The sequence below is a fragment of the Musa acuminata genome, chromosome BXJ3-4 (genome assembly GCF_036884655.1).
Source record: "Musa acuminata AAA Group cultivar baxijiao chromosome BXJ3-4, Cavendish_Baxijiao_AAA, whole genome shotgun sequence".
Lineage (NCBI taxonomy): Eukaryota > Viridiplantae > Streptophyta > Magnoliopsida > Zingiberales > Musaceae > Musa > Musa acuminata.
This window is the reverse complement of record NC_088352.1, coordinates 29,670,209-29,731,156: the sequence shown is the minus strand read 5'-3', so window position 1 is coordinate 29,731,156 and position 60,948 is coordinate 29,670,209. Positions and strand designations below refer to the sequence as shown.

At 41.8% G+C, this 60,948-nt stretch overlaps 3 protein-coding genes across 3 annotated transcripts; 2 read left to right on the top strand and 1 right to left on the bottom strand.

Annotated features, from left to right (window-relative positions):
* Positions 1-5,786: 5,786 nt before the first annotated feature.
* LOC103975164 (germin-like protein 3-8) lies at positions 5,787-6,676 on the top strand. The gene has a single exon (XM_009390073.3). It carries the CDS (start codon positions 5,827-5,829, stop codon positions 6,487-6,489), a length of 663 nt encoding a protein of 220 aa, XP_009388348.2. The 5' UTR covers positions 5,787-5,826; the 3' UTR covers positions 6,490-6,676.
* Positions 6,677-21,046: 14,370 nt separating this feature from the next.
* Positions 21,047-21,937, top strand: LOC135634829 (germin-like protein 3-8). Its single transcript, XM_065145468.1, has one exon. It carries the CDS (start codon positions 21,088-21,090, stop codon positions 21,748-21,750), a length of 663 nt encoding a protein of 220 aa, XP_065001540.1. The 5' UTR covers positions 21,047-21,087; the 3' UTR covers positions 21,751-21,937.
* Positions 21,938-51,126: 29,189 nt separating this feature from the next.
* On the bottom strand, positions 51,127-52,083 carry LOC103981884 (germin-like protein 3-8). The gene has a single exon (XM_009398638.3). It carries the CDS (start codon positions 51,957-51,959, stop codon positions 51,300-51,302), a length of 660 nt encoding a protein of 219 aa, XP_009396913.2. The 5' UTR covers positions 51,960-52,083; the 3' UTR covers positions 51,127-51,299.
* Positions 52,084-60,948: the final 8,865 nt, after the last annotated feature.

Sequence of the window (60,948 nt, the reverse complement as noted above, 5' to 3'; positions counted from 1 at the left end):
TCTCAAACACTTGCTGCTCAAAAAGTTGTTCTCTCAGCTGAGATTTGAGGGGTATTTATAGGCCTCAAGAGGATTCAAATTTGGGCTTCAAAATTTGAATTCTCTTTGGGTTCCCGCTGTTGGAGGTGCCACCGCCCAGCCAAGCGGTGCCACCGCCCAAGGCTCGGGTGCTGGGCGGTGCCACCGCCCAGCCAGGAGGTGTCACCGCCCAGCTCTCGGGTGTTGGGCGGTGCCACCGCCCAGCTAGGCGGTGCCACCGCCTACAGTGTTTTCAGCCCGACTACAGTGTTTTCAGCCACTAGTTGGGCTTCAATCTTGGCTCTCTAGTTCGCTGGTTTAGCTTAATTTTTAGCCTAAACCAACTCTGACTTTGGGCCCAGTTGGCCCCTAACCAGGATATAGGATTATCTCTTAATCCTAATCCTAATTACAAGTGGACTACATAACCAAAACACATCCTAAGCAAATTTTCAACCGCGAACGTCGAGTCTTGTTCTGGCGAGCTTTCCGACGAACTTTCTGCTGACGGGCTTCTAGCAAGCTCCCGAACTTGTGATGACTTTAATGAGTAGCCGAGCCTTCTCGGTGATCTCCGTGAACCTCCGACGATCTCTTCGGCGAACTTCCGAAAATTCCGACAAGTTCCCGATTTCTTCTCGGTTGGTTCTGGCAGCATCTCCGACAATTCTTCGGACTCTTAAACGTCCATCGAACTTGACTCCGGTATTCTCGTTTTGTGTTTTCTGGTTATCGTAGTTAATCCTGCACACACAAGCAAACACTCTACTCCGATCTAGACAATTATTATAACGCAAATTGACATTCTGTTGCCCGGCACGTCATTGGTTGGCGCTTCATCCGATTCTTCGGTGCATCGTCCTCTCTTGCGGCTTGTTGCCCAATCGGCGGTTGACCTCCGCAACCCCGATATCCTTGGCGCAATTTCGCTCTCCTTGGCCCGATGCCCGACGCCCGAAGCCTTCTGCCATCCAATATCCTGACGTGATCTCCTCCGACGCAACGTCAATTCCTCCTGCGTTAATTGTCTAATCCTGATCGAGTAGACCTGTATCACTCAAAATATAGTCAAACATTTAAACACAATCAATTAGTTTCATCATCAAAATCCGAGATTCAACAGGAGCATCACCGAGGGTTCATCGGATGATCGATGGAAGTTCGCCGGAAACTCGCCGGAAGAAGCGATTGACGCACCGAAGCAAAGCTGCAGAAATTGTCTTAGAATTAATCGTAGTTAGCACATTTATTAAGTTGGAAATGGGAGGTGATCCCATTAGCTTAATCTTGGGGCAATTAGGCTCGTGAAAAATCGAAATTGGGCCGAATGGAGCTACCCATTCGGACCCTGATTGCACTAGGAGGTGCAACCGCCCAAGCCAGGAGGTAGCACTGCCTGGGCTAAGTCTCCCAGGGAGACTGAGCAGTGCAACCGCCCCAGCCAGGAGGTGGCACCGCCTGGGCTTAGTCTCCGAGCGAGACTGGGCGGTGCAACCTCCCCTGACAGAGAGGTAGCACCGCCTGAGCTCGGTCTTCGAGCTTTGGTAGGAGGTGCAACCGCCTCAGTCAGGAGGTGGCACCGCCTGAGGCTCAGTCTCCGAGCCAGACTCAAGCGGTGCAACCGCCCCTGACAGAGAGGTGCAACCGCCTGGGCTCAGTCTTCGAGCTCTGCCAAGCGGTGCAACCGCTCCAGTCAGGAGGTGCAACCGCCTGATCCCGGAATTCCGGGATTTGATCGTTTTGAGCTCCAAATTTGAACTGGGTTGGGGCCTATAAATACCCCACCCATTCAGCACTGAAAAGATACAGACCTACACCGAAATCTTGATCTTTTCTATGATTCTAAGAGCTCAAAATTGTTGTAAAGCCCAAAAGTTCTCCTCCCTCTGTTCTTCAAGTTTTGAGTTGTAAAGAGAGGAGAGAAAAGTTCTGTAAGGGTTGTCTCCTGAGCCCGTCAAAAGGAGTGAAAATGTAAAAGGGCGGTTGGCCTTCACCTATTGAAGGAAGGCCTCTAGTTGACGTCGGTGACCTCGTCGGTGGAGGAAGCCAAAAGTGGAGTAGGTCAAGACTGACCGAACCACTCTAAATCTTGGTTTGCATTTACTTTGAGCACTTTATCATTACTGCAAACCTCCTAAATAGCTACTGCCTTCTGCGCTTTTACGAACGAGTTTCTAAGTTCAGATCTTTCCGAATCTGCATTTAGACGTAAATCGGTGTTTTCGTACGATCATTACATTGTAGTTTACGTTTACGTTTTGACTCCAATTATAACTGCAAACTGCCTTCTGCGGATTTATAAAACATATCTCTAAGTTCAGATCTTTCTGAATCTGCGTTTAGACGTAAATCGGCGTTTTCGTACGATCATTACACTGCAGTTTACATTTACGTTTTGACTCTAATTATAACTGCAAACTGCCTTCTGCACATTTACAAAACATATCTCAAAGTTCAGTATCTTCAAAGTTGACGTTTAGACGTAAACCGATTTTATCGTACGAACATCACATTTCAGTTTGCGCTTGCATTCTGATTTTTATCATAAACTGCAAACTGTCTTTGTAGATTTACTCTAATGTCATCTCACTTAATTTTAAGCTAAAGTAGTCCAAGAATCTGATTTTACATCGAAATCATCTTTGTCGCAGCTTTCGATTTTAATCGCAGAAAGGTTTCCGCTGCACTAATTCACTCCCCCCTCTTAGTACTCTTGATCCTAACAGTTTCATCATCAAAATACGAGATTCAACAGGGTGGTGATGAAAGGCTTGGGTCGCACGCTAGCCAGGAAGTTTTGCTCGAACTCCCTTGCGAGCTGATCAAAGGATGAGACTGAGAATGGGCACAGCCGGTTGAACCATGCTCATGTCAGTCCTATGAAGGTGGTCGAGAATGACCGACATATCAGGGCGTCAGAGGTGCTATAAAGGGCCATCTGAGCCCGAAACATGGTGACATGCTCTGCGGGGTTGGAGCTACCATCGTATGTTTCCAATGCCAGTAGCCTGAAGTTGAGCGGTACAGGCTTGTCTTGTATTTCTTGAGTAAAGTGGGATTCACCCAAGCTACCTTCGCCCATCTCGCCCCGTGACTTCTAGAATTCGCGTTGGAACTCATCCAGGCATCGGTTGACCATGGACAGTTGGATCTTGAATGAGTCATCTGCTGAGTCCGATGATATGGTATCAGGCTCAGAGTGGGGCGGAGCGATCCAGCATGGTGCGGGTGTGCCCTACTCAGGTAGGCCTGTTGGGTTTCTCCCACCCTGAGTTGCTCCCTGCTCGGCCTTTACTGCGTCAGGTCAGTCGCGGGAGCCGCTAGTTGCACAATCTGTGGCATGAGCGGGATGATTATCTGCATCGTTCCCACCAAGGCTTGTACTTGCTTGGCCAAGCCAAGGAACGCTTCGGGTGAAACGACCGAGGGTCCTGTGGTATATCCGGGGGGAGAGAGCCCCAGATCATTAAACAAGTGCCAGTAGTGATCCGATATCGAGGCCAAGATCCCCCCATCTCTGAGGACGGGGATGGGTTGATCCCCGAGTTCGGAAGGGGGTGGACAGTCAGTGGTTCTCCCTCTTGGGGAAATCCTGTAGGGTGCTCCTACGATATGGCCCTCCTTCTAGCGCCAAAAATGTTGGTGAACTGATGCACCGTGGCTGATGAGTCAGCATGGCTTGGTCTACGGGTCGATATTGGGAGTCTTCGATCGGCTGAGCTGGTTGCCGAGGTTGGTCACGCCCTTAGGATGGGGTGCTAGCACCAGAATGTTAACTGGCGTCTCTCGGTCGGGATGCTAGTTGGTGACTCTCGGTCGAGATGGTCATGGCTCGGGGTGGTTGCTCTCCTGCACAGAAGGCCCTCGTCGGATGGCTATCGACTTTTTCCTCTCAACGAGTAAGTCAGTGCTTAGTTGGTTTTATTTGTTTTTGCCTCTCTCTTGGCCAGATGTCGGTCAGGAGTTTTTATACTACTGTACGAGGGTTGGCCGTATGCGGGTTTGGCGTGGCAGCCGATCCTCGAGGGGCGAGATGGTACCTTTGTGTAGTCGTCGTCCCGGGACCCGTGAAACGACGTCATACGGCACCATCCCGACCTTTTCGGGATGTGACGTATCGAGGAATGCCTTGGTATGGATTATAGCTCAGCGTGTGGGAGTGCTCCTCTTGCTGACCTGGCGGTGGCATGGCGTGGCGTTGATTATGACACGGCTCGAACCCAAAATATATCTTATCATGAAGTATGATAGTAGACTTGGACAGGGTGAGAACAATCAGATTGAATTTCTCTTTTTCTGACCCGTGCAATACGGAGATGGTATTGAAAAACTTTCAAGTGGAAATCAGATTGATTGATCACCCGTTCCTTGAATAAACAAAAAAAAATCTCATTTTTCAACTTTTACAAAAGGTTGGAGCCCCCTTGATTTGGCAGCAAGGTCGGGCAAGAAGAAAATAAACTGATTCCCTAAAGCACAAAACGTAACATGCAAATAATAACATCATATCGAGTTAATATCATACTCACCAAGAGGATGATTGTTGGGATTGACCAATATTTTTGGAATCCAGCATTACTGGGAGGATAAGGAATCTTATTATAAGAAGTTCTAATGAAGAAAAAAAACCCTAAAAATTAATGTTTAGTTATTTTATACATATATCATATATCTCTAGGATTTGGTGGGGATAACAAGATGTGAGAAATACTTTGAGTACGTCTAGGTTATTCTTTACGATGTCTAGAGATAGTGCTCTCTATGATTTCTAGAAAGAATGATAGAAAATGTATATAATTTTTCATGGTTCATATAAGAGGGTATAAGAGGATTGCGCATGAGGAAGGATAACTTACAAGCCATGAAATTAAACCTGTATGGTAAATTAGTTTATTTTTCTATAGATATATTGAATCACGTTAATCTTACATTGATATTCTGATATATTTTTTAATTATGGATCTGTATAATTATTTTTAATTTTGAAAGTGTATAGAACTTCTTCCTCTTCAACATTTCTTTCATGGCTTTGACTATATAAGAACCTCCTTCAAAATCTCTTATAAATATTGATTTCGAAACAAGTTTTTATCTTTATGTTGCATATCAAATAATGATCTTCTTAAATCAAGACAGGCAACAAAGATCATATGGTGATGCCTATGCTTCTACTTAACATCACTAATAAAAAATATCATGTATATCACAAAATTAAAATAAAAAAAAGACAGAGAAAGTCAAACATAAAAAAAAGAACTCGAAATATTTTAAAAAAACAAACCTGATTAGAATCCCTTACTGCTATTATACATATCAGACTTAGGGCGTACACAAGTCCTGTCCTAAATAGGATAGGACTTATCATAATCGTGTTTTCAGATTAAGACTCATAGTTTAACTGCACTGGAACTGATAATACTATGAACATTGTATACTATATTACATATAAACGCGTGATGGTATACAATCAACAAAGGAAATAATATAGTAAAGTTACACCCCAACAACCAGGAAAGATAGCTATGACTTGGTTGATGGTAGCAATATACGCATTAGATTAAGCTTCTAGTTCAGCCTTGAAAGTCCATTATTGAGACCCATTCCGTATTCTATCCAATGAATCGATCATATGACTATTCCATTAACCTTATCAATATGACTGATTATTCTGTCGATTTCAGAAGAGGTTGGTCGCGACAAGCAAGCTAAAAGTTACAATGACTCCTTCAAATCTATTCTTACTATATATACAAACCATACATGCATCACCCTCCTCTCATCACCATCAACATAAACCACCATCTGAGAATGGAGTTGCGGTGTGCTGCACAGTCCTTTGTCCTCTTCCTCTCCTTCACCCTCCTCCTTGCATCGACCCGCGCCGACCCTCACCCTCTGCAGGACTTCTGCGTCGCCGACTTCGGAGCTACTGGCGTGGTCGTCAATGGGTTCCCGTGCAAGCCTGCCTCCAACGTCACGTCCGACGACTTCTTCTTCGCCGGGCTGTCCAACGCGGGCAACACCAGCAACATCTTCGGTTCCAGCGTGACCCCTGCGAACGTCCTCAGCTTCGCGGGACTCAACACCCTCGGCGTCTCCATGAACCGTGTCGATGTCGCCCCCGGCGGCGTCAACCCGCCCCACAGCCACCCGAGAGCCACCGAGCTCATCATCCTCCTCGAGGGTCGACTGCTGGTGGGGTTCGTCAGCACCAACAACCAGTTCTTCTCCAAGGTCTTGAATCCCGGCGAGATGTTCGTGGTGCCCAAGGGCCTCATTCACTTCCAATACAACGTCGGAACGAAGAAGGCGCTCGCCATCACCACCTTCGACAGCCAGCTCCCAGGGGTGGTGATCGCCTCCACTACCCTGTTCGGATCGACGCCGGCGATTCCCGACGATGTGCTGGCCAAAGCTTTTCAGGTGGATCAGAAGGTTGTCACTGCCATAAAGTCCAAGTTTGCGAACTAAGATACCATATATATGTGTTTGACTTGTAGTATTTACATATGTTGAATAACGTTGACTTGTTGGACTAGTCCCATATTGGTGCCAAACAAGTGTTACATGTAGTTCTCTCTCTTCCTCCTTGTTTGGAGCATCTTCTTGTTCATCTCTCGAAAAGCAATAAAACATGAATGTTTCATTTCTCTAAGAATACTGCCAATGTTCCATTTATATGATTCTTAGAGTTCACTATTCCGTATTACAATTACAAAGTCTATTTCGCAATGAGTTTAAGCAAATACGGAATAGGGAATGAGAATAAGAACGGCAACCATTATTTCCAATTTGATGTTGGAACAGGATATTCTCATTTTTCTTCCCCATTTTAGCGCAAACTATCCTTTCCACTCCCGTGTTTGAATATTAACGTAAATTTTATAATTAAGTAAAATTTTGGTGTAAAAATCTTAATTAAGATTTGTCTTTGTCATATACCCTCGATAAATATATAAGTAATGAAATCCTTTGGATACAGAGTTTTTAGTTTATTTATTCTTTCTTCTCTATAAAATTCAATTATCTCTATAATTAGAATTTTTAGTTTATTTATTCTTTCTTCTCTATAAAATTCAATTATCTCTATAATTATTGATGTGTAAAATTTTTAGCTTTGTATCAGAACGGGTTGGATCTTATAGGTTTGAACCTTAAAGTCTAATTGGTTTTTAAAAGGAAAATAAGAGAACCAAGAAACTAACAGAGAGAGAAATATGTGAAAGATCCTATTAGATAGGCTTAACCTAGATTTTGGACCTAGTAGTTCCTGTTCCAAAATCCGTAATTTTAAGACATTTTCTAAGCTAAATAAAGTCAGTAAGTCTAGGTTTCTTTCGATGAGCTTCCGGTGATCTTCCGGTGAACTTCCGATGATTTCTCGGCAATGTTCTAGCGGACTCCCGGTAAGCTCCTGGACTTCATGATGATCTTCTTGGTGAGTTTAGATGAGCTTCTCTAGCAAGCTCTGAGACTTCTCAGTTGGTTCTGATAGAATTTCGATGAACGTCCGGACTTCCGATGAATTCTCGAACTCCCACCGTAATCGCGTCCTTGACTCTAGGATTTCATTTTGCTTCGTGCCTTGCTATCGTGATCTAGACAATTAATACTAACTATTAATCAAGTTGTTCGACATATCATTGGTCCCTTGACGCTTCGTCTGATTCTTCGATGCATCGTCCTCTCTTGCGGCCTATTGCCCAATCGGTCAGTTGACTCTGCAACTCTGATATCCTTGGTGCAATATTCGCTCTTCTTGGCCCGATGCTCGAATCCATGGCCCGAAGCTTTCTGTCGATACGTCGACCGATCCTTTGGCCCGACATCCAATTTTCTGATATATTTTCCTCTAGCACAACGTGATTCTTCCTACTTTAATTATCTCATCCTGATCGAAGCATCATGCGTCACTCAAAATGCAGATTAAAATATAAACACTTATAGATTGGTTTTATCATCAAAACGCGTCACTCCTTTTTGCCATATTTGAATTATGTTAAGATATCAAATGCTTATATCGAAATATTTGGTAAATTGATGCTATGATTGCCATATTTGAATTTTGAAAAGATATCAAGAGCTTACATCACAATTATACAGATTGATATCTTGCTATGTGATGAAATGCTATGATTGCTAAACACTTGAAATGTTTGCATTATGTTAAGATATCAAGAGTTTACATCGTAATTATACAAATTGATATCTTGCCATGTGATGAAATGCTATGATTGCTAAACACTTGAAATATTTGCATTATGTTAAGATATCAAAAGCTTACATCATAATTTTACATGTTGATATCTTACCATATGATGAATTGCTTCGATTACTATCTTTCATATTTGAAATATAAAACTTGAAAATAGATGTCAAGCCTTGACATCATTTTCAAAGAGATACATCATGATAGGAATCATGAGGGGAATATTGATAAGGTTAAACGATCTTAACTTATCAATAGGTCTCTTGAATTCAAAGGCTTTGAATTCAAGAATGACTTATCTCAAGTATGGCATATAGATAGGGAGAGTTAAGGTTAACTCCGTTATCAATTGATTGTCGTCATAAAAAATGGGGAGATTGTTGAATCTCATATTTTGATGATAAAGTCAATTGTCATTTGTTATCTAATCCATATGTTGGATAAGTGTATAGGATTAACTATGATGGAAGTAAGACATGCAGCAGAAGTTACACCGAAGTCAAGACCATGATCATGTTAAGGGTTTGAGAGTTCGACGGAAGTCCGGACGGTCGTCAGAGGTTCTACAGGAACAAATCAGAGAAGTCTAGGAGCTTGCCAAAGAAGCTCATTGGAACTCGCCAAGTAGATCATCGTAAGTCCATGAGTTTGCCAGAAGTCCGCCGGAGCATTGCCGAGGGTTCATCGGATGTTCGTTGGAAGTTTACCGGAAGCTCGACGGAAGAATCGATTGACGCACCGGAGCAAGTTGTAGTATTAATGTCTTAAATATCGTAGTTAGCATGATGATTAAGTTACAAATGGGAGGTGATCCCATTAACTTAATCTGGGGACAATTGGGCCCTTGACAGACCCAAATTGGGCCGAATGGATCAGCCCATTCGGACCCAGAATTCTTGGCCGGCGGTGGCACCACCTAGGAGCTCAGTTTCCCAAGAATGTTGGGTAGTGGTACCACCCCTGTCAGGTGGTGGTATCACCTGAGCTCGGTCTCCAAGCGAGGTTGGGCGGTGGTACTGCCCCTGTCAGGCGATGGTACAGCCTAAGATCGGTCTCCGAGCAATGCCAGGCAGTAGTACTGCCCAATTATGGCGATAGTACCGCCAGGACCTCGAAAATTCGGGAGATGACATTTTTGAGCTCAAAATTCAAATCATTTGGGGCTTATATAAGCCCCACCCTTTCTTGTATGAAAGTAAACCAAAATCTTGATCTTATTCTGAGAATTTTAGAGCTCAAAAGTGTTGTAAAGGCCAAAAGTTCTTCTCCCTCTTTTCTTCTAAGTTTTGATCATTCAAGAGAGGAGTGAATATCTATGAGGGTTGTCTCCTAAGCCTGTTAAAAGGAGTAAAGCTATAAAAGAGTGGTTGGCCTTCGCCTATTGAAGGAATGCCTCTAGTGGACGTCGGTGACCTCATCGGAGGAGGAAGCCAAAAGTGGATGTAGGTCAAGATTGACCGAACCACTCTAAATCTCAATTTGCATTTACATTCTACTCTCTATCTTAAACTGCATACTGTGTCCATTGCTTTACTTCAACTCTACTTTCGTTTAATCTTAAGTTGAAGTATTTCCGAAATGGTTTTTCATTAAAGATATTTTTTTTATCGTACGAACGTAGTTTTAAATCATCGAAAGTTTTCTTCTACACTAATTCACCCCCTCTCCCCACTCTTAGTGCTCTTGATCTTAATAATAGAAACCCAATTAAACTCGTTTTTGTCTAAAGCGCAAAATAGAGCATTCATAGCTCTAGGATTTAAAGAAAGCGTCTTCTTCTCCAAATCATTCCAATGATTCATTGGAAGAGAAGGTATTTGAAAACCAAATTCAACTATGTGCCATAAATCGAGATTGAATGAAAGCAAGAAAACTCTCATTCGAGTTTTCCAATTAGTATAGTCCATCCCATTGAAAAAAGGAGGATGAATGAGAGAGTAATCCTCTTAAAAGCTGAAAAGTGCCATTTCTATTTGGGTGTTAAACCAAATTAGAAAACGAGGCTCTGATACTAATTGTTAGGAATAGGGTCGGCACTAAGAGGAGGGGTGAATTAATGCAGCAGTAAAAATCACGTCAGTTCTGAAATTTTCTCGTTCGTTGAAAATCGATTTCGAAAATATGCTTGACTTGAAAGCAAGTTTATAAAAGTATTGAAAGCAATAAGCAAGCAAAATGGTTTGCAGTTTAAATTGCTCAAAGGAAAAGCAAACCAAATTTTAGAGTGGTTTGGTCGTCGTGGCCTACATCCACTTCGCCGATTTCTCTTCCGTCAAGGCCATCGATTTCCACTATCGGTCTCCTTTTCACAGATTTAGGAAACAACCTTTTACAACCATCTTTTATAAGGTATCCCTCTCACACCTCCCTTAGAACTCTCTCTAAGCTTTGGGAGGAGAGAACTCAACTTTCTAAGGTTTACAACTTTAGAATCATAGGTTTTGCTCAATATTTCTTTCTAATCCATGTAGGGATAGCTGGGGTATTTGTAGGCCCCAAATGGATTCAAATTTGGAGCCCAAAATTCAAACCCCCAAAATTTCAGGGTACGGGCGATACCACAGCCTGTTTTGGGCGTTACCACCGCCTGCAGTCTAACACTGGGTGGTACCACCACCTAGACTGGCAATACCACTGCCCAAACAGTTTCAAAGACTGATTTTGGGCGTTACCACTGCCCGACACAGTCTCGGAGACTGTGCCACGATGGTTTCACATGTTTGGTCATTATTTGGGCCTTTCTCTTGGCCCAACTATCCCCTAATTGGGTTGGCCCAATTTTAATCCATATTATGTGCTAACTATGAATTTTAAGATATTTACTAAGCTAAACAAAGTTTGTAAGTCTCGGTTTCTTCCGACGAGCTTCAGGCGAACTTTTGACGATCTCTTGGCAATGTTCCGACGGACTCCCGGCAAGCTCCTGGACTTCACGATGATCTTCTTGGTGAGTTCAAATTAGCTTCTCTAGAAAGCTCCGAGACTTCTTAGCTGATTCCGGCAGAACTTCCGACGAACGTCCGAACTTCCGATGAACTCTCGAACTCCTAACGTAATCGTGTCCTTGACTCCGGGACTTCATTTTGCTTCATGCCTTGCTATCATAGTTAATCCTGCATATGTAAAAACACACTTCGATTTAGACAATTAATACTAAGCATTAATCAAGTTGTCCAACATGTCATTGGTCCCTTGACACTTCGTCCGATTCTTCGGCGCATCGTCCTCTCTTGCGGCCTATTGCCCAATCAGCCAGTTGACTCCGCAACTCTAATATCCTTAGCGCAATATCCACTCTTCTTAGCCCGATGCCCAAACCCATGGCCCGAAGCCTTCTACCGATACATTGACCGATCATCCGGCTCGACGTTCAATCTTTTGACATGTTCCTCTCCGGAACAACATGATTTTTTCTGCTTTAATTGTCTCATCCTGATCGTAGCGTCCTACGTCACTCAAAACGTAGATTAAAACATAAACACTTATCGATTGGTTTTATCATCAAAATTCGAGATTCAACAGGGACAACACTCCATCCGCTATTAGGAATATGATATTAACTTATTTTCATTTTGGAAGAATATAAACATATCCCGTAGGATAAAGTCTCTCCATCCGCTAATGAGGGAGTGCTTCTTCGGGTATTTGATATATACCAATAGGATAATTGACTTTTAGATATGTATTTATTTTATAATTGACGTATAGGGTTTCCTACTCAACAATATTAAAACTTTTTATTTTTTATTTTATTTATTAAAGCAACCTTAAAATTGAACTAACTGACTTTCAATGATGTACAAACATTCCTCTATCGTTTGGTAGATCTAGTTAAACTTTATTTTTGAGTAAACACTATATTTCTCAATAAAGTTTATAATGACTTTTGATTTATATTTTGATTAATAAATAAATTTTAATAAATATTTATAATTTATATATATTAATAAAATAATGCTTATTTACTTAACTCTTGATGTATTAGAAAGATATTGTAATCCTATGAAAACAAAATCCATGATGTGATACTATTTATGAAATAATAAAAGATATTGTAACTCTTTGCTCTATGAATTTAGCTAAGAGCCTCGGACCTAATGGTTTTGCCTAGTAGTTGGGGTAGAACTACCCTCGTATTCATTTGTAAAGAAGATAACCCAACCAAAATTAAGGATTACAAATCTATCGCTCTTTGTGATTTATAAATTGCATACCAAAGTCCTTGTTAATCATTAAAAAATATATTAATAGTCTGATAAGTTAAGAACAAGCTAGTTTTCTACATCATTGTTTTTTCTCTCTCCTTAGAGATAGTTCTTTTGATTCTTTAAAAGTAACAACTACATCATCATATTTATCTAAAACATTTATTATTTTTTAATATTTTTTGTCAAAAGATTCTTCCTTTTATTTTTTGATCCAACTGATTATCACCATAAATTTTGAAAAATAAACTTACATTATTTCATTTTCATTCATAAATAAAATTTTAAATTTTTTTAAAGATTTTAGAATATAATAATCAATATCTTAGAAGTTATTGAATCTCGGATTTTTATGATTAAACCAATTCATAGTATTTTTGATTTGATATGTATTTTGAGTGATGTGGGAAGCTTCGATCAGGGAGAGATAATTAAAGCAGGAAGAATCTTGTTGGGTCGGAGAGGAATATGTCAAAAGATTGAACATCGAGCCGGATGATCAGTCGACGTATCGGTAGAAGGCTTGGGGCTATGGGTTCGGGCATCGGGCTAAGAAGAGTGGAGATTGCATCAAGAAATTAGGAGTTGCGAAGGTCAACTGGCTGATTGGACAATAGGTCACAAAAGAGGATAATGCATCGAAGAATCGGACGAGGTGTCGATGGACCAATGACATGCCAAACAATATTTGATTTAGCTTTGTAATAATTGTCTAGATCGAAATAGGTTTTAGGTGTAATTAAGTTAGAATTGGGCCAACTCAATTAGGGACCAAATGGACCTAAGTTTGGGCAATGTTGGGCCAAGTGAAAGGCCCAATCAAGTGACCGAACAGGTGGAACTATTGGTGGCATAATCTCCGAGACTATGCCAGACAATGGTATTGCCTAGACATAGTCTTCAAGACTATGTCAAGCAATGATACCGCCTAAACATAATCTTCGAGACTGTGTCAAGTGGTGGTATCGCAAGACTGGGTGGTGGTACCGCCAAATTAGTGCTGCAAGCAATAGTATTGCCCAACATAGGCAGTAGTATCGCTAGTACCTCAAAAACTAGAGATGAGACTCTTTTAGGCTCCATGTTTGAATCCATTTGGGGCCTATAAATACCCCTCTCATCCCTGCTCAGAATACACAACCACAAAGAATTTAAAAGTGAGAAAACGCTGTAGCAATAACTTGAGAAATACCCTCCTCTTTTTCTAAAGTTTAGAATTTTGTTTAGGGATGAGTGATTGCTTGTAAAAGGTTGTATCTGAAATGGAGAAGAGGTGTGTAAAAATTTAGAACTTAAAGGTTGCCTCGTAAACCTGTGAATATCAAAGCTATGAATGCTTTGTTTTGTGCTTTGGATAAAAATGAATTTCATTGGGTTTCTATTTCTGAAACTTGGCACGATATTTGGCACACTCTTAAAATCACACACGAAGGCACTAGTAGAGTTAAAGATTCTAAGATAAATCTTTTGATGTATGATTTTGTATTATTTCATATGAAACCAAGTAAAATCATTGGAGACATGTACACCCGTTTTACGGATGTCGTCAATGGTTTAAAAGTTCTTAGCAAATGTTTTTCAAATTTTGAACTTGTTAATAAAGTTTTATGATCTCTTTCTAAAAATTGGGATTCGAAAGTAACAGCAATACAAGAATAAAAAAACTTAAATATTTTTTCACTAAAAGAACTTATTGGTTCATTGATGATATATGAAATAATGTACAAGGCACATGATGAATATAATGAACTTGAGAACCTTCCAATGAATAGGAAAGATTTGGCACTTAGAACTTAAGAAGACCACTCGAGCGAAAGCTCGAGTGGGCAAAAGCTCAAGTGATGATAACTTTGAACTCTTAACAATAAAATTTAAAAAGTTCATAAAACAAAAATCAAAGAATAAAAACAAACTTAAAAAGAACACAACTACTTGCTATGAATGCAAGAAGCCAGGGCACTCCAAAGATAAATATATAAAACTGAAGAAGAAATTACCAAAGAAGAATGAAGCACTCAAGGACAAATTGAGTGCATCCAAAGATGAAGAGCAAACCAACAAAGACGATGTGGCCTTTCACAATGAGGTATGTAACTCACCCGAAATGTGTTTACCTTATTTTAGAATAACTTGATGCATTTGATGAGTTACTTTTAAATTAGTTTAGAAAAATTATATATATAAAAATAAAAATTTGAGCATGAAAATTGCATGTTAACTCCTAGCACTAAGCATGAAAAGTTATATTCATTTAAAAAGAAAAATACATTATAAACAAAATGATATTGATTTTGATTGAAAATGCTTTATGTTTAATGAAATCATGTTCGATGATTTAATGATGCATAATGATGTAAGACATAATAAAAATGTTAAAAGTTTTCGTACCATACTTAATAATTTAATTATGCATGATGATTTGAAGTCTTGGTGATTTTTATGATGAATCTTGTCTTTGTCTTTCGGTTTTAAATGATGATACATATTTTTGTTTGTTACAAAAGACAAAGGCATATTTGTAAGAAACCAAATCATTTAAATTTAAACAAAAAGATGAGAATGCATGTTTTTTGAAAAAATCTCTTTCTAATCGTGTTTTCATCTTAGAGATCCTTAGTGACGAATTTATTTATATTTTGAATCTCTTGAATTATGAAAATGATTTTGATGATTATGAATTTGAATGAATTTTATCTATATCATGATCTTGATTTCTCGAAATTATAACTTGGGATTTTTCTTATATTAATCAAGATCTCTCATTTGATCTCTTATGTCTCTTTTTGCAACAACAAAATTGTTTTGTTGTTGATTCTTTTGACTACAACTTGATATCTATCTAAATTTGCTAAAGAAAAAAACTACATTTGCTACATTTACTAAAGAGAAATATTATCTAAATTGCTTTTTTGACTACAAGAAAGTTTTCTATGAATCAAGATTTTTTCTTTCATTAAAGAAGAGATTCATCCAAACAAATCTTAATTCTTTCACTTGATATCTATAAACTGAGATTTATTATGAATCGAGATTTTTTTTTAATTGTCCTCTTATGATTCTTCTAGGTATTTTCTTAAGAGGATATTTTCTATATGAATCTTGAGAATTCTTATATATGAATCGAGATTATTTATTATTTGTTCTCTTACAATTCTTTTGTTGTTTACTTAAAGAGAACATCTTTTTCAAAATTCATGACTTCAAATTTTTTTTGAAGATCTTTTACTATTTGATCTCCTAAGATTTTCTTTTGATTATTTAAAAGGAGATTTATCAAAATAAAATATATCTTTTAGTATTCACATGATCTCATCTTACATGATATGATTTTTCTTTGTATAATTCCTTGTATTCATGAACTATATCTCATCGCCAATTTTTTTTTTATATCTTCAATGTGATGACTTGAATATTTATACCTTTGTGTTATTCTCCTCTTTTTGCCTATGATAAAAGGGGAGAAAGAATTGCTAGCGTGCACATATCAAGAAAAGCACATTGCTAAGAAAGGCAAAACTTGCAAACTTGCACATTAAGGGAGATAGTTTGCTAGCTTGGATAAATTGGTGTAAAACTTACTTGACATGCTTTCAAACAATTGCATTGTTGAATGATTCTCCTTTTTGCCTATGATAAAGTGGGAGAAAATAAATGATGAATGTTTGGTACTAACAATCATGAAGTGATAAATGCTTAAAAATGTTAATTTAATGTTTGATATCATGAATGCTTTAGTGGGAGAAATGATGAATGTTTGGTATTATGATCAAAATATTGATTTAATGCATAAAATATAAATGCATAAAAACTTTAATATTTTAACATCATGAATGTTATACCAAAAATGGTGTATCATGAATGCTTGAGTTTTATGTATGATATGCTCATAGTGATGATTGATTTATTTTTAGTATTATGCATGAAGTGAAGATGAAATATAAGGTTTTGAAATTGTGCATGTTTTAATTTGAAACTATAATGATGCACAAATATATTGAATTAAAAATGATACTTTATCTTTGTCATGATTTGGAAATTGATGTAAAGGGAAAAAAATTATAACATTGTATTCTTCCCTGCTATTTGATAGTGACAAATGGGGAGTAAAATTTGTTCACTTACATGTTCTAAAACGATGTAAAACTTGCTAAATTTGCTAGCTTACAAATTACAATAAAAAAAAAACTTACTAGGAAGCAAAATTGCTAGCTTGCACTTCTCAAAAGAGAAAAAAGAACTTGTTATCTTGAATGTCACCAAGAATTGCTAGCTTGTAATCAAGATATGCAAAAGTACTACCTTACCTATTTTAAGAAGCAAAAGTATAAACTTGTAAAATTTACAATCTTGCACAGCTTTAAAATTAATTAGGATTTGGTGATTATGTATGTTGTAAAGTGATGAAAAATTTGCTAGCTTGTATGTTGTAAAACTTACATATCTCAAAAACTGACTAGATGCACTTCTCCATTTTATTGATGATAAAAGGGGAGAAGTATGATGATGATATTAAAATCTTATACATGATTTGTTAGGATCTAGTCGGCACTAAGAGGGGGGGGTGAATTAGTGCAGCGGATAAAATTATGTCGGTTCAAAAATTTTTCATTCGATTAAAACTAATTTTGGAAAAGATGTTAACTTGAAACACATTTGTAAGAGTGTGCAGTTAAAGTAATGAGGAATTATGGTAATTTGCAATAAATATAAATAGCAAAGCAGAAATGCAAACCAAATTTTATAATTATTCGGTCGTCATGACCTACATCCACTCCTGATTCCTCTTCCGTCGAGGCCATCGGCATCTACTAACGATCTTCCTTCAACGGGCGAAGATTAACTATCCTTTTATACCCTTCTTCTCCTCTTCACAGGTTTAGGATATAACCTTTTACAAGAACTCACTCCTCCCTAAATAGAATTATAAACTTTAGGACTAGAGGAGGGGATTTCTCAAGTGATTACTATAGCGTTTTCTCACTTTTAAGTTCTTTGTGCTTATGTATGTTAACCAGGGATGAGGGTGATATTTATAGGCCTCAAGTGGATTCAAACTTGGAGCCTAAAAGAGCCTCATCCTTGGTTTTCGGGGTACTAGCGGTACCACCGCTTGCAAAACTTACACTAGACGGTACCACCACCCAATCTGGCGGTACCATCGCTTGACAGTCTCTCAAAGACTGTGTCTAGACAATACTACCACCCAAACTGATGGTACCACTGCCTAACATAGTCTCGGAGATTGTGTCACGATAGTTTCACCTATTGGGTCATTATTTGAGCCTTTTACTTAGCTCAACACAACCCAAACTTGGGCCCAATTAGCCCCTAATTGTGTTAGCTCAATTTCAACCCAATTACACCTAAAATCTACTTCGTTCTAGATAATTATTACAAAACTAATCAAATATTATCCAGTATGTAATTGATTCATTGACGTCTCGTCCGATTCTTTAGCGCATCGTCCTCTCTTGCGCCTATTGCCTAATCGGCTAATTGATCTCTGCAACTTTAATTTCCTTATCATATTTTTTACTCTTCTTGGCCCAAAGCCTTCTGTCGATACGTCGACCGATCCTCCGACTCAACATTCAATCTTCTAACATGTTTCATTCTGGCCCAATATGATTCTTCCTACATTTAATTATCTCTCCCTGATCGAAGCTTCCTGCGTCACTTAAACTCACACTAGATAGCAAACACATCAATTAATTTCATCATCAAAATATGAGATTCAACAATCTCCCCCTTTTTTATGATAATAACCAATTGATAACAAAGTTTAAACTAAATTCCCCCTATCAATATGTCGTATTGATACAACCTTGAATTCAAGTTGAATTCAAGTCAAAGAAAATTTAATCATGAATATTTGATCATTGTATGCTTCATGAATATTGAAAGAACCAATCATAATATTACATGCAACATAATAAATATTTCAAATCATCATGGCATCAAAAATATCAAAGTATATTACATCCTACCATGCATGATTCTCAGGAGAAGTGCAACTATCAAGTTTTAGAGACATGAAGGCTTAGCTATTTAGCAAAATTTTCATCACTTTAGAACATTCAAGCTAGTGAGTTTCTCTTCTTTTTGCAATAGGCAAGTTTTCAAATTTTGTATCTTGAGCTAGTAATTCTTGAGATAGTATATTTTTGTATCTTTTTGAAATGTGTAGCTTAGGAACATTGCTTCTCTTTAGATTTGCAAGATAGCACTTCTTACTTCTCTTTTGAGATGAGCAAGCTAGCAAGTTTTGCTCTCTTTACGATGTGCAAACTAATAAGTTTTAGCTTCTTCTTGTATATATCATCGTGTAAGCTAGCATATTTTATTTCCCCCTTTGTCATTGTCAAAAAGAAGGAAAGAATACAATTTTGTAATTCTTTTTTCCTTTACAATAATTTTTAAAACATGACAAAGATAAATAAAAAATTTACATCAATATTCCTATCATTATTCCAATCATCAAAAATAAAAGATCAAGTCATGATTTTTGACATCTCTTATTTTGTATATAGAAGGAATGATAGGGAAACGATCTTGATTCAAAAAGAAGATTCAAGTCTAAAAATTGAGAAATCAATATCATAATCCAAAAAATGTATAAGAAGAATTTATACATTTGAGAGATCTAACATATCTAAGTTTATCATTCAAGATAACAAATTTAGTTCTCTTGATATGCTAGCTATTTTCTTTCCCTCTTTTGTCTTTGTAAATAAGAAAGAAGAAGGGAAGAACATAATGGTGTAAATGTTCAAGTCATCATAAAAAAAAAATTAATATGGTGATGAGATATACAATTTATGAATACAAAGGAATATCAATAATAAACCATGACATGAAAGATATTAATATCAAATCATGAACCACAAGACATGATTTATTTCAACAAATCTCTTCTTTTATAAGTAGAAAAAAGAAACATAGGAGATTAAATGATATAATATCTTGATTCATGCATAAGAAATCTCAAGTTATAAATCTAAAAAAATCAAGATAAAGTTCATTCAAACTCAAATCATCAAATTAAAATCATTTTCAAGAGACTCATAAAAAAGACATAGATAGATTCATTAATCTCTCCTTTTTTTTTATTAATAATTCAATTATATTATAAGATATACAAATCATAATTACAAAGGAGTCATATAAAAATAAGGATGTTAATATGAAAAATTAATTCGTGAATGATTTATCTTGACAAATCTCTTTTTTAGTAAATAACGATTAAAATCATATGAGATCAAATAAGATATCCTGATTCAAATAAATCTCAAATTATTAATGTCAAGAATCTAGATTCATTTAGATAAATCTTCTCTTAGACAAGTAAATCATACGTGAATCAAGAAAAAATATTTTATATAAAATACATCTCAAGTCACAACATCGATAAATGATTCGATTGGATAGATAATCTCATTATTAAAATGAATCATACAAAAAGGAATCCAAAATCATCATCAAAATCACTTTTCAAAAAAATTCAATGAAAGCAACGTAGATAGATTCCTATAAGATTAAAGATAGCTCAAGTTCTTTTAATTCTAAATTTTGTGATTGATTTCATGTTCAAGGCTTTCATACAAAGGTCATTCATCAATATTTATAATCGAAAAGCAATACAAAAATCATATAAATCATCAAGCTCAATAAACTATAAATTACCCAAAAATCATCATTACTTTAAATCACCATGCATACTTATTGGTCTCATTATATTTTATTTTTCTATAGATATATTGAATCATGTTAATCTTACATTGATATTCTGATATTTTTTTTAATTATGGATCTGTATGATTATTTTTAATTTTGAAAGTATATAGAACTTCTTCCTCTTCAACATTTCTTTCATGGCTTTGACTATATAAGAACCTCCTTCAAAATCTCTTATAAATATTGACTTGGAAACATGTTTTTATCTTTATGCTGCGTATCAAATAATGATCTTCTTAAATCGAGACAGGCAACAAAGATCATATGGTGATGCCTATGCTTCTACTTAACATCACTAATAAAAAATATCATGTATATCACAAAATTAAAATAAAAAAAAGACAGAGAAAGTCAAACATAAAAAAAGAACTCGAAATATTTTTAAAAAACAAACCTGATTAGAATCCCTTACTGCTATTATACATATCAGACTTGGGGCGTACACAAGTCCTGTCCTAAATAGGATAGGACTTATCATAATCATGTTTTCAGATTAAGACTCATAGTTTAACTGCACTGGAACTGATAATACTATGAACATTGTATACTATATTACATATAAACGCGTGATGGTATACAATCAACAGAGGAAATAATATAGTAAAGTTACACCCCAACAACAAGGAAAGATAGCTTTGACTTGGTTGATAGTAGCAATATACGAATTAGATTAAGCTTCTTGTTCAGCCTTGAAAGTCCATTATTGAGACCCATTCCTTATTCTATGCAATGAATCAATCATACTACTATTCCATTAACCTTATCAATATGACTGATTATTCTGTCGATTTCAGAAGAGGTTGGTTGCGACAAGCAAGCTAAAAGTTACAATGACTCCTTCAAATCTATTCTTACTATATATACAAACCATACATGCATCACCCTCCTCTCATCACCATCAACATAAACCACCATCTGAGAATGGAGTTGCGGTGTGCTGCACAGTCCTTTGTCCTCTTCCTCTCCTTCACCCTCCTCCTTGCATCGACCCGCGCCGACCCTCACCCTCTGCAGGACTTCTGCGTCGCCGACTTCGGAGCTACTGGCGTGGTCGTCAATGGGTTCCCGTGCAAGCCTGCCTCCAACGTCACGTCCGACGACTTCTTCTTCGCCGGGCTGTCCAACGAGGGCAACACCAGCAACATCTTCGGTTCCAGCGTGACCCCTGCGAACGTCCTCAGCTTCGCGGGACTCAACACCCTCGGCGTCTCCATGAACCGTGTCGATGTCGCCCCCGGCGGCGTCAACCCGCCCCACAGCCACCCGAGAGCCACCGAGCTCATCATCCTCCTCGAGGGTCGACTGCTGGTGGGGTTCGTCAGCACCAACAACCAGTTCTTCTCCAAGGTCTTGAATCCCGGCGAGATGTTCGTGGTGCCCAAGGGCCTCATTCACTTCCAATACAACGTCGGAACGAAGAAGGCGCTCGCCATCACCACCTTCGACAGCCAGCTCCCAGGGGTGGTGATCGCCTCCACTACCCTGTTCGGATCGACGCCGGCGATTCCCGACGATGTGCTGGCCAAAGCTTTTCAGGTGGATCAGAAGGTTGTCACTGCCATAAAGTCCAAGTTTGCGAACTAAGATACCATATATATGTGTTTGACTTGTAGTATTTACATATGTTGAATAACGTTGACTTGTTGGACTAGTCCCATATTGGTGCCAAACAAGTGTTACATGTAGTTCTCTCTCTTCCTCCTTGTTTGGAGCATCTTCTTGTTCATCTCTCGAAAAGCAATAAAACATGAATGTTTCATTTCTCTAAGAATACTGCCAATGTTCCATTTATATGATTCTTAGAGTTCACTATTCCGTATTACAATTACAAAGTCTATTTCGCAATGAGTTTAAGCAAATACGGAATAGGGAATGAGAATAAGAACGGCAACCATTATTTCCAATTTGATGTTGGAACAGGATATTCTCATTTTTCTTCCCCATTTTAGCGCAAACTATCCTTTCCACTCCCGTGTTTGAATATTAACGTAAATTTTATAATTAAATAAAATTTTGGTGTAAAAATCTTAATTAAGATTTGTCTTTGTCATATACCCTCGATAAATATATAAGTAATGAAATCCTTTGGATACAGATTTTTTAGTTTATTTATTCTTTCTTCTCTATAAAATTCAATTATCTCTATAATTAGAATTTTTAGTTTATTTATTCTTTCTTCTCTATAAAATTCAATTATCTCTATAATTATTGATGTGTAAAATTTTTAGCTTTGTATCAGAACGGGTTGGATCTTATAGGTTTGAACCTTAAAGTCTAATTGGTTTTTAAAAGGAAAATAAGAGAACCAAGAAACTAATAGAGAGAGAAATAAGTGAAAGATCCTATTAGATAGGCTTAACCTAGATTTTGGACCTAGTAGTTCCTGTTCCAAAATCCGTAATTTTGGTTCTATGAAATATGAAACCGAAACTCAATCGATTCCCGATTCCTTTTTTGGTTTTGATTCCAAAACTAGCTTTAGTCAAATATTTTTAAATATTATGAATATTTTAATTATTTTTTTAATATTGTATGATTTTTTTTTTTTTTGTCATTGCTTACTTAGTTTTACATACATAATGACATAAATTAAGCAATACCTGAAGTCAATTCCTACTAGACATTTCGATTGCTTCTATGATTGATGTGTCAAACAAATTTTCATTATTAAATGATCTGTTGGGCTCTATATCCAATCATTAACCTATATTCTAATTTCAGTTGATTTGAGGGTTATACTCTTGTGCATTTCATTCAACATACTTTTTTAAATAAATTTTTTTTTTACGATTACTATGAGCACTTGCTAGAATTTATTTTGTATTAGTTGATAGAACTGAAATGTCGTAGAATAATACATCCACCGATGAAGGATAAAAAAATATTAAATAAAATTATTAGATAAACATCTTTCTTGAAGTTTGAGCTTGTCAATCCACTCAATGCTAATGGATAAATATTTTAAATAAATCTTTTGATTATAATTTTAATGCTAATGAATTGAGTAATATTTAACTACTTAATCTAAGGAATAAATATTTTGATTATAATTTTATTATGTCATAATTTGGAATTGAGGGAATTAGTTAGAATCATGTTGAAATTAATTAACACTTTTAGTAACCGATGGTTCAGCACGGTTAGGCCCACTTGCCGACGTCGGAAACTTTTGGTGGAACTATTGAGTTGATGAAGTGGTTGCACCCTTCAAACGTCTCGAGCACCGATAGAGGTGGCAAGGTCGGTCGTAGCTTCGCTACGGGCCGGCACTCCAGAGTCGACCGATACAAGCATTGTTTGTGGGAAGATGCATCCTCTCACCCCATCAGATGGTTGAGGATCTTCCTTGTGATGTGAAAGCCTCCTGGAGATGGGAGATGTGGGCTGATAATGGTCGGGTCAGACTCGTTAGGCCACCCTCCTCTACATATCGGGCACCGTCTTCAGGATGAAGGTATTCATGGCTTGGCGACGATCAACTCCCTGCAAAATAGCTCTCGTCGAGTAAGTCCCGACTTTGGCCCCTCTGACGAGCAAGTTAGATTCATCCTTAATGCCCTCCCTTTTTGCTCTCGCCGGGTATTTATACCTGCGTGCAGGAATTGTTCGGGCCCTGGTTTAGCATGGTCGTTAACTCTGGAGGCGGAACAACCTCTCTGACGATATGGCATCTTCGAGAGTGCTTAAGCGACGTCAGACGGCACTGCCCTAATAGCAGACGACATCGCCCCCAGCTCTAAGGGCGGTCAGGACGTATAGTCGCACCGTTGGAGCTTGCCATGGTGTGCACCCCACGGTTCTATAGGCGTACGGTGTCGCATGGGCTGCAGCGTTTGTCGGTGATTCACATAGGGCCAAAATACACCCTATCACTTTCCCCCCCCCTCCGAGGCGTGCCGACGGATCACTGGCTGTTCGGGAGGCATGTCGGGTTTGAGGGATATGATAGCACTGGGCTTTTCTGTGGTGGGAACGAATTGATTCATCGACGGTGATTTAGGGGGAGTCAATCCCATGGCGTGGATAGGACTGATCCTGCTAGATAGGGGCGCTATGAAGCGAAGCCGAGGCGCAGGTGTGGGCGACTTGTGATTGACATAGCATGACTCGAGTAGCAAGGTGCATCTTAGCCGCAAGGCGCGGCTCGGTCGTCGGTGTCGGGCCTGGGGGTCGAGCACTTGTGTCCGGATTTGGGTTTTAACGCCGGCAGTTGTAAACTGAGAGTGATTAAGTATGCTTTGGTCGGAAACCAGGTGTGGCGACCGAGAGGGTGGATCTAGCCTTGCATCGAGCCTGGGGGCCGAGTTATGAGATCGGCTCCACATTGGTTCTGGGGACCAAGTTATGAGCTCAGCACCGAATTGAGTCTGGGGACCAAGTTGTGAGCTCAGCTCCGTATTGAGTCTAGGGATCAAGTTGTGAGCTCGACACTAAATTGAGTCTGGGGACCGAGTTGTGAGCTCGGCTCCATATTGAGTCTAGGGACCGTGAGCTTGGCTCTATATTGAGTGTGGGGACCGAGTTGTGAGCTCGGCTCCATATTGAGTCTGGGGACCGAGTTGTGAGTTCAGCACCAAATTGAGTCTGGGGACCGAGTTGTGAGCTCGGCACCAAATTGACTCTGGGGATTGAGTTGTGAGCTCGGCACCGAATTGAGTCTAGGGACCAAGTTGTGAGCTCGGCACCGAATTGAGTCTAGGGACCGAGTTGTGAGCTCGGCATTGAATTGAGTTTAGGGACCGAGTTGTGAGCTCGGCACCGAATTGAGTCTGGGGACCGAGTTGCGAGCTTGGCACCGAATTAAGTTTGGGGATTGAGTTGTGAGCTCGGCACCGAATTGAGTTTGGGGACCGAGTTGTGAGCTCGACATCGAATTGGGTATGGGGACCGAGTTGTGAGCTCAGCTCTGTATTGAGTCTACAGACCGAGTTGTGGGTTCAGTACCAAATTGGGTCTGGAGGCCGAGTTGTAAGCTCGACACCGAATTAAGTCTAGGGACCGAGTTGTGAACTCGGTACCGAATTAAGTTTGGGGACCGAGTTGTGAGCTCGGCACTGAATTGAGTCGTTGACGGGTTGCTAGTTGGGAGTGATCTTGAGCGACCCGGGAAGGAATCGAGCTTGGGTTGCTGATGAGTCACTAGTCGGGAGCGATCTGGAGCGACTCGAGCAGGAATTGAGCTTGGGCTACTAATGGGTCGCCAGTCGAGAGCAATCTAGAGCGACCCGGGTAGGAATCGAGCTTGGGTTGCTGACGGGTCGCTAGTCAGGAGTGATCTGGAGCGACCTGGGCAGGAATCGAGCTTGGGTTGTTAACGGATCACTAGTCGGGAGTGACCCGGGTAGGAATCGAGCTTGGGTTGCTGACGGTTCACCAGTCAGGAGTGATCTAGAGTGACCCGAGTAGGCATCGAGGTTGGGTTGCTGACGGGTCGCTAGTCGGGAGCGATCTGGAGCGACCCGGGTAGGAATTGAGCTTGGGTTAGGTCATACCTGAATGCATCTGTGCCACGTGGCGGGTCAGGGGGAGCGTCATGGGACCTGGCGGGAAACTTCATTTTGAGCGGTGCTTGGTAGGGGGTTTCGGGTGAGGGGATGCCTTTGGTGGGGAGTTCGAGGCGGGCGTATCTAGGGGATTCGAGGGGTTGTGACGGGATTTAAATGACGCTGTTGTTGCTCTCCTCGGGAGTCCCTAATCATCGTCTTATCGTGGGTCGTACCCTTTATATATCTCCCACCGAGGGCGGGTTGTCATCACTCATGTGATCAGTCTTTCGTTTTGTGCTTCGGCTCCTCCCTTGCAACCTCGTCGCCCTCTTTGGTTCAACTTTAGCCCCTAGCGACCGAGCTTCTTTCTCGCAACTCTGAGGTCGGGATGTCTTCATCTTCGTCTTTGTCTTCCTTCTCGTCCCTCTTTCCCACTCCTTCTCCCTTGCCTTCTCCTTCTCCCGTGCCTTTTCGGTGAGTTCTCGTGATGAAGTGGTGAGTGTATCCTTGGGTAGTGCTTCACCAGGGATCTCTAAGGGCACTGCCGAGCTGGAGGCCTTGAAGTCCCTGCATGATGTGGACTCTGTGGTCACCGAGGACCTCTTGAGAGTGCTTCGGGACCGCTATCGCATCCTGGAGCATTACCGCTTACACGCTCCTTATTTGGGGCAGCGGCCATTCGATCGGCTCCCCATCGGATTCGGTCTAACGGTGGGTGCGCTCGAAGCCGGCTTGCGGTTTTCGGGGCACCTTGTCATTAGGGATTGCCTTTACTTCTGGGGGATTTCCCCATCCCAGGTATCACCCAACTCTTGGTGGTACTTGGTGGCGTTCATCTGGGAGTGTCGGGGGGCTGGGATTGAACCGTCCCGCCCTCTCTTCCTAACTTGCTTCCGCTTGGGGAAGGGGCCAAGCGAATATTACCTGACCGCTCGAAGTGGTTTCAAAATTAGCGACGCACCCTCTGACAACAAAGGTTGGAAGAGGCGTTCACTGGGTGGGCCATTCGGTCCATTGATAACGCCCTCCCGTCGCTCCCTGCTGGTGACACAGCACTGGTGGACCGTATAAGGAGCATCCTGTCCTCTTCTCGGGTAATAAAAGAGATGACCGAGTAGTGGATGGTTGGAGCTGAGCTGAGCCCCACCACCTGGGGTATGACTATTCGCATATAACGGCTCATTTGTTCATTCCATGCCATCTAACCGCTATATGTTCTTGCAGAAATGGTGGACTTACGATCAATGATGAGGACGGCCAGTACCAGAGCCATCGAGCCCCTACCTCGAGACGGGGAAGGCTCTGGAGGTGAGATTGTCCCATTGGAGGGGACCCCGAAGAGGGCGCCGGCATCACCGGCAATGGAGCGCCCTCCCAAGTGGACAAAGCTGGTGGTCCGAAAGATGCCGACCAATCGAGCCACACGCTTGAGTGCCCACCTGGCATTATTTGGGACCCCTATCTAGGGAGAGGGCGCGGGGAGTGAGAAGGGGACGGGGTTGGCCGAATCATCTGGTAGCGACCCTTCCAGGAGGGGGTCGGTATCCCATCCCCCCTACCAGTGCGGGAAATATGCCGCATCTTCTCCTGGCCCAAGGGCGGGCAATTTCAAACCCAACTGATGGCCGACCTTTTGGTCGAGGAGCTGGGAGCCCCTTACGCCGCCTGGTGGTCGGCTTTGAAGGCTGACAACCGACCCTGGGCCAATGGAGAAATCGCCCAGGAGTTCGTCCGAGGGGCACTGCACCCATCATTGGCCAAGGAGCTGTACAGCTCCGACTCGGAGGTGCTAATGGAGGGGGTGGCCAAGTCGCTCGTCCGGGTAAGTGATGGTCTTCCCTTTTCTTCGCCTCCTTGCTTTATGGATGTTTGTTAGGACTCTAGCTAGGAGAGTCCTAATTGAGAGGGACATTCATGTAAAATCTACCTAAGCTGACCCCTATTAAAGAGGTGAAGAGGCCAGCTAGGGCTAGGAGGTTATTTTTTAGAGAAGAATTAGGAGTTGTAAATGAATAAAAGTCTTGAGTAGGAGTCCTATTATGAGTTAGGGTTTAGAAGTCCTATAAATAGTCATGTATTCCTCCTCTTTTCATAAGCAATAGATGAATCTTTTCTGCAGTCTTTGACTAGCAACTTGGATGGAGGAACCCCTATAGAGTTCCAAGGAGGCCGATCCCCTAAAGAGATCAACCCAAAGTTTAGAATTTGCAAGGGTTCTAACACCTGGTATCAGAGCAACATTCTTGGCATCTCGCTACCCTTCCACAACCATCCATCAGCCCTCCACAACCACCCAAAGCAATTCCCACAATTGCTTAAAAGATCATCGCCAAATTTCGCTGTCATTTTCACCATCGCGGATCATCCTTTGATCTCCTCATGAATTACAACAGGTTCTAGTTTCCTATCTTACTACTACTAAAATTTAGTTATCCTTATTCAAAAATCCAAAAAAAAATTGTTCCTATATTGCTGCATAAACTTTTCATCACACGATGAAAGATACATTATAGAATTCTAGCCGCATAGCACAATCTGTTTGATCTTGCTACTATGTTTTTTCTATCCAAATCTCTACGAAATTTTTATGACAGCTTTGACACTTTGACACTTCCTAACAGCAGATTTTCCTTTAGTTTTGTTAAAAAATTCTACAATGACACCGTACAGCTACGAATGTTAGCATGGTCATTGACTTTGTAGGCGGAACAACCTCTCTGACGATATGGCATCTTCGAGAGTGCTTAAGCGACGTCAAACGGCACTGCCCTAATAGCAGACGGCACCGGCCCAAGCTCTCAGGGCGGTCAGGATGTACAGTTGCACCGTTGGAGCTTGCCGTGGTGTGCCGACGATAAGACTGTACGGTGTCGCATGGGCTGCAGCATTTGTCGGTGATTCACATAGAGCCAAAATACGCCCTATCACTTCCCCCCCCCCCCCTCCGAGGCGTGCCGACAGATCACTGACGGTTTTGGAGGCATGCCGGGTTTGAGGGATATGATAGCACTGGGCTTTTCTGTGGTGGGAACGAATTGATTCATCGATAGTGATTTAGGGGGAGTCAATCCCATGGCGTGGATAAGACTGGTCCTGCTAGATAGGGGTGCTATGAAGCGAAGCCGAGGCGCAGGTGTGGGTGACTTGTGATTGACATAGCGTGACTCGAGTGATAAGACCCTAAAGTCTTATCGTCGCTCTGATACCAAATGATAAGACCCTAAAGTCTTATCGTAGACTCTGATACTAAATGATAAGACCCTAAAGTCTTATCATCGAAGAAAAGGGAGAAATGGGGATGATAATGATCGCTTCGAGGGGATCAGCCTCCTTGATCGCTTCGAGGGGATCGGCCTCTTAGGGTTTGTCAAAAGACAGAATAGTATTTTTCATAGATTATTGAAAAGAAGCAGTTACATCCCTATTTATAGAGTTTCACCCAGAGTCCATCAGGACTTGAACTCTAATAATAAATAAATATTAAATAAACCTCTACTTGACTCTAACTGAACCAAATCGACTCAATAAACAACTGGACTAAACAGACTCAATAAACATTATTCAAAAGCTTAGAAAAAAGGTCCTAACAGTTCCTCCCTCTTCAAATCAGCCTTGTCCTCAAGGCTGAGCAGCATCAATCTCGAGGAGGTTCTCTTTCAGCACTTTAGCCATAGACTATCTGCAACGCATCACAACCCGTTGATCAAGTAAGTATGGTCTCCACTTTTTGACAATGTAAGCAATAGGTCGATCTTTCAGTATAGTAATCGTTGCAAGAAATTCCTGGCATTTGCTATCATAAGTTAAAATCCATCCATCAGCTTTGAATATATCACAGCCTTCAATGTGATGGGCTAATTGGGCTGTAACTTTCCTGTCCATAAAATTATTAGTGTTATCTGTATCAATCAAAATAGTGATAGGTTGATGCTTCAAAGTTCCTCCGATTTTCATAATTTGTGGGTTAGTGTAGCCAGCCAATGCATGCACTGTATCTGTGATGGCTTTAATATCTTCATCGGTTTTCATACCTTTATGATCGGAGTCCAACTCTTTTACTTCCAGTTCCTCTCTAATTGGCTCAATCATCAGAAGTTGCTCTTGTTTACATCGGTGCTCCATATTTCAATTTTCATCATAGTACAAATTCCTTGCTGATCTTTCCTTGCTAATTTTTTTCTCATATAGATTTGCAAATGAGATTGCAGCTATCATAGTGCAAGGTTGACGAGCCTTAACTTCACACCGGATCTCTGGAATAAGCCCTTCAATAAATGTATCCAGAAGTTGTCGGTCTGACCAATCTCTAGCTTGATTTGATAATTTTTCAAACCTACTGTGATATTCTAACACTGTAGAAGTCTGACGAATTTTGGCAAGCTGACAATCAACATTCTCATATTTGGATGGGCCAAAGCGAACAAGAAGTCCTCTTTTGAATTGCTCCCACGAAGGAACTCCGTGGAAAGTTTCATACCAATCGTACCACTGGAGTGCATCTCCCTTGAGCTGGATTGAGGCCACTTCTACCTTGGATTCTTCTGGGGTTCTGTGAAAACGGAAAAAATTTTCTGCCTTAGAGATCCAATTGGTCAAATCTCCATCTTTCCATCTTGGAAATTCCATCTTCATGTATGAGTAATTTGTGTCACAATGTTGGGACCTTTTTCCTGTATTTTCAGATCTATGCAACGTAGAACTTGAGCCCCCATTTTGTTGAAATTTGCTGAGGCTCTCCATTAGGCTCTTTTTGAAATCATTAAGTGTTTCTTGCAGTCGATTCTCAATTCTGATTCCCAATGCTTCCATGTGTGCTTTCATCGAGTTATCAATGGCCATTGCGTAAGACTGCAAATCTGTAATCTCAACTCCTGTTTTTGGTGTTGGTCAAGGGCATCAATCATTGCCCTATTCGGTACTGTTGTTGTTATGCAGTCGGTGGCAACACTATGAGAATGAAGGGTTGCTGCGAGAATGCGGGGATGTAGCTACGGTCGCCGCGTGGGAGGCAGCGATGCTTGTTGCGGTCGCTGCGTAGAGGGATCGCTGTTGTTGAGGGCTTGGAGGTAGCGATGGTGGTGCGGCTGGGGTAGCACCGCCAAGGGCTCACCACTGCGATGGCTGCGACGGCGCGGATGGAAGGTAGCTTTGCTATGTTTCTGTCACACTGTGGAAGGAGGCGCTGGTGAGAGGAGTCGGTGCATGCGTTGCCGAGGTTTAAGCGGCCGCACAAGAGCTTGCTGCGTGTGCTGTTGGAGGACGGCTGCGGTGGTGTTGCCGAGGTTGAGGCTGCAGGGGAAAATAGGAATCGACGGTGGCAGGCTGGGCGGCGAGCGGCGTCGTCGCTGGCTGGGCAGCAGCGGCGACGGTGGTGGCAACTGTTCGCAGCAGCAAGAGGATTGCCCTGTTTCGGTCACCAAGGGGGCAAAGCAAGGGGGAGTGACGGCGGTCGTTCTCGCCCGAGCCAGGGGGAGCAGCAGCTGGGAGGCGAGCAGCGGTCGTCGCACGGTGGCTGGCAGTGGTGGTGGGTCGGCTGGAAGGCGACGGCGCTCGAGGCGTGGCTGCGATCGACGAGGGCTTGCGGCAACAGAGGAAGCTTTGTTTCTGCAACCGTTGCAAGGAGGGGCTGCGGCAACCGGCGGCTGCGGCTGCGGTGCCGGCGGTCCTTCTCGCTCGAGCGAGATGGGGACGCGTGGAGAAGAGGTCGCTGGCCGGGTGATCGAGCGGCGGCGATGCGGTTGGGAAAAGTGGTGGTGACGCGGCTAGGAACAAGGGCAATCCGTGAGTTGCCCTGTTTCGGTCGCCGCGAGGAGGGCGACAATCGGCGGCTGCAGCTGCGACCCAAGGGGATGCGGGCGGCGGTGGAGAGGCAGCGGTGGTGGCGCGGTTGGGAGCAGCGTCACCAACGATCGCCGAGGAGGAGAGGTCGAGCGGCTGCGCTGCGACGCAAGGGGAGGCGGACGGCGGCAGTAGGGCTGGGATGGATGCTGGTAGCGTCGTCTCCTGGCCGGGGAACAGCGGCGGCTGTGGTCGCCGGCCGGAAAGTAGCGGCGTCGGTGGAGGAGTTGCACAGCAGCGGCGGTAGAGAAGAGGAGCAGGGCTGCGGCGGAGTGGGACGCTGGCAGCGTCGTCTCCTGGCAGCGGTGGTGGCTCGGGTGGGAGGCGGCGGTGGACTCTGGCCTGAAGTGGGGCAGAGTCGGTTGCTGGCCGGAGAGCAGCGACGGGCGGCAGGTGGGATGGCCGGAAGCAGGGGTGCGTGGCTGCGGTTGCTGCTGCTTCTTCTCTCTTTCTTTCTTTCTTTCTTTCTTTCTTTCTTTCTTTTTTTTCCTTTTTTTTTTTTTTTTTTGATAGCTTCGTTGGAGCGAGAATGCCGAGGATCTCTGCTCTGATACCAAATGATAAGACCCTAAAGTCTTATCGTCGCTCTGATACCAAATGATAAGACCCTAAAGTCTTATCGTAGACTCTGATACTAAATGATAAGACCCTAAAGTCTTATCATCGAAGAAAATGGAGAAATGGGGATGATAATGATCGCTTCGAGGGGATCGGCCTCCTTGATCGCTTCGAGGGGATCGGCCCTCCTTGATCGCTTCGAGGGGATCGGCCTCCTAGGGTTTGTCAAAAGACAAAATAGTATTTTTCATAGATTATTGAAAAGAAGCAGTTACATCCCTATTTATAGAGTTCCACCCAGAGTCCATCAGGACTTGAACTCTAATAATAAATAAATATTAAATAAATCTCTACTTGATTCTAACTGAACCAAATCGACTCAATAAACAACTGGATTAAACAGACTCAATAAACATTATTCAAAAGCTCAGAAAAAAGGTCCTAACAGCTATGAAGCGAAGCCGAGGCGCAGGTGTGGGCGACTTGTGATTGACATAGCGTGACTCGAGTAGCGGGGTGTAGCTTAGCCGCAAGGCGCGGCTTGGTCATTGGTGTCGGGCCTGGGGGTCGAGCACTTGTGTCCGGATTTGGGTTTTAATGTCGGCGGTTGTAAACCGAGAGTGATTAAGTACGCTTTGGTCGGAAACCAGGTGTGGCGACCGAGAGGGTGGATCTAGCCTTGCGTCGAGCCTGGGGACCGAGTTATGAGATCGGCTCCGCATTGGTTCTGGGGACCCAGTTGTGAGCTCGGCACCGAATTGAGTCTGGGGACCGAATTGTGAGCTCGGCTCCGTATTGAGTCTGGGGATCGAGTTGTGAGCTCGACACGGAATTGAGTATGGGGACCGAGTTGTGAGCTCAGCCCCATATTAAGTCTGGGGACCATGAGCTCGGCTCCATATTGACTCTGGGACCGAGTTGTGAGCTCGGTACCGAATTGGGTTTGGGGACCAAGTTGTGAGCTTGGCACCGAATTGAGTCTAGGGACCGAGTTGTGAGCTCGGCTCCGTATTGAGTTTGGGGACCGAGTTGTGAGCCCAGCTCCGAATTGAGTCTGTGGATCGAGTTGTGAGCTTCGCACCGAATTGAGTCTGGGATCGAGTTGTGAGCTCGGCACCGAATTGAGTCTGGGGACCGAGTTGTGAGCTCGACTCCGTATTGAGTCTAGGGAACGAGTTGTGAGCTCGGCATTGAATTGAGTCTGGGGACCGAGTTGTGAGCTCATCACCGAATTGAGTCTGGGGACCGAGTTGTGAGCTTGGCACCGAATTAAGTCTGGGGATCGAGCTATGAGCTCGGCACCGAATTGAGTCTAGGGACCGAGTTGTGAGCTTGGCTTCGTATTGAGTCTGGGGACCGAGTTGTGAGCTCGGCACCGAATTGGGTCTAGGGATCGAGTTGTGAGCTCAGCTCCATATTGAGTTTGGGGATCGAATTGTGGGCTCAGCACTGAATTGGGTCTGGGGAATGAGTTGTGAGCTCGGCACCAAATTGAGTCGTTGATGGGTCGCTAGTCGAGAGCGATCTAGAGCGACCTGAGAAGGAATCGAGCTTGGGTTGCTAACGGGTCACTAGTCGGGAGTGATCTGGAGTGACCTGGGCAAGAATCGAGCTTGGGTTGTTGATGGGTCGCCAGTCGGGAGCGATCTAGAGTGACCCGGTAGGAATCGAGCTTGGGTTGCTGATAGGTCGCTAGTCAGGAGCGATCTGGAGCGACCCGGGCAGGAATCAAGCTTGGGTTGTTGACAGGTCGCTAGTCAGGAGCGATCTGGAGCGACCCGGGTAGGAATCTAGCTTGGGTTGCTGACGGGTCATCAGTTTAGAGTGATCTGGAGTGACCTAGGTAGGAATCGAGCTTGGGTTGTTGATGGGTCACCAGTCGGGAGCGATCTGGAGTGACCCGGGTAGGCATCGAGCTTAGATTGCTGACGGGTCGCTAGTCGGGAGTGATCTGGAGCGACCCGGGCAGGAATTGAGCTTGGGTTAGGTTATACCTGAATGCAACCGTGCCACATGACGGGTCAGGTGGAGCATCACAGGGCCTGGCGGGAAACTTCATTTTGAGCGGCGCTTGGCAAGGGGTTTCGGGTGAGGGGACGCCTTGGGTGGGGAGTTCGAGGCGGGTGTCTCTGAGGGATCCAAGGGGTTATGAGGGGCTTTAAATGCGACTGCTATTGCTCTCCTTGGGAGGCCCTAATTGCGTCTTGTCGTGGGTTACGCCCTTCATATATCCCCCACCGGGGGCGGGTTGTCATCACTCTTGTGATTAGTCTTTCGTTTCGTGCTTTGGCTCCTCCCTTGCAACCTCGTCGCCCTCTTTGGTTCAACTTTAGCCCCTGGCGACCGAGCTTATTTCTCGTAACTCCGAGGTCAGGATGTCTTCGTCTTCGTCTTCCTTCTCGTCCCTCCTTCTCCCCCGCCTTCTCCTTCTCCTATGCCTTCTCCTTCTCCTTCAGCGAGTTCTTGTGATGAAGTGGTGAGTGTATCCTTGGGTAGTGCTTCACTAGGGAACTCTGAGGGCACCGTCGAACTGGAGGCCCTGAAGTCCCTGCATGATGTGGACTCGGTGGTCACCGAGGACCTCTTGAGAGTGCTTCGGGACCGCAATCGCATTCCAACGCATTACCGCTTACATGCTCCTTGTCCGGGGCAGCGGCCATATGGCCGGTTCCCCAACGGATTCAGTCTGACGATGGGGGCGCTCGAAGCCGGCCTGCAGTTTTCGATGCACCCTGTCATTAGGGATTGCCTTTACATTTGGGAGATTTTCCCGTCCCAGGTATCACCCAACTCTTGGTGGTACTTGGTGGCATTCATCTAGGAGTGTCGGGAGGCTGGGATTGAACCGTCCCGCCCTCTCTTCCTAACTTGCTTCCGCTTGGGGAAGGGGCTAAGCAGATATTACATAACCGCTCGAAGTGGTTTGAAAATTAGCTGCGCGCCCTCCAACAACAAAGGTTGGAAGAGGCACTTCTTCTTCATCAGCTATGATCAAGAGTGGGGTTTCAGCACCAGGTGGGCCATTCGGTCCATTGATAACGCCCTCTCGTCGCTCCTTGCTGGTGACACAACGCTGGTGGACCATCTAAGGAGCATCCTATCCTCTTCTCGGGTAATAAAAGAGATGATCGAGGAGTGGATGGTTGGAGATGAGCTGAGCCCCGCCACCGGGGGTATGGCAATTCGCATATAACGGCTCATTTGTTCATTCCATGCCATCTAACCGCTATCTATTCTTGCAGAAATGGTGACCTTATGATCAATGACAAGGACGGCCAATATCAGAGTTGTCGAGCCCCCGTCTCAAGACGGGGAAGGCTTTGGAGGCGAGATTGTCCCATTGGAGGGGACCCCGAAGAGGGCGCCAGCATCACCGGCAATAGAGCGCCCTCCCAAGAGGACAAAGCTAGCGGTCCAAAAGATGCCAGCCAATCGAGCCACACGCTCGAGTGCCCACCTGGCATCATCTGGGACCCGTGTCTAGGGAGAGGGCGTGGGGAGTGAGAAGGGGAAGGGTTTGGCCGGATCATCCGGTAGCGATCCTTCCAGGAGGGGGCTAGTATCCCGCCTACCGGTGCGGGAAATGTGCCGCATCTTCTCCTAGCCCAAGGGTGGGCAGTTTCAAGCCCAAATGATGGCCGACCTTCCGGTCGAGGAGCCGAGAGCCCCTTACGCCGACCGATGGTCGGCTTTGAAGGCCGACAACCGACCTTGGGCCGATGGAGAAACCGCCCAGGAGTTCGTCCGAGGGGCACTGCACCCATCATTGGCTAAGGAGCTGTACAGCTCCGACTCAAAGGTGCTGGTGGAGGGGGGCGGCCAAGTCGCTCGTCCGGGTAAGTGATGGTCTTCCCTTTTCTTCGCCTCCTTGCTTTGTGGATATTTTTTAGGACTCTAGCTAGGAGAGTCCTAATTGAGAGGGACATTCATGTAAAACCTACCTAAGCTGACCCCTACTAAAGAGGTGAAGAGGCCGGCTAGGGTTATGAGGTTATTTTTTAGAGAAGAATTAGTTGTTGTAAAGGTATATGAGTCTTGAGTAGGAGTCAGAGTTGGTTAAAAGTAGGAGTCTTGAGTAGGAGTCATATTAGGAGTTAGGGTTTAGAAGCCCTATAAATAGTTATGTATTTCTCCTTTTTTCATAAGGAATAGATGAATCTTTTCTGCTACCTTTGAGTAGCAACTTGGAGGGAGGAACCCCTATAGAGTTTCAAGGAGGCCGATCCCCTAAAGAGATCCACCCCAAGTTTAGAATCTACAAGGGTTCTAACACCTTGTATCAGAGTAGCATTCTTGGCATCTCGCTGCCCTTCCACAGCCATCCATCACCCCTCCACAACTACCCAAAGCAATTACCACAATTTCTTAAAAGATCATCGCCAAATTTTGATGTCATCTCTACCATCGCGGATCATCCTTTGATCTCCCCATGAATTGCAATAGGTTCTGGTTTCCTACCTTACAACTGCTGCAATTTAGTTATCCTTATTCGAAAATTCAAAAATTAATTGTTCCTATATTTGCTGCATAAACTTTTTGTCACAAAGTTTTCATCTCTACGATGAAAGATATATTGCAGAATTCCAACCGCATAGCACAATCTGTTTGATCTTGCTACTATGTTTTTTCTATCCAAATCTCTAAGAAATTTTAATGATAGCTTTGACACTTCCTAACAGCAGATTTTTCTTTAGTTTTGTCAAAAAATTCTCAATATAAACCATTGATCTTTTACGTCTAATATGCTATACTTGAAAATCTGTACTGTAAAATTTCAACCGCATAGCACTATTTGTTTGATCTTGATACTATGTTTTTTCTATCCAAATCTCTACAAAATTTTTTTAATAGCTTTGACACTTCCTAATAATAGATTTCCCTTCAGTTTTAGCAAAAAATTCTCAATATAAACTACTAATCTTTTATGTCCAATCTACTACTCTTGAAAATCTGTGCGAAAATTTCAGCCGCATATTGGTGCCTTAACCCATCTATTTGCAATCTTTTTTGAATGAAATTTCTTATACACTTCATAGATCATCTTAGCTTCTATCTAAGATTGATCTATTGAGGAATTCATCTCCAAAAATGATTTCGTGTTGCTGCAAATTTTCATCGTAAGCCACTCAAATTTTTCGATGAGAATTCTGCTATCGCAACTTGCACCAATTTCCTTGCTGTTATAGTGCCGAAATTTTCTTAATTAAATTGAACATCCTTGCTGTCATATAAACTGAGATTTTTCTGTCAATTCCCTCCTCAAATCTCTTAAGTTTTTGGTGGAAATTTCGTCGAGAAACCGTTGTTTCTTCGATGATAATTCTGCTCTTATAAGACAACACAATTCTGCAGCAAACTTCCACTTATTTCTATCAAACCTTTACTGCCATCTACCATAGATCTAAAACTTTTATCCACAGCCCTAAAACTCTACTAAATCACACCCTTAAACTGTACCCAAAACAGTCACAAACTAAGCCTAAACCGCAGCCTACATCCACCAATCCAGCAACCCTTTCAACCATTACTTCTCTTGACCTATACATGTCTTTAACCCGACAACAAAAGAGAGATCTTAACATCACAGATTTGGAGGCATATACTATGGCATTTGAGGAGGTAATCAATGCTAAATTTGAAGCCTTCGAGGCACGAATGAATAATAAGATTCGGACTCTCTTTACCAAACTTAGTTTGGGCCGACCACCAAGCCCAAAGAAATCAATCGCACCAAGCCCAAAAAGATGACTTCCAAGATAGGAGAGACTCTATGACTGACCCCAACTATCCACGCATGAGAGTGGACTTCCTTAGATGGGAAGAAGGAGACCCGATTGGTTGGATCTCGCGCGCGGAGCGATATTTTCGGTACCACAAAATTGTGGATGCATCTATGGTGAAAATTACAGCTATACATCTTGAAAGGGATACCATATAGTGGTTTAACTAGTTTGAACATACTCATGGAGACCTCTCATGGCCATAATTCAAAGAAGGACTGCTGATCTACTTCAGACTAACCGATTACAAGAACATTAACAGACAACTAGCAAAGATCTGACAAACCTCCACCATTCAAGATTACCAAACCAAGTTTGAAAGGTTATCTAATCAAACTCATGATTGGTCTCAAAAACAGCTATTGGGGACCTTCATTGAGGGCTTGAAGCTAGAGATTCGGGGAGAAGTTAAAGTGCGACAACTGTACACGCTTATGGCAGCCATCTCTTTCACATGATTTCAAGATGAGCGATTGAACCATGAAGCCCAGAGGACTAGGGTTGCTCCCCAACCAGCAATGCCAAAGCCCTCAGCCCCCCCACTATCAATTGAGCCCCTGCACTAAAAGGTTTGACAAGAGAAGAACTTCGGGAGCGATCTGTGAAGGGGTTATGTGGGCATTGCGATGAGCCATGGAGCTGTGAGCATCGCTCTAGTAAAGGGAGACTTCTTATGATTGAACCAGTAGAAGAAGAGGTTATTGAACATTCAGAAGAGAGCCTTGAACATGAAGAAGAAGATATAGAAGAAGAGCCACAATCGACCGAAGTTACGGTACATGCACTAGTTAGCTACTCAAACCCGCAAATGATGAAAGTTGGAGGCCTTCTCAAACAACAACTGATCACTGTTCTCATCGACATGAGCAGCACTAATAACTTCCTAAATAGTAAAGTTTCTATTTGGATGGCCTTACCTATCGAGAATTGTAGTAGGTTTGACGTTATGGTCGCCGACAGATGGATTTTGAAGTATGATCGTAGTCGCCCGCACGTGAAACTGTTACTATAGGACCAAGAGATAATTGCATATTTCTTCCTCCTCCCTCTTGATGATCATGAGGCCATACTTAGAATTAAATGGTTGATGGTATTAGGTGATATTTCTTAGAATTTTATGCAGCTAATTATGAAATTTTACAGTAAGGAGAAACAGGTGATACTGCACGGGAAACGTGGGGGCGACATAATGACGATTTACAAATAACAAATGAAGAAGGTTTTGCATAAAGTATGTAGTGGCTTTTTGGTACAACTTGAGCAGCAAACTAAGGGAGAGCCAATAGAATTTGAAGATCCAAACCTACTTCCTTTGCTTGCTAAATTTTCAGATATATTTGATGAATCGCACAACCTACCTCTTACCCGTCGACATGATCATTATATAACGATTCTTCCAAACAAACCTACAGCAAATACTTGGCCATATCAGTATCTACATCCCCAGAATGATGAAATAGAAAGGATTATAAAAGAGATGCTTGAAACATGAGTTATTCAGTTAAGTTGCAGCCTTTACTCTTCACTGGTGCTACTTGCATGTAAGAAGGACAGAACATGGCGAATATGCATTGATTATCGAGCTCTCAATGGTATAACCATTAAGGATGACTACCCTATTTTAGTAGTAGATGAATTGCTAGATGAAAGGGAGCACAAATCTTCATAAAGCTAGATCTTCGATCCGGGTATCATCAAATACGAGTGTGCAAAAAAGACATACTGAAAACCACCTTTCGAACACACAATGACCACTATGAATTTTTGCTTTCTTCAATAAAAGGTGGAATATCTTGGGCATATCATATCAGAGGAAGATGTGATGGTGGACCCCTCCAAAATAGAAGCAATGCAGAATAGGCCGGCCTCGAGGAACATAAAATTGCTACATGGTTTTCTGGGTTTAATAGGCTATCATAAGGGAAATCCACTGTTATGAAGTCTTAAAGCTATCATAAAAAATTTGTAAAGATTTGGACAGAAAAAATATAGTAGCAAGATCAAACAAACTATGCTATGCGGTTGGAATTTTACAGTGCAGATTTTCAAGTATAGCAGTTTAGACGTAAAATATCAATGATTTGTATTGAGAATTTTTTAACAAAACCAAAGAGAAATCTACTGTTAGGAAATGTCAAAGCTATCATAAAAATTTCGTAGAGATTTGGATAAAAAAATGTAATAGCAAGATCAAACAGACTGTGCTATACGGTTGGAATTCTGCAATGTATCTTTCATTGTAGAGATGAAAACTTTACGACGAAAAGTTTATGCAGCAATTTTGGAACAATTTTTTTTTTTTAGATTTTCGAATAAGGATAACTAAATTACAGTAGTAGTAAGGTAGGAAACCAGAACCTGTTGTAATTCATAGGGAGATAAAAGGATGATCTGCGATGGTGGAGATGACAACGGAATTTGGCGACGATCTTTTAAGCAATTGTGGGAATTGCTTTAGGCGATTGTGGAGGGCTGATGGATGGCTATGGAAGGGTAGCGAGATGTCAAAAATGTTGCTATAATATCAGGTGTTAGAAACCTTGCATATTCTAAACTTGGGGTTGATCTCTTTAGGGGATTGGCCTCCTTGGAACTCTATAGGGTTTCCTCCCTCCAAGTTGCTACTCAAAGGCTGCAGAAAATATTCATCTATTGCTTATCAAAAGAGGATAAATACATGGCTATTTATAGGGTTTCTAAACCCTAACTCCTAATAGAACTCCTACTCAATTAAGACTCCTACTCAAGACTCCTAATATGACTCCTACTCAAGACTCATATTCCTTTACAACTCCTAATTCTTCTCTAAGAAATAACCTTCAAACCCTAGCCGGCCTCTTCACCTCTTTAATAGGGGTCAGCTTAAGTAGGTTTTATATAAATGACCCTCTCAATTAGGATTCTCCTAGCTAGAGTCCTAACATCCCCCCCAACTAAGGGTTATAACATTTTCTCTTTTGCCTTGGTCGGGTCAAAATTTGAGGTTGTATTGCCCGGGCACAATGTGTATGTTTCTTTTGATCAATAAAAACTGACTTTTCGGCATCTTGACTTTTTGCCTTCATGGATAAAATCTCTTTAAATTTTCCACATTCCACGTCCTTGGTAGGGGATTTCCTCCATAGTCTCGAGGCGGTAGGTTCCTTCTCAGACTACATCATAGACCTGGTAGGGGCCTTCCTAGTTTGGCTCGAGCTTTCCCCTTACTTGAGGGTTAGGTCGTTCACCTTAGTCTTTCGAAGGACGAGGTCTCTGACCTTGATTGGTCATGGACGAACTTTGTGTAGGGAAAATCCTTGGGGGCGACATCATATGCGCAGCGGAAGAACAAGAAAAACAAAATCCTCGATTCCCAAAGAGATGTTCGTCGTCGTGCGAAGATTGGTACGCAAAAATCCGCGAAACATGAAACTGCGTATAGAGTAGATTGTGTTACCTAGGGAGATCGTATATCCTTGTTTTCTTGCAGATCCTTAGGAGAGGGTGAAGGAGGTCCAGCGTCCTCCTGTCTAGCGGTGATCCACACAGTAGGGTTGCGACGACGCTCCTCAAAACTCCAGACCTACTCTGAGGTGGAGATGGAGAGGAGAATAGGAAAAGGCAAACAAAAGCTCTCTAGCCCATAGGGCTCTGAATCCCTCCTATTTATAGAGGTCCTTATCAAACCCTAATGGGTCCTCCCCTAGTGGGTATTGGATCTACATCCAATAAGACAAGGGCTCCGTCGGATATCTCATATCCGAACCTCTATTCATCGCAATGCCTACCATATGTGTGTGACCCTCTAGGCCCAATATCGAGCTGGCCGTGAGTCATACCTGTCAGAACTCCTTCTAACTCAGTGAATTTTTATCTCTGTAATAATTCACTCGACTCATTGACTACGGACATACTAGGCCACTACGCCGTAGTCCCCAAACGATACAGGGGAATCCAATCCATTGGACCTGTCTGTCCTCAGTTACCGTGTACCTATAGTCCCTCATCCATCTAATATCCCAGAGACCGTATATCGAGCATGGTGTTGTCAGACCCACACGGTTTTACTCGAGTCTCGCTCTAATTGGATTCTCCCGGAGAACTCTTTCTCCCTCAACCCGAATGACCCTAGCCAGGGATTTGTCTGAGCAAGAACACATGGGATATTCCTCTCATGACGTCGAGAGTGGATGATCCTCTATTGACACTCAATAGCCCTCGTAAGGTCGACTACCACTCCCAATGACCAGTTGTACTATATTTGCGACAGCCAAACCTATAAGTCTGGTATCAAAGAGTGGAGCACTCATACAGGATATCCTTGGTGTCTCAAGTCTAAGGACTAGATACACCACTAGGACTACGGAATCGCTATCTGACAATAAGGCATCATCAATCATCCAGCATTCCGTAAGCGGATCAATCAGTGAACTCATTCTCCAATGAGCACCTGTATTGTATCCCTAGTGTCCCTACACAAGCAGCTATGAGACCAGTTGCTTCCATCATATGGACGAGTATACAGCACACCAGTCTGTCCGGTTATCACGATATCTCTCTCGAGTAACCTATGACCGGGATTATTTAGGATATGTGTTTAAAGTTGAATCGATCTCACTATCGTGATTTTATCACGATCCGATTCCCATTGCACAAATCCAAGGACAATATATGTATGCATTTATGCAATAGTTATAAAGTGATATATGCCAAAATATAATAAGCAAAAAGATTCTATATTAAGTCACACGTGCCATCACTCACGTGATTGGCTTGCTAAGCACCTATGACTAGCAATCTCCCACTTGATCTAAAGCCAATCACCTATGTGTCTGATCCCCATCAGACCCCTGTGACGCTCAAAACAAATCTGAGACAACGGCTTTGTTAGTGGATCTGCAATGTTATCTTCGGATGGAACTCTTTCCACTACTACATCTCCTCAGGTCACGATCTCTCTGATAAGGTGGAACCTCCTCAGAACATGCTTAGATTTCTGATGAGACCTAGGTTCCTTTGCTTGAGCAATCGCCCCGTTGTTGTCGCAATATAGAGAGATCGGCTCTTCGCTACCCGGCATGACTCCCAAATCTGTGATGAACTTCTTCACCCAAACTCCCTCCTTTGCTGCATCTGATGCAGCAATGTACTCCGCCTCTATGGTCGATTCAGCAGAGGTTTCTTGCTTGGAACTCTTCCAGCACACTGCTCCTCCATTCAAGGTGTACACATACCCTGAATTCGACTTGCTATCATCGACATCAGACTGAAAACTTGAGTCGGTGTAGCCTTCAACCTTAAGGCTATTACCTCCATATACTAGTAAAAGATCCTTAGTCCTTCTCAAGTACTTAAGGATACACTTTACTGCTTTCCAGTGCTCCAAGCCTGGATCCACCTGATACCTGCTCGTGACACTCAGAGCATGCGCTATATCAGGCCTAGTACATAGCATGGCATACATGATAGACCCTATTGCTGAGGCATAAGGTATCATATCCATGTTCGCCCTTTCTTCTGGGGTCTTTGGGGACATTCTCGTAGAAAGCAATATCCCATGTCTCATCGGTATGAGACCTCTCTTGGAATTTTCCATGCCAAACCTTTTGACAATGGTTTCTATGTACCTGGACTGGGACAAGCCAAGCATCCTCTTGGATCTATCTCTATATATTCTAATCCCCAAAATATAGGATGCTTCCCCTAAGTCCTTCATGGAGAAGTGTCTAGATAACGAAGTCTTTACTGTGGATAGCATTCCTACGTCATTCCCAATTATCAGGATGTCATCCACATATAACACCAAAAAGGTGATAGCGCTCCCACTTACCTTTCTGTATACACAAGGCTCATCTTCGTTCTTAACGAAGTCATAAGATCTGATTGCCTCATCAAATCTTAAGTTCCAACTTCGGGAAGCTTGCTTTAATCCATAAATGGATCTAAACAATCTACACACCTTATCTGGATAGTTTTTGGACACGTATCCCTCAGGTTGCATCATATACACCTCCTCCTCGAGGTTCCCATTGAGGAATACGGTTTTCACATCCATCTGCCAGATCTCATAATCATAGTGTGCTGCAATAGCCAATAGAATTCTGATGGATTTTAGCATTGCTACGGGTGAGAAGGTTTCGTCATAGTCAACACCTTGCCATTGACGATACCCCTTAACCACTAGCCTTACCTTATAGGTCTCTACCTTTCCATCTACTCCGATCTTTTTCTTAAAGATCCACTTGCAACCGATGGGTACAATACCTTCGGGCGCATCAACTAGGTTCCAAACCTTATTGGAGTACATAGAATCCATCTCAGAATTCATGGCTTCTTGCCACTTCCCGGAGTTTATACTTATAATAGCCTCCTTGTAGGTTTGAGGATCAATATCCTCTGCATCATCTCCTCTAATATGTCCCACATATCTCTCAGGAGGATGGGATACTCTATCAGATCTGCGTAAAGTTGAAACTTGTGTATTAGGTACCTGAACAGACTCGGGCTGTAGAGTGGTGCTTGAGCTTGGCTCTCCAACCTCACTCAATTCTATCATTCTCCCACTATCTCCGCCAAGAATGTGTTCCTTCTCAAGGAACACTGCTCTCTTAGCTATAAAGACCTTTTGGTTCTCGAGATGATAGAAATAATACCCACAAGTTTCCTTGGGGTATCCCACAAATTTGCATCGCTCTGTCCTTGATTCTAACTTATCGGGGTTGTGTCTTTTAACATATGCAGGGTAGCCCCAAATCTTAACAACCTTAAGATCAGGCTTCTTCCCTTTCCATATCTCATATGGTGTAGACACTACCGACTTAGTTGGAACTCTGTTCAGAAGGTAAGCTGCAGTTTCTATGGCATATCCCCATAATGAGATGGGTAGGTCAGCAAAACTCATCATGGACCGTACCATATCTAATAATGTACGATTTCTCCTTTCAGAGACATCATTGAGCTGAGGTGTATAAGGAGGTGTCCATTGGGATAATATCCCATGGTCCTTGAGGAACTGAGTGAACTCTGTACTTAAGTACTCACCTCCTCGATTTGATCGAAGAGTTTTGATACTCTTTCCAATCTGGTTCTCCACCTCATTCTTATACTCTCTGAATTTATCAAAGGCCTCGAACTTGTACTTCATTAAGTACACATATCCATACCTTGAGAAATCATCAGTAAATGTAATGAAGTAGGAGTAACCTCCAATGGCATGAGTTGACATGGGTCCACATACATCACTATGTATGAGTTCCAACAACTCAGTGGCTCTCTCTCCAGTTCCACTAAATGGAGAGTTGGTCAGTTTTCCACGAATGCAAGGCTCACAAGTTGCATATGACACTTAGTCAAATGGATCTAGATATCCATCATTTAGCAACTTTTAAATCCTTCTTTCATGGATATGACCTAGCCTACAATGCCACAGGTATGCACTGTTCAACTCATCTTGTTTCCTTTTGGACACATTTACATTCATGATATGTGGAGTGGTGTCTAATATAAATAAACCATTATGCAATGTTCCTTTCATGATGATCTTATCATCTAATAATATCGAACAACCATTGTTCTCAAAAACAAATTTATATCCACTAACTGTTAAACATGAAATGGAGATAATGTTTTTGATAATAGAAGGAACAAAATAACAAGCATCTAATGCAATAAAAGCTCCACTAGGCAGATGTAGGGCGACCTCGCCAACAGCTACTACAGCAACTTTTGCTCCATTACCCATCTTGAGGTCCATCTCGCCTCTCTCTAGTCTCCTAGTCCTTACCAGAACCTGCAACGAATTGCATATATGATAAGCACTACCGGTATCCAATACCCATATGTTATCATAAGAGTCTGACAAATGGAGACTGATCATGAATGTACCTGAAGCTTCATCAAGCTTTTGTTTCGCCCTTTCTACAAGGTACTCTTTGCAGTTTCTCTTCCTGTGCCCATCTTTACCATAGTGGAAGCACTGGCCTTTGTCCTTTGCTGGGTCTTTCTTAGTAACCTTTGCTTTACCTGGTTTGACCTTACCCTTTCCCTTCTTAAGGGACCTTTCTACTTTCCTTTTTCCTTTTGGTCTCACCAGTGTAGAGAACTGGCTTCTCTTTCTTGATAGTACTCTCTGCCTCCCTCAACATATTGAGAAGCTCTGGGAGAGTCACTTCAAGCTTGTTCATATTAAAATTCATTATGAATTGTGAAAAGGAATCTGGTAGGAACTGAAGCACAATGTCCACACACAAGTTATCCTCTAGGATCATTCCTAGACCTGTGAGTTTCTCTATCCATTCAATCATCTTTAGGACATGGTTCTGAACCAGTGTCCCCTCAGTCATCCTAGCGCGGAAGAGGCTCTTAGATATCTCATATCGCTGAGTCCTTCCTTGTTCCTCAAACAATTTACGAACATGTAGGAGAATGGATCTGGTATCCATCTTTTCATGTTGTCTCTGTAACTCAGGAGTCATAGAGCCCAACATATAGCACTGAGCAAGAGTGGAGTCATCAATGTACTTCACGTAGCGAGCGATCTCATCCTCGTTTGCCCCTTCTTCGGGCGCAGGCATCACTGTATCAAGGACGTACATGATTTTCTCCGCTGTGAGAACAATTCTAAAGTTCCGGAGCCAATCCGTATAATTTGGACCAGTGAGGTGGTTGACATCAAGTATGCCACGTAAGAGATTTGAAAGCGACATTTTCTGAAAATAAAAATGCAGCAGAAATGAATAACATGCAGATTTTGCAAGAAATAAACTATCAAGATATGGACTTCTATCTTAATATGCTCCCACTATTTTACTAACGAGTCACGCGACACCCTCAGCACATGAAACGGAAGTCTCCAGCAGACTTCTAGTGGGGATCATGATCCAATCAGCGTCTTAGTGTAACCTCGAGGGACTCGACCAATCACACTAAGCCTAAAAGGTAGCCAACTCTTGTCGATCACAACTCCTTGTGATTCCCGTCCTGTTCGGCCTCTGAATCACCATGGCCTCGAGGGACTCGACCAACCATGATGCTCGGTTAAGTCAACACCTTCATTACAAGATGAGTCTGATTTGATGATATACCCTCGAGGGACTCGACCAAGTATACCATGCCCTCAGGTCACCGGTGACATCTCTATGTCGTAAGCAAGATAGTGAATCGCGATATAGGTGAGTCTCGAGGGATTCGACCAACTCAACCTACACCGGGAATCGGTTCCTACTTATAACGATGGAAGGCCATGTAGGTCAATCTAATTGCCTCACGTTTACCGACTTAATATTATCGAGAGATGTTTCTATGATTTGGTCTCCTAATATGACATGTCACACATATACATATTTAATATATATCTCATCGCATGCAAATATATATACATATCTAGTATGTGTATAAGCAATTACACTAGATGATCATGGACCACAACCTAATATGATTAGGCCCGAGCCAGTAGGCCTAATCACTCACATCAAGATCTATGTGTGCAATAGTGCATCTCCATGCCCTGTGATCGTCCATTTCGTCCTTGTCGGTTCCGTCGACATCTTAATGCATCTTCATACATCACGATCGTTCGTCTCGTGGGTCCCGCTATCGCATCCACGCTCCCGTTGTGCCTCCTCATGTGATTACAACTTAATCATAAGCACGCAGGCCCGACAATAAACGAGAAATATAATAGAGGTTCGCAGACCTCAATAATAATAATCACAGGTACACACATCACACGGTTCATGATCATCCGTCCACATATCATACATCACATGTATAAATAATCATCATCATGTAGGACTACTAGATAATAATAATAAAATAATAATAAAATAATAATAATCAACTAAACCTTTTAATTAATTAATATTTTCTGAAATCAGGGACATTATAGGGAATTTCTGAATTCATAGGGGTATTTTCGTAATTTAGACAAAAGACAGAAACTGAAATTTCTCAAATTTCGAGGGCCAAAACTGTCTTTTTCCCAGAAAACCCTAATGTCCTTTCCTCTTTTCGCTGCTACCGCCGCCGCCACCCTGCCGATGGCGGCCTGTACGGCGGGGCGAGGGCACTGCCCTCGCCTGCAGGCAGCACGCTCACTGGCAGCGCTACCGCTGCGGGTGGGCGCCCCTTTCGGGCACCGCCGCCTCCGCAGGCGGTGCTGTCCCGCCGGGCGACCGCCCCTTAAGGGGGGTTTCGCCCGTGAGAGCAGCGACGGCGGGTGCCGCTGCCCTGTGGTGCCTCTGCCCGTGGGCTGCCAGCCCCGCCGGCAGCAAGCCGGCTGCAGCAAACGCAGCCCCTATGCTGCCCGCCTTCGACTGCGCTGCACGCGCACAGATCGAGGGCAGCAACTGTTGCTACCCTTCCTTGTTTTTTCGTCAATAATTTTGACGTCAAAATTCTTCCTAAACATAACACACGCAGTTTAAAACCAATCATTCGCATGAGCAACCTGGCTCTGATACCACTGTAGGGAAAATCCTTAGGGGCGACATCATATGCGTAGCGGAAGAATAAGAAAAATAAAATCCCTGATTCCCAAAGAGATGTTCGTCGTCGTGCGAAGATTGGTACGCAAAAATCCACGAAACATGAAACTGCGTATAGAGTAGATTGTGTTACCTAGGGAGATAATATATCCCTGTTTCCTTGCAGATCCTAAGGAGAGGGTGAAGGAGGTCAAGCGTCCTCCTCTCTAGCGGTGATCCACACAGCAAGGTTTCGACGACGCTCCTCAAAACTCCAGACCTACTCTGAGGTGGAGATGGAGAGGAGAATAGGAAAAGGCAAACAAAAGCTCTCTAGCCCATGGGGCTCTGAATCCCTCCTATTTATAGAGGTCCCTTGTCAAACCCTAATGGGTCCTCCCCTAGTGGGTATAGGATCTGCATCCAATAAGACAAGGGCTTCGTCGGATATCTCATATCTGAACCTCTATTCATCGCAATGCCTACCATATGTGTGTGACCCTCTAGGCCCAATATCGAGCTGGCCGTGAGTCATACCTGTCAGAACTCCTTCGAATTATTATCTCTGTAATAATTCACTCGACTCATCGACTACGGACGTACTATGCCACTACGCCGTAGTCCCCAAATGATACAGGGGAATCCAATCCATTGGACCTGTCTGTCCTCAGTTACCGTGTACCTATAGTTCCTTATCCATCTAATATCCCAAAGACCATATATCGAGCATGGTGTTGTCTGACCCACACGGTTTCTACTCGAGTCTCGCTCTAATCGGATTCTCCCGGAGAACTCTTTCTCCCTCAACCCGAATGACCCTGGCCAGGGATTTGTCTGAGCAAGAACACATGGGATATTCCTCTCATGACGCCGAGAGTGGATGATCCTCTATCGACACTCAATAGCCCTTGTAAGGTCGACTACCACTCCCAATGACCAGCTGTACTAGATCTGGGAAAGCCAAACCTATAAGTCTGGTATCAAAGAGTGGAGTACTCATACAGGACATCCTTGGTGTCTCAAGTCTAAGGACCAGATACACCACTAGGACTACGGAATCGATGTCTGACAATAAGGCATCATCAACCATCCAGCATTCCGTAAGCGGATCAATCAGTGAACTCATTCTCCAATGAGCACTTGTATTGTATCCCTAGTGTCCCTACACAAGCAGCTATGAGACCAGCTGCATCCATCATATGGACAGGTATACAGCACACCAGTCTGTCCGGTTATCACGATATCCCTCTCGAGTAACCTATGACCAGGATTATTTAGGATATGTGTTTAAAGGTGAATCGATCTCACTATCGTGATCTCATCACGATCCGATTCCCATTGCACAAATCCAATGACATCACAATATATGTATGCATTTATGCAATAGTTATAAAGTGATATATGCCAAAATATAATAAGTAAAAAGATTCTATATTAAGTCACACGTGTCATCACTCACGTGATTGGCTTGCTGGGCACTTATGACTAGCACTTTATGGTTGTAGATTCGAGCTGTAGCCTTTTTGTATGTCAGGGTGCGTAGGTGCGCCTTGGCTCTTCTCTCTTCAAGGAGATCTAGGTTCGCCCGTAGGCCCTCCTCGGAGTTGTCTTGTTTGTAGGCGATGGTGTGCAAGGTCGGGAACATCATTTTGGACGGAAGGACTGCTTCGATCTCGAACGCTAGACTGAATGGAGACTCCCCCAAGGTGGTCTTGGGGGTTGTTTGCATTGCCCACAGGACACTAGGGAGCTCATCCACCCAGGCCCCGCACACGCCCGAGACCCTCTTCTTAATGCCTTCCAGGATTTCCCGATTCATTACTTTAACCTAGCCGTTGGTTTAGGAGTGTGCGACCGAGCTAAACTTCCATTGTATCCCATATGACTAGCAATAGGCCTTGAATTTAGTGTTGTTGAATTGAGTTCCATTGTCGTTGATGATAGTTCTCGAGATTCCGAACCGAGTAATGACGTTCTTCCATGTGAAGCCCTGAACTTGTTTCTCGGTGATGGATGCTAGGGGTTCGGCTTTAACCCACTTCGTGTGCATTGTTATCCTAGTGCTTGTCCAGTTTTTCAGGTTGGAAAGGATGATTATGAGCATGTTTTCTTTGAGTATCGATTTTCCTTGGAACTTTAGTCTATCATCCAAGAAAAACTTAATGTACAGTTTGAGTTTTCTAAGGATTGGGCCATAGGTTCTGGTTTGATGAGGGTGAGAACCTTAGAAACTAATTCTAAACGGTGTTTAAGATCCTTAATTGCCAATGCTTTATGAAATAAGATCATGCATAACAACCACCATGCAACACCTAACATTATTAAAGCTAAGGTTCTCTCTTGTGAGCAAGAGTGTGGAACCACCAACAACCCTAAGGGGCATGAGGAGATGAAATTAGAGGGAGTTGAGAAAATTCGACCTGCAATAATTATCATCATTAATTGTGATGTCTCTTTTCCATTTTTTTTTTTTTTTTTTTTTACTGGTGTAGGTTATTGCATTTGAAATGGACATGGCAGCTTGATTACTACTGGTGTTGGTACACACAAAGTCAATGGTCCGGAACAAATAGAAGTATGGGTTAAGGGAAGAGTTTGTGAGGGCCAAAATAGGACTTTAAAATATTTGGTTATATGTTCAGATATAAAAAAATATAATTAACAAGAGAGATCTCCTTGACAATTACGTAATTTGTATGGTGATATTTTCGTTTTAAGTTCAGAGGCTTGGGTTTTGAAATGGTCTCACATACCTAAGAGCAAGTTGTAGTGGGCTTTCTTACTCGTGGGATGGTTCCACCAAATTGTAATGTGAACCTTAATGTCTGATGACTGGTTTCTTCCCAATAGAACACCTATGGAAAATGGATTATTGTATAGTCTAAAAGCGGAATTATATCAATTCCTCGTTATTCTCCATAATAAACAAACCATACAGTAGTATATTCTTGCATGGAAGGAATTATAGGAACCACACGTTTGAGTCATTTCAATCACCACAGTTTAATCCATTAAAACCACTGGTGCCTTTATCTCTCAAACTTGGACTTGATGAGAGCGACGACCTTCGCGTCCACCTGAAAAGCTTTGGCCAGCACATCGTCGGGAATCGCCGGATTCGATGCGAACAGGGTGGTGGAGGCGATCACTACTCCGGGGAGCTGGCTGTCGAAGGTGGTGATGGCGAGCGCCTTCTCCTTGCCGACGTTGTACTGGAAGTGGATAAGCCCCTTGGGCACCACGAACATCTCGCCGGGATTCAAGACCTTGGAGAAGAACTGGTTACTGGTGCTGATGAACCCCACCAGCAGCCGGCCCTTGAGGAGGATGATGAGCTCGGTGGCCCTCGGGTGGCTGTGGGGCGGGTTGGTGCCACCGGGGGCGACGTCGACGCGGTTCATGGAGACGCCGAGGGTGTTGAGCCCCGGGAAGCTGAGCACGTTGGCGTTGGTCACGTTGGACCCGAAGATATTGCCGGTGTTGCCCTCCCTGGACAGTCCGGCGAAGAAGAAGTCGTCGGACGTGACTCCGGACGCGGGCTTGCACGGGAACCCATTGACGACCACAGTAGCTCCGAGGTCGGCGACGCAGAAGTCCTGGAGAGGATCAGGGTCAGCGCGGATCAACACGAGGAGGACGGTGAAGGAGAGGAAGAGGAGGAATGGTCTCTTCGTGTAGTGCGACTCCATGGCTGCTTGTGATATCAATGGTGGTGTGAGAGAGGGTGAAGTCTGTATCGTTTATATATTTCTTCGTGTTCTGAATCATTCAACGCCTTCTCCCTTTGACGCAAACAATAGCGAGAATATGTTGGATATAGGAATTGATCTTCGAAGAAAGCATTGAACTGTTGAATAGAATATATATATATATATTGCCGCAAGCAAAGCACGAAAAGTATTGTGTGTCGCTCTCTTCATATTGGAGACCAAATAAATCACTGGGAACGCAGGAAAAGTATGCTGTGTCTATTTCCTGGTAACTCGAAGGTTTACTAATATTTATACAAGTCAAGCTAGCAGACTCGGGCAACCCTCTTGGCTTCCACCAAGAGTGTGGGGACTTATTCCAGGTCGACCCATTCATTTACTCCATCCTAACTTTGCAATTAAGTAATATAATTAAATGTTAATTATTTTGATTAGGTAGGTCCATGATATCTTGATAGGAAAGGTATGAATTATCCACCTGACTTGGTCAGATCCATTTTATATGCATATGTTTTTATTCAGTCAAAAATGCTTTGTAACTTTTACTATATTAATATTGCATTAATTATTTGAGTCACGTTCTTATATATGTAGTACAAATAAGTTGGATGTAACTTTCGTACAACAGACTTTTGATTAAGTAAGAACAAGTCAAAAGGTCAAACGATCAACATGGAAATAAATGCAGTGTTTTGTGGGCAACACAAGTCAAACAAGAGCTACGATCAACGTGGCAATAAGACTAGCATCCACCGCGACATTCGATCATCGAGCACGTTACCAAACTCCTAATAACTTGAGTTCCAGATTATCCAAAATGGATTCAATTCTTTCGGACGGTACGAGATTAGGGTTCCCTTAGTAGTGATGAAAAAAATAGAAGATAAGAATAATTATTAGATATTCTTATATGTGATATTACTTCTTCAAATGCATACTCTATTTTCTAATTTTAGATAATCAACCTCTTTAGAATCTTATCCAAATCATTCTCGAATAAAACGAGTTAAGAACCCGTCTTACGACAGAAACATAAAACAGGTAATTCAAAAAAAAAATTCTATCAATTGTTAATAATTAGATACTCCTAAATGAACCAGTTGTTGTAAATAATGTACAGACATAAAAAAGCCGAGCTGAAAGCTTAATTCAAAAAAAATTACAAAATTAATACAATGCACAAGTTTCCGATAAGCTTATATATATACATATTTTGTAATCGATCACATAAACAACAACAGTAAGGAAAGAGCGCAATCCCATGATTGGAGTTAACCTTACTTCGGTACCCCTTTTTTTTTTTCCTCATTTTGAGTTTGAACTATTGGATCTAAAAAGTTTGATGAGCACGTGTGGCATACATCGCTTGTGTGATGCCCAGAAATTTCACAAGTAAATAATAAACAAAGATTGTGAGAGAAAAAAGATGTTTCACTCATATATATTAAATTATAATTATCATATTAATAGAAGTATAAATTATATATATTAATCTCTGATATAAATTATGATATCTATGTTTCATTAATATGATAAATGATATATTTATATTTTTAACTTATAAAGCACAAACTTTCAAAAAATATTATTTTCAGTATTTTACAAAATATTGGTCGAGCATATTTAAAAATTAATATTTATTTCAAACATATTTTATAGCAAAAAAGATATGGCCCTTTAGTATAATAGAATAAAGTATATTAGGAGACTTGAATACGAGCTTAAGTTAAGTTATAATAGTAAGCATATATATATATTGACTAAAAGTGATGATTAAATTATAATTTATCTTAAATAAATCTGAAGACTTAGAATGAGTTTGAATATTACTGAAGTATGGAAGTTTAAGTTTTTAATCTTGTATATACGAAGGATAATAAGCTTATGGATAGAGTAATAAAAATTTAAATAAAAATATAAATCAAAGAGAAATATTATACTAAAAATATTGAAATACATAAATGAGATTGAGTGATGAGTTTAGATTAACAAATTTTATTTTTGTCAAACCAAATTAAACTCGATTAAAATTGTTAAAACCATATAATTATATTAATAAAAAAAGAAACTTAAAATAAGGTTTAATGGGATTAAACCCTAGACATCAAGGTAATCTCTTAGATACCTCCATCTTATTTTTGTTGAATCTCATATTTTGATGATGAAACTGTTGAATCTCGTATTTTGATAATGAAAATACTTGATATATGTTTATGATTTAATCTGCGTTTTGAGTGACGCAGGATGCATCGATCAGGATGAGACAATTAAAGCAGGAAAATCATGTTGTGCCGAAGGAACATGTCAGAAGATTGGACGTCGGGCCGGCGGATCGGTCGACGTATCGACAGAAGGCTTCGGGCCGTGGACTCGGGCATCGGGCCAAGAACAGCGGGTATTGTGCCAAGGATATCGAAGTTGCGGAGTCGACTGGCCGATTGGGCAATAAGCTGCAGAAGAGGACGATGCGCCGAAGAATCGGACGAAGCGTCGAGGGACCAATGACATGTCGGACAACTTGGTTAATTGCTTAGGATTAATTGTCTCGATCGAAGTTTTGTTTTGTTGTGCAGGATTAACTACGATGAAAGATAGACAAGCAGCAGGAGTTGCGTCGGAGTCAAGTTCATGATCACGTTGGAAGTTCGAGAGTTCGACGGAAGTACGGACGGTCGTCGGAGGTTCTGCGAGAACAGATCCGAGAAGTCCAGAAGCTTGCCAAGCGAAGCTCGTCGGAACTTGCCAAGTGGATCTTCGCAAAGTCCAGGAGTTTGCCGGAAGTCCGCAGGAGCATCACCGAGGGTTCATCGGATGATCGACGGAAGTTCGCCGGAAACTCGCCGGAAGAAGCGATTGACGTACCGAAGCAAAGCTGCAGAAATTGTCTTAGATTTAATCGTAGTTAGCACGGTGATTAAGTTAGAAATGGGAGGTGATCCCATTAGCTTAATCCTGGGGCAATTGGGCCCCTGAAGAACTCAAGTTTGGTCGAATGGTTCAACCCATTCGAACCCAAGTAGCTGTGGGAGGTGCAACCGCCCAGGCAGGGAGGTAGCACCGCCCAGGCTAAGTCTCCCAGCGAGACTGGGCGGTGCAACCGCTCCAGCCAGGCGGTGCAACCGCCCAGGGCTCAGTCTCCAAGCGAGACTGGGCGGTGCAACCTCCTCTGTCAAGAGGTAGCACCGCCAGAGCTCAAGTTCCGAGCTCTGCCAAGAGGTGCAACCACCGAGCTCGGTCTTCGAGCTCTGGCAGAGAGGTGCAACATCTCTGGACAGGAGATGCACCGCCTGAGCTCGGTCTTCGAGCTCTGGCAGAAAGGTGCAACCACCCCTGACAGAGAGGTGCATCCGCCTGAGCTCAGTCTTCGAGCTCTGCCAGGCGGTGCAACCTCTCCAGTCAAGAGGTGCAACCGCCTGATCCCGGAATTCCGGGATTTGATCGTTTTGAGCTCGAAATTTGAATTGGGTTGGGGCCTATAAATACCCCACCCATTCAGCACTGAAAAGATACAGACCTACACCGAAATCTTGATCTTTTCTGTGATTCTAAGAGCTCAAAAGTGTTGTAAAGCCTTTAAGTCTCCTCCTTCTGTTCTTCAAGTTTTCAGTTGTAAAGTGAGGAGAGAAAGGTCTGTAAAGGTTGTCTCCTGAGCCTGTCAAAAGGAGAGAAATTGTAAAAGGGCAGTTTGGCCTTCGCCTATTGAAGGAAGGCCCCTAGTTGACGTCGGCAACCTCGTCGGTGGAGGAAGCCAAAAGTGGAGTAGGTCAAGGCTGACCGAACCACTCTAAATCTCTGGTTTGCGTTTATTCTCGAGCATTTTATCATTAATGCAAACCTCCTTCATTACTACTACTCTCTGCGCTTTCACGAACAAGTTCTAAGTGCTGTTCTTCCGAATCTGCATTCAGACGTAAATTCGTATTTTCATACATTACAGTTTACGTTTACGTTTGATTCTGCAGAACTGTCTTCCGTGCTTTTACGAACGAGCTTCTTTGCAGTTTACACTTACATTTTGATCCTATTGATAACTGCAAACTGTCCTCTACAATTTTACGAACGAGTTTCAACATTTAGACGTAAAACTGCATTCAGACGTAAATCGGCTTTCCTCGCACAATCATCAGATCTCAGTTCACGTTTACGTCTTGATTTCAACTGCATACTGCCTTCTGCGAGTATACAAACGAGTTTCAAAGTTTAGACGTAAATCTGCGTCTAGACGTAAAACTGCGTTTAGACGTAAATCTGCGTTTAGACGTAAATCTGAGTTTAGACGTAAATCTGAGTTTAGACGTAAATCTGCGTTTAGATGTAAAACTGCGTTTAGACGTAAATCTGCGTTTAGACATAAATCTGCGTTTAGACGTAAAACTACGTTTAGACGTAAATCTGAGTTTAGACGTAAACTGCGCTTAGACGCAAAACTGCGCTTAGACGCAATCTGCGCTTAGACGCAAACTGCACTTAGATACAAACTGAGAATTAGCTTTTGCATCATAATAGTTTTTGAACGAACGCAGCTTTTGGTTTTTAATCGTTGTAAGATTTCCGCTGCACTAATTCACCCCCCCCCCCCCTCTTAGTGCTCTCGATCCTAACAATTGGTATCAGAGCGGGGTATTTCTCATTTCGGATTTACACCCGAGAGAAATGACTTTTCAAGAGGGCTGTTCGGTCTTTCGTCCACCGTTCTTTAACGGATTGGACTACACTTATTGGAAAACTCGAATGAGAGTTTTCTTAATTTCTCTAAATCTGGATTTATGGAATATCATTGAAAACGGTTTTCAACTTCCCTCCAAACCGATGAACGAATGGTCGGTTTTGGAGAAGAAGAATTTTTCTTTAAACGCAAAGGCTATGAATGCCTTATTTTGCGCATTGGACAAAAATGAGTTCAATCGGATTTCTACGTGTGAAACGGCTTTCGATATTTGGCGCACTCTTGAAATCACGCACGAGGGAACTAGTAGAGTCAAAGACTCGAAAGTTAATATTCTATTGCTTGATTTCAAGCTTTTTCATATGAAACCAAGCGAAACCGTTGTTGACATGTACACCCGTTTTACGGATGTCGTCAATGGTTTAAAATCACTTGGTAAAAGCTTTTCGGATTTTGAACTCGTTAACAAAGTTTTGCGCTCACTTTCTAAAACTTGGGATTCAAAAGTAACTGCTATTCAAGAATCGAAAAACTTGAACCATTTTCCACTTGAAGAACTAATTGGTTCATTGATCACATATGAAATGACGTGCAATGCACGTGAAGAACTTGAGAACCACCTTCCAAAGAACAGGAAGGATTTGAAACTCTGGACAAATGAATGCCACTTGAGCGATGACTCAAGTGATGAGGACAATGATGAACAAACCAACCTTCCAAAGAACAGGAAGGATTTGGGACATAGAACATTTGAAGACCACTCGAGCATAAGCTCAAGTGATGGTGAACTTAAAATGAAACGAAAATTAAAAAGCAAAAAGAATGGAACTACTTGCTTTAAACGCAAGAAGAAGAACAAAAATTGGGATGAATCGAGCTCATCTGAAGACGAGAAAGTCAACAAAAGCGAGGCGACAAAATACGCCTTACCAGCCTACGATGTTGAGGTAATTAAAATGCCTTTGGTTTATTTTGAAATTACTTGATGCTTTCATGATATATTTTCTTTTTTAGTTTAGAATTAATTTTCTTGAAAATTACATGTTTAAAAATAAAAATACAGAAATTATGATCATGCTGATAATTTCAAAAATAATATTATGATAAACAAACAAAATGATTTTGATCATGGTTAAGAAGTAATAATGTGTATCATGTTTGATTAACATTGTTGAATGAAATCACGTTTGATTTAAAGTAATGCATAAAGATGTAATATGAAATGGTTATTAACAATTTTATGCATGTGATTTTAAGTTATCCATGATCATGAGCTTGTTTGATCTTCTTGACTTAACTTCAAGATCTATAGCAAAAATCATGTTTGAATATATGAAAGTGTTAATTTCATTTTCGGATTCAGTTAACAATTGGTATCCTAACAATCGGATTTTCTCATACACTTATGAAAAATATTTTTCTAAAATGGATTTGATAAAATGATTCATGCTTATAAACTCCATCTTGAAATATGAATGGTAGTGTTTTTGCTTGCAAAGATTTGTTTCACATTCATATCTCCTATGATTCGTGTGCAGAAAAAGAATTTATAAATCATAACACAATATGATTTCTTATGCAAAAATAAAGTGCTTTTGTGATTCTTTGCTAAAGAGAATAATTATTAAAATCATGATCTTGATAACATGAAGCTCTTTATAAATCAAGATCGTTCATTATGCTCCCTACATTTATCAAAAAGGAGTTTTTCAAATGAAATGCAATTCAATGAAGTGTCATTTTGATATCTTGAAACTTGGAATATTTTAAAATGTGATCTTTGATAAGAATGTTTCAAGTTGCTCCTTTTACTATATCTTTTCAAATGAATCATAAGCCTTGATATCATATATCTTATAATACAAGATTTCTTTGCCTTATGCTTATCTTAATTTGGCATATAAAGACTAAGGCATGCTTAGATGAAAAAGAATCTCTTAAAAAATGCTTTTCCCATTTGATCGAGATTAATGATTTCATGATATTTTATGAATCTCGAAATTAATTTTAATGACTTGATTATGAACTTCAAGTTAATGATTTAATTTGAATAAGTTTTATCTAAATCATAATCTTGATCTTGCAAAATTGAAGTCACAAATAATATCTTGTGGTAGTCATGAATTGATACTCACAATATGAAAACATTGATATTCATGACTTAAAATGGATTGAAACATTGTATGCTTAATTTAATCATTCTCCTATGTTTCAAAAATTCCTTAAATGCCTTATGTGATGATTGAAAACTAATCTGCTTTATGATGAATTACGAATCATGACTTGATCTATGATATAAATGCCTTGAAATGATTGAAATATTTAACACTTTTATGCTCTTCCCCCTACTTTCTTCTTGTTTTCAATGATAAAATGGGGAGAAGTTTTGATCATGCATGGTAGGATATAATTTGACAAAATTGATACCATCATGATATGAAACATTTATGATGTACAATTATGCATGCAATACTTGTGCTTTCTAATTATGATGTGATGTATTGCATATGATGTAAATCATGATTTAAAATGCTATGAGTGCCAAGTTACACATTTTGAGAAGAAATTGTTATATTGAAACATTAATGTAATTATGAATAGTGATATGATATCATGCATGTAATACTTCAACTTATGATAATGATGCATGTAATGATAAAATATTCATGATGAAAAATTGTCTTGACATTCATAACTTGATTATTCATCCTTTGTCATGATTTTGAAATCGTTGTAAAAAAAAAAAAGATCTACAAAACCGTATTCTCTCTTTCTTTTTTACAATGACAAAGGGGGAGATAGCTAGCTTGTACAAGTCAAGAAGATGCAAAAACTTGATTGCTAGCTTGCCTATTTTAAGTAGCAAAGATTGCTAACTTGCTTATTTCAAAGAAGAAAAATTGTCTTCTTGAACATCACTATCTTGAATATCTCAAGAAGCAAAACTTGCAATTTGCACATTGCAATAGGAAGCAAGAATCATGAGCTTACACAAGAAAGCTATCTTGCATTTGCTTTCGAAATTTTTTGCTAGCTTATATATTGTGAAACTTGTATATCATAAAAATTGCTAGCTTGTTGGTCTAAAGAGAAGCAAAAAGTTGCTATCTCAAAAGAAGAAAATGTGCGATCTTGCCTATCTCAAGAGGCAAAAATGCTAACTTGCGCATCTAGCAAAATGAGCAAAATTTTCAAGAAGCAAGAGTTGCCTTCTTGAACATCTCTAATTTGCTAGCTTGCATAATATAGAACTTGCTATCTTGAACATTACCAAAAGTGCTATCTTATATACTATAAAACTTGCATATCTAAAACTTGATAGCATGAATGTTCTAAGCATGATGTAACACTTGCTAAATCTTCTAGCTCCAAGATTGCATGATGATAAAACTTGATATTATGATTTTCATGCAAAGAGTTGAACCAATATCACACACCAACACTTGATTGTGATACTTCTCCTTTTTGTTGATGACAAAGGGGGAGAAGTATGTTGATGAAAGTATGTTGATGACATGACATGTGATGCATAAGTTTATGCATATGTTCATGTTGACGTGTTGCAAGTATTCATGATGAATATTGCAACGACTTGAATTCAGTTTGAATTCAAGGTTCTATCAATATGGCATATTGATAGGGGGAGTTTGTTTAAACTCCGGGAGTTAAGTTTAACTCCGTCATCAAGTGGTTGTCATCATCAAAAAGGGGGAGATTGTTGAATCTCGTATTTTGATGATGAAACTACTTGATATATGTTTATGATTTAATCTGCGTTTTGAGTGACGCAGGATGCTTCGATCAGGATGAGACAATTAAAGCAGGAAAATCATGTTGTGCCGAAGGAACATGTCAGAAGATTGGACGTCGGGCCGGTGGATCGGTCGACGTATCGACAGAAGGCTTCGGGCTGTGGACTCGGGCATCGGGCCAAGAACAGCGGGTATTGTGCCAAGGATATCGGAGTTGCGGAGTCGACTGGCCGATTGGGCAATAAGCTGCAGAAGAGGACGATGCGCCGAAGAATCGGACGAAGCGTCGAGGGACCAATGACATGTCGGACAACTTGGTTAATTGCTTAGGATTAATTGTCTCGATCGAAGTTTTGTTTTGTTGTGCAGGATTAACTACGATGAAAGATAGACAAGCAGCAGGAGTTGCGTCGGAGTCAAGTTCATGATCACGTTGGAAGTTCGAGAGTTCGACGGAAGTACGGACGGTCGTCGGAGGTTCTGCGAGAACAGATCCGAGAAGTCCAGAAGCTTGCCAAGCGAAGCTCGTCGGAACTTGCCAAGTGGATCT

What these genes read in the sequence shown, in the direction of transcription:
- LOC103975164 (XM_009390073.3), top strand. Translation starts at nt 5,827, where the DNA reads ATGGAGTTGCGGTGTGCTGCACAGTCCTTTGTCCTCTTCCTCTCCTTC.
- LOC135634829 (XM_065145468.1), top strand. Translation starts at nt 21,088, where the DNA reads ATGGAGTTGCGGTGTGCTGCACAGTCCTTTGTCCTCTTCCTCTCCTTC.
- LOC103981884 (XM_009398638.3), bottom strand. Translation starts at nt 51,959, where the DNA reads ATGGAGTCGCACTACACGAAGAGACCATTCCTCCTCTTCCTCTCCTTC.